The sequence below is a fragment of the Cryptotermes secundus genome, unplaced genomic scaffold, assembly GCF_002891405.2.
Source record: "Cryptotermes secundus unplaced genomic scaffold, Csec_1.0 scaffold428, whole genome shotgun sequence".
In the NCBI taxonomy this organism is placed as follows: domain Eukaryota; kingdom Metazoa; phylum Arthropoda; class Insecta; order Blattodea; family Kalotermitidae; genus Cryptotermes; species Cryptotermes secundus.
The window spans coordinates 2,177,746-2,249,834 of record NW_019720711.1 but is presented as its reverse complement, the minus strand read 5'-3'; positions in this window follow the sequence as shown (position 1 = coordinate 2,249,834).

Below are 72,089 nucleotides of genomic sequence, written 5' to 3'. Positions count from 1 at the left end.
AGCCAATCTTCATTTCACCAAATTCTCCATCATCATAAACACCAGGGGCAGGTACAATATGCCAATCAGTGGCCGCCGTGCCGAAGGGTGCCAGCTGGACTCCATCCCCTTCCCCCCACTAGCGAAATAAAAAAAAATGACGCCCCCCAACACACACCTTGGTGAAGTAACCAGAGCGTGAATCTGACCACCCATTTGTACTTCACTCTTCCATACGTCTTCGTATCATGGCTCTTAACTGCGAACATTGGCACATTTGAATTTTGTCTTAAGTTAACAGTTAAACTTTCAGACATGTCTGTATCAAAATATTAAGACTAGAGAGACTCAAGAAATCCCCCAGAAACCCCGGTCAGATTTAGCACGGTATCCACTGATTGGCCTATTGTAGCCAGAGAATTTAGTGGAATGAAGATTGACAGGGGAAACCGAAGTACTCGGAGAAAACCCGCCCCAGCGCCACTTTGTCCACCACAAATCCCACTTGACCAGACCCGGGATTGAACCCGGGCCGCCGCGGTGGGAAGCCAGCGACTAACCGCTTGAGCTATGGCGCGGCCTCCCTACAACTCAGTCGCCCGCTACGTGTGTTGACTGCATTAATAGCCAGGGGCGTTTCAAGAAGCCGCTCTCTCACTTACTCACGCTTTGAAAGTAAAACTATGCTATTATTTATATTCTATAATGAGATTTTGAAAGCTGTTTCAACTTAGAGCTCAACTCTGTAAGTCATTACGACAGTATTTCGACCAGGCTGGATAAAAGCAAAGAAGGGCCAGTGGATGTCCCTGCAGCCCGATATGTATTCATAACACGGCGCAGTGGAAATGACTCCTCTAAATCAATTGTTAGAGCCAGACGGTTAAGTAGGCAACGGAAATTATTTGCCCGGAGTCGATAAGGAACCACCTCCTCCATATCTCCTCTTAATGGGAGGGTGTGGGAGGTCTTTCAGCTAAACATTATACTCACAATTTGATAAACTTTTTTTTTTTTTTAATAAGGGTTGGCTACTTTCCAAAAGTAATTTTAAACGATCTCCATCCTGTCTGTCTGTATATCTCCTTTATCAACTTCTGAATGCCTGATCCAGTCTTCATGAAACTTGGTATCTATATCATGACATCTGAGCCTATCTCACCAGAGTACTTCACGTATCCCTCCCATCAGTCTGTGTATCTGTAAGTGTATCCTTCCTGACGTTGTAAGGGGAACGGATCGGTACTAGGCAACGGCTAGGTAATCACGCTCCTCCGACAACGAATACACTTTACAATAGAATAAATATCATTGTATATGTTAATATTGAAGGAAAATCTTAGGGTCTGCCTGTGCATTCCCTTATCGTTGCTAAGTAAAAACTCAGTGAAGACGTTCCCGAGGCAACGAAGAATTGTTGGAGGTATCGATTTCTATGAGGACCATGTCATAGACGGTTCTTTTATTCCAAGATTCCTTCTTTATTTTATACATAAATATGGAATCAGTATCATCATACGTGAGTCCTATTTAGTAATTCTTGATGTCATAGATTGATTTTTGTGAAACGCCATGTCTCAGAATAGCCCCCACTTTTGTACATTTCTGTTTCCATGCCAACAGTAATACTAACATGACAGTGACGGCCGTGTGAATTTCTGAAACTGCTATGACAGAAGCGCCATGCAGACTACGCTGATTATTTTAACTTTCGTTGTGTTAAGACTACATAATGGGTTTATACGAAATCTGGACTCCATTTCCGTTTTACTCCGCCGAACCGTTGCAGTTAGACGTGTGATATATACAGAGTGAATCGTATAGAACCGGCCCGATGAATTTGCTAATAATTCCGCAGGTGATGCATATAACCGCTCACAATTACGACATAATAATCCGTGGGCCGTGCTGAGTCGAATGGCGTGCGCATGATCCGGCAAGTTGCAGCCCTTATGCTGCAAGGTCAAGGACAATGCCGAAACGTGTCTGCAGTGCGCAGGCGACAGTCATGGAGTTCACTGTTGAACAGTGAGTGTTTCTAGTGCCTACTTGAAAACGGCGGACACTTTCAACGCCTGCTCTGATCACGGCACACAATCCAAGATAAGATATGTGTAAATTACTTTAATATCTGTAGGGTATATTTTATATTGCAGCTCACTTCGTCGGGCCGGTTCTATACGAATCACCCTGTATTACCGGTTGTTCTGGCCTTTTGTTAGGCAAGCTTCATGTGACATAGGATGTTACCTTCCGTGCTTAATTTTTGGTTTATTTCTCTAATTGAAGTTCACAGCACCTTATTATATAGGTCTGTATTCCATTTGTTTCTATTGTCCTGCAGTGATCAGTGAGAAGAAATTTCATTTCGGACATTGTTCCAATCAGTCTATAAAATAGTTCCATAATATGCTTCTTCGGCAACACTAGCTTGTTGACACTGTGTGACCTGAGCAACTTACAGTATCGCTAAACAAACTACAGATAAATAAATAAATAAATAAATAAACTCCGTGGCCTATAGTCCACAAGCAAACCATACCGACTGAGAGACCGCCGCTCGTCGGCGAAGTTAGTGCCAACTTTTGCGGATTAAGGGTGTCACGTGGTCAGCGCAACAAATCCCCACGGCCGCTAATCTCGGTTTTCTAGACCGGAGCAGCTATTTCCTTGAAATAGCTCCTCAGTTATCCTCATGAGATAGAGTGATCCCCGTTTCAGACCCACTACTTCTCAGAAAATGTGGTAGCACCATGAATCGAACCCGCAACCTCTGGATCTGCAGGCAGGAACTCTGACCACTAGACTACCGAGGCGCTCAATAAATATATAAATAATGCCGTATTCTGGGATGTGGCGCCGTTTAGATCTTGTGTGAACCGACGTTTAGGAGGAACGTATGTTAACACAATATCTACACGGCGCCACATCACAGGATACAGCATTCATCATAGTCACAGCCGTGGAAACTTCAAATATAACAAATAAATAAATAAAACAAAATGCTATCTAATTTTCTTTGTATTTTATCATAAGACCAAAGAAGGCCAATTGGTTGTTCTGACAGGTTCCCTTACGTGGCCTTTCAGGTTATCCAGGAACTTACAAAATTTCTGTAGAAATATCCTGCATTTATCTTCATTTCTACTGTGAGCCCTCTGAAATATAAGTAACTACTTACGGAAAGACCGTACGGTGTCATAACCCAGTACACCATAATAAATTTCAAATTTATTTCTGGAAGCATTTAACACAAACTTCTGTAATGTGAAAAGACCATCTGTTAAGGCTGGGACCACACGAGCGCACAAAATGCGTCAGTTATAACGAACGTCGTGACGTCCATTGTAGAAATAAACAAGAGAGGCGAATGTTACGCTTTTTTCTGGCTCCATTGCAGACAAAAAACTACGCACCGCATTCTGCAACTGTGTGGTGTCCTCAGCAACGTCCGTCATAAAGTACGTTCGTTGCAACGGACGCACTTCGTGCGCTTGTGTGGCCCCAGCCAAATTTGGAAATATCCTGTCAATTTTCTCTTATGGATTAATTCTGTCAAAAAATCGTGTCCTACCTCTTTCTGAACGGCTTCCTTGAAGTTGACGAACGTGTGGAAATGAGGTGCTTTCATGTCCATATCAGTTGACGGAAGTCAAATTGAGAATATACGTAAGCGGATATTTGCAAAATGGCCAACACTTAGCTTAATGCAAGATGCCCTGCACACCAGAGAATCAGTTCTTCAGAACATTCTTCTTTCATTAAATGCGACAGGACGCGAGATTCCCAAGTCATATCTACCCATTTTGTAGTCTGAGCAGAGTTACCTTTTCCAAGTTGCAGAACGTTCAGTGTTAGAGAGAATTGGAACAAAACGCAAACCATTGACAGGCCTGAGCAATTCTTGTTGCGCTAAAGGGGTCAATACACGTACGAGTCTGGCTCGCATGTCCGACTCGGCTCGGGTTCCAATGAACCAAACTCGTCCGTGTGTGGGTCGCTATGCTCATGCGTGTGTTGTGAAATTAATTCGAGCCCGACTCCCGAGTCAAGCTTGCCGAGCCGGACTCACGAGTCAGACTCGTACGTGTATGGGCCCCTTAAGACACATTTTCAGCTATGAAAGCAGGAATATGGGACAGTTGAGACACGGACAGGCAAATAGAATCTGCGATAGTTTGAACAATCTTAATAAAAAAACATTTCCAGTCTACACAGATGATTTTGTTTCTACAGAACTGTTATTCATCACCATAAAACCATCCTCAAAGTTCTTAATAGCAATAGGTATTCTGGGTATATATCGGCATTCTCACAGTATTAATTTATTATCTAATTTTTTAATGTTTTCTTTAAAATGTTTGCACCGATTTTGATTATTTACGAGTTACAGAACGACAACAACAAGACAAAATTTTTCTTTCACCATTTTTAATATAACCAAACAACGTATTTTCAAAATTTCCTGTTAAGTTGGCCAATTTGTGACCGGCCTTCTTTGGTTGGCCAATCTGCCTCTGCAGTCCTGAACAAAGTCTAATTTACTTATCCTAAGATTTTACTTTTAACTACAGAGCATATCCTGTGATCCAGCTACTTTCTCTCAACCTCGTAAAAAAGTCATCCTTATTATAATCATCAGCAGAGAAGTCAGACAGGATTATTTACGAGTTACAGAACGACAACAACAAGATAACACTTTTCTTTCACCATTTTTAATATAACCAAACAATGTATTTTCAAAATTTCCTATCAGTTGACCAATTTATGACCGGCCTTCTTTGGCTGGCCAATCTGCCTCTGCAGTCCTGAACAAAGCCTAATTTACTTATCCTAAGATCTTACTTGTAACTACAGAGCATATCCTGTGATCCAGCTACTTTCATTCAACCTCGTAAAAAGCCATCCTTATTATAATTATCAGCAGAGAAGTCAGACAGGATGAGACTAATAAACGTATTTACACCTAACGAAGTGTCAAGAACATCAAGGCTTAATTTGCTGAAGACAAATGCGTCCTCTTATATCCTTACCCATCGAGGTGTCTGTTACTAATGAATACATTTATAACGTTCTCTGTATTTTATTGAAGAACAGGAAATAGGCCTATATAACTGTACTGGGCTTAGTCATAAGTTGGGAATATATTCTTATCTACCCGTTCTGCATAAATAATATTTGGTCTTACAGAAACTGTGACACAGGTACAGCAATGTACGTGTCTCTCTTCCCTTCTGTCACAACCTTCTGGATACCATGGTCCGCAGGCCAGCAGTCTCAATATTCTTTTATTCATTAGCTTCGTTTTTCATTTCCCTTTTGAGGCCACTTGCACTTTATATCATTGCCGAGTCTGATTAACATCTATACCAGCGATTTCTTACACCTTTAGCAGGTGAGCACTGTGTTGACAAGGGAGAATGTGGTTTGTAAACTGAAACTCAGTAATATCTATATTTAAATTATAACCAGCCAAGAGACACCTGTCGTGAATGGCTCTAAGGGTGCCACATCTGTCTCACTAAAAGTCACTTCTTGTTATAAGAATTAACATCATGTTTCAAAATTCGCTTCTTAAAACTGGATAATAGGATTCGTGAAGAGCCCTGCCCTCTGGATTATATTGCCACGAAGGCCGCTGAAAATCAAAGGGAATTTCAAAGGAACATGTAAGTTGTACGTAGGCAAAGAAAAATCCGAAGAAAATACCAGCATGACGCAGGTAGCAAGTCAAAAGGCTCGAGGCTGAAATCCTTCATAACCACCGCGGCGAGAGGCTCAGATATTATGTACAAGACGTTGACATTAAACAGACCGCCTCTGTGGTCTAGTGGTCAGCGTTCCTGGCTACAGATTCAGAGGTCCGGGTTCGATTCACGTCGCTACCACATTTTTTTATGATAAGTAATGGGTCTGGAATGGGGTCGACTGAGCCTCGTGATGATAATTGAGAAGCTATTTCAAAGAAAGTTAGGCTCCCGTATAGAAAACCGAAACTAACGGCAGTGCTGACCACGCGACACCTTCTATCCACAAAAGTTGGCACTAAACTTCGCCGACAAGCGGCGGTCGCTCGGTCGGTAGAGTTCGCTTGCGGACTAAAGTCACGGGGTTTGATCTTTTTTTGTTTGTTTGAATTAAATAAATTAGTTTAATTTGGAATTATTCCTTCTCATTCTTTTGCTTCCTTCTTCGACCAAGATGATATGAGGTTCCTCGAGTACTCCTCCTGTGTTCATATTTTCTTCCTAGCTTAAAATGCAATTTCGCATTTACATGCAGCTCCCGCATAAGTAAATTTCTTTTCATAAAGGTCTTTCCTAAGAAACAGAAAGAAGTATGAAGCAGTATTAGTAGTATTAGCTCAAGAGGAAATGAAGTAACAGTGCTTGTGTATTTTAAGGTAGAAGGTAAATATACCTGTAACGGACCATGGAGGCCCATAGGGTTTTGAGACGTTGAGGATCCCACATTTTCTAGACAATCGGCTCAGAGATAGCGGTAAGGTTGTCAGCCTTACGCACCGGCCTCCCTTTAACCCCCAGGAGGATTCCTAGTACTCATTTCTATTAGGATCTGAGTCGATCCTAGGACCATAGTGCGGCTGGAGGGATTGTGTCAGTTGAAAAAATCCATCTTTTTGTGGCTCGAACCTGTGATCTTCAAGCTTGTAGGATAGTGCCTCAACCAACTACGCTACCGCGTACCGATACTGTGCCTAAATTTGTTTATGCTTATAGAAATGGAGAAAAGTCGTAAGAAACCTTGGTCAGGGTAACGAGCAAGTCTTGAGAGATACAAAGTCGATATATCTCGAACAGAAGAATAAATACCATTTGCAGATAAAATGTCGTCATAAATTACATATTAACAGAGAAATCGTATCAGAAATGACGCCTGCTTTGTAATGCTTATCATTCTTCTTTCATATTCTTGATGTATCTACTATGATCTCAAACAGGGCAAAAACCTATGACTGAAGACACCGCAAGCCAGTCCACTGACACCCAGTGGTGGAGCCAGTGAAGGACAACACACAGAAGAGGAGGATTTCCGTTCCTTTGTCATCTCCTCCTCTTCCTCAAAACGAAACCCTAGGTTCGGTACTGATACAGACCGCCCTATATTAAATACTGTATTCCCGAAAAGAGCATAAGATTTGTCCATATTCTACAGTGACCTCACTGGCTCTGAAATCCAGCCTCCTATACAATGGGTACCGGATAACTCTCCCAGAGGGTACAACCGCCTAGTTGTGAAGCTGAGCACTCACCTCAATCTAGTGCCGAGGTCAAGAGAGGTTGCTCTGTACCTCCACTCCACCACACGCCTTCATGGCTTGGTGCTTAATTAATTAGGCTCAGGAACAAATAATGTCTCACTGGCTCTACAGATCCTTTGGGCCCTGGCCTCTGGTTTTCACTTTTATTATCCTTTTACAGACGGTAGGACTCCTTGGACGAGTGATCAGCTAGTCGCAAGGCCTCTACCTACACATAGGACAACACAAATACAGAATAAACATATAACAAACATCAATCCCTTGTGTGGGATTCGAACCCACAATCCCGGCTCCCGAGCGAGCGAAGGCAGTACATGCTTTAGATAGCTCGGCTACCGTGACCGGCAGTGTATAAGAATAATATATAAGAATTCATTTCGTACCTCACAGGAAACAAATCCGAACCCACGATCCCGGCTTCCGAGCGAGCGAAGACAGTGCATGCCTTAGACCGCTCGGCTACTGTGACCGGCAGTGTATAAGAATAATATATCAGAATTCAGTTCGTACCTCACAGGAAACAGATCCGAACCCACAATCCCGGCTTCCGAGCGAGCGAAGGCAGTACATGCTTTAGATAGCTCGGCTACCGTGATCGTCCAGGAAGAAATTTACCTTTACGTTTCTCATCTAGAGATGCAGTTTACACTTGCACAAGCCAGTGTTTTCAAAACGCCCAATATCTTCATGCGCTGCAGAATACGTTTAGTATAGATAGAGTGCTGTCTCATTCCCACCCACCAAGACCTGACCAGAAGACAGGAATGAAGCAGCAGCAGAATGCTTCGAACTGCATCATAATTCTCAACGAAATATGTCGCTCCGATATCATCTGACGAAGAAAAGGAGAAGAAGAAATAAAAAAGAAAACAGGAAAGCTGAATCCTTAACATGGAGGTTTTATAATCAACGACATCCAGTCAGTTGCAGCCCGTCAGCCATTCCAGTGCGCAAGGAGCTTCAAAAGACATTCACCAAATATGTTTCCCCTGTCTTTGTTACCGTTAACTAATTCTTTGAACAGAATTCACATTAAGAAGATGATTGTAGCTCAGCTGGGCAAGAAATTCTCCGCCCTGTACTGTATAGAAGCCGGACGTCTTCACAATATCGTGTCACTTTTGTTTATCCCGAGCCAGATGAATCCAGTCTGCACCTACATATCCAACTGTTTCATTTGTCTTTCTAACTAAAGTGCTTACCAATATCTCATCTAGGAGTGATGTATACCGTAAGACCTACCCGTATCATGCAGTATCTCACACCTGCCAACCTCTTATACCAAGAGTTCTTTTCCTCCAGGTGTAAAACAGCCGAAGCGTAAAACTGAACACTCGTGTATAGCTGAAGCAGAAATTAAGAACTTACCGAACCTTACTTCCACAATCCTTATACATCTTCAAAACGCGGTACTTAGGAAAAGCCGAAATATTATCTGAAATAGACCACGGCCACTTCCTTATCTACTCATCATTCATAGGTTTATCAAATTCGGCGCTACCTCACCGTTACAGAAGAAATAGTAATTCTAATAGCTTAAGAGTCAAGATATCGCTCCAGCCACGTTAACGCCTTTTATGATTTTCTTGCAGAATTTTGTGGAATGAAGATCGGCAGGGGAAACCGAAATACTCGGAAAAACCCCCTCTCCAGCGCCACTTCGTCCACCACAAATCCCACTTGACCAGATCTGGAATCGAACCCTGGCCGCCGTGGTGGGAAGCCAGCGACTAACCGCTTGAGCTATGGCGCGGCCCACGGCAGCCCTTTGCTCCGCCACAAGCGCTGGGCTCCATGTAGTTGATCTGTCGCCGGTGTACTATATGTAGGTCTGTGTTGTAGAAAATGAATGGCCCCTTATTTGGTACAAGAATTATGATGGGCATTCCTTCGGAGGTACCCTAGAAACAGGACATATTCACGTAAAATAACTGTTTCTGTCACTTTCAATTGCATACTCTTCCATAGTAGCATTTTCTATAATATATTACCCTGTACTAATAACATTCAGCAACTCATAGTTTTATTCTCTAGTGTGACGATATTATTATTATTGGAGGGGGTGGGTTTCCCCATGCGCCGCGACTAATAGTCTATTGTACGTCCCACTTTAATATACTACCAGTCTCCATACCCTGCCGGTACTGGTGCTCGCTATCAGCCCCGTTCAGCTAGCGAGGCTGGCTGCGGTACCCGATGCTTACTACTTGGGCGGGAAACTTTTTACCTAATAATTTTGCTCAGAGGTCTCCTAGATACATGAGGATCTTTTACGTGCCGTAAATCTACGACACGGGACCCACGGCTTAAAATCCCTCCCGGAGGACTTGTTCCCTGAATTTTTGCGCCCTTAAAATTTCCACGACATCAGCCGGGTTTGAACCCTCGTACCTTGAGTCATGAGGTGAGAACGTTACCCCTAGACTACGGAGGCCGCTAAGTGATGATAAGTTTTAGACCTACAGATAATGAACAAATGGCCGAAGAGATTATGTTGGAATATAGAGATATCTGTGATTACATTAACTTCTCATTACAATATTTCTTACGTTGAGGTGGACATGGGAATGGGGGGACGTTAATGTAGCTCGTTAATACGATTGGGAACATGTAAATCTGTGTCATCTGTATCCTGACAGACAAGTTTCATATCTGCAGCCCCTGGAAAGTGCAGACAGTTGGCAGGACTCGTGTCCTGTCTTCAAGCGCTAGAGATTTATTGCCCCCAGCGCTGGTGCTGCAATGTAGTGGATTGCAACAGCACGCCAGGTTACAAGAGGCTGCAGTGTGTTCGTGGTAGTGCGACAGTGGCATCAGTAATTAGCATAAGTCTTCCTGAATATAAACACACCTTTGTTTAAAACTCGTAGTGGCCAGGAATGGAAATTACACAAATAAAATGAGCACATAATGAGGAGGTCATTGTTGTACACAAAGTCGCACAACTGCTGCGCAGTTCGGCTTGTTTACACACAAATTAGTCCCGGTCATATTGGAACCATCTTGTACTTCCGTACTTGTACTTGTACTTGGAATGAATCTAGTGTCTGAAGTTTACATGATATATTTTGGCCGGAAAATGTAATCTTGGTCCATGTCAGTGAAATATAAGCCTTATTTAACAAAAAGCCCCACCAATGGTGTCTCCATCTTAACGTGATGGTGGGGCTTGAGTGCTCCTGAGACCCTGAGAACTATATCGGCGGTAGTGTAGCTACTGGTAGGGTCACCCATGCCAGACAGGCCAAGGCGTAGGAGCCAGACGAAGAGGGATAACCTAGTCCTCCAATTCTAAAAGACATTGGCAGTGTCCCGGCAATAATCTAGCTTCAAGCTTCACTCGACTTTATGGAGTTATACTAAAATTTATTGGCATATTTCAATTTCGATTGAAATCGGAAAAAGTGACAGATATTTTACAAGAAAACTTATATACTTTCCTGGGAACATCTTGAGCGTAGCCCGCTCTTAACTCGCATATATCTTCTTAATTATTTTATTCATTCATTCATCTGTAATCTGTGAGGACGAGAGGTCCACAGTCTCTTCCAAAACAGTTCGTCCACTTGATGCGATCTAGAGCTTTCTCCTTCAAATGAAAATATCCTCTTCTGTCCCCAAGGTCATCCAGCATCTTCTTACGTCTTCTTCCTCGTCTTCTGGTCACTTTTGGCGCAAAAACATGTTACACCAAAATTGTATAAGATACTAGAAACACATTTTATATGCAGTATCGTTTCTCCATAAGTCTAACGGTTTTCGAGATACGTGTTACTAAACATCGGGGGACTATTATGCTTCGCAGTAGCAATAATAGAATGTACGCGCCAGAATTTATGAACTCTGGTTACATAATCTGATTTAATTTATATGAAAAAATTCTTCATCAAAGGAGAAACGATTAACTGTTTAGCTGCATAATCAAGTCAGTCAGCTTGTTCCTCGGCCGCTCCATAGTTCAAGTGGTTAGTCGCTGGCTTCCCACCGCGGCGGCCCGGGTTCCATCCCGGGTCTGGTGAAGTGGGATTTGTGGTGGACAAATTGGCGTTGGGGAAGGATTTCTCCGAGTACGCCGGTTTCCCCTGCCAATCTTCATTCCACCAAATTCTCCATCATAATCACTCGGGGCAGGCTACAATAAGCCAATCAGTGGCCGCCGTGCCGAGTGGACCAAGTTGGACTCCACTCCCACTAAGAGAATTAAGAAAAAAGACTTAGCTTCTTCTTCAGGAGTCTCACTACCAAATTTCATTCATCTACTCTACATATACTCGTAGACTCTGCGGCCGTGCTCCATGTTCACTTGTTTGCCTCGCAAGGGAAAGCAGACGGACTGTACTATGGCAGAAGTGACGTTTTCTCACACCTGTCTATATATTTAGGTGATGCTGTTTCTCACGCCTTCATTTTATAGGAAGAACACGTACCCACAGTAAACACAACGGCGCAGCTGACTGGGAACTTTGCCCATAATACTCCCATCCATACAGCCATTCAATTACAATGAACGAATATGAAAATTTACACGTAAGGTTAAATTTTTGCTGGAACGGTAATGTGACAAAGATATTAATATATCAGGCGAATAACTTACAAAAATATAGACCTACGGATCGTATTGCTGGGTTTCAGACAGAAGGGTTTTTAAATTTTTTGCAGTTGTGTTGTAGAAAGAGATATTCAGCATGTATCTTTACGAACGTGATAATTATGCTAATGATTTTTTTCAAAATTATTATACGAAATATTAGCTTTGTAATTCTCTGTCTAATAAGCACGCAGGATGAGATGGTTGGGGCTTGTAGCATGCATGGGAGTGAGAGGAATTTCGTGCTACCTGGAAACATATTGACAGATTTACAATTGATATGGATTGAAGAATAATAATACGATGGATGTTGGAAGCATAGACTTAGAGGGTATGCACGGGATTCGTCTAGTTCAGGATAGCGTCAAATGGCGGCCTCTTGTGAAGACAGAAATAAGCCTTTGCATTACATAAATACTTGAGAATTTAGCTGAAGGAATATCACAGTTCCCATAAGACTCGGCTGCATAGGGATCTTTGTCGACCTGAATATTTCTAATATTGTAAGAACATGAATTTAGTATTAGAGGTGATCAGAGCTAGAATTAGGAGCAGTCTCAAATAACTTATAATAAATTTTGAAGGTGTCGTGCATTCATCCCTAAAGCACAGTTCAGACTTGCATAATGTCACTGTTCTGTCAAGGGAAGGCTAAGAACGCAATACACGCATCTATAATTCTTCTACCTGTTGCGGATTTGAAATATATAGTTAGTTAGTTAGTTAGTTAGTTAGTTAGTTAGTTAGTTATTGGAGAGGGTAGGTTTCCCCATGCACTTAGACCAGTATTGGTCCATTGTGCTTCCCTCTATGATATTCTACCAGTCTCTATACACTACCGATATTTGTGAGTACCATCAGTCCCGACCGAGCCAGCGAGTTCGGCCTCTACTGGCTTGGCGGTATCTACGATCGTATAATGCTTCCCCCCTCTATCAGAGGCGTTAGAGACTACTGTTGGGTGGGAAACGTCCTTGAATTTGGCTCAGTGACCTCCTTTGGAGATATGAGGTTCTTTTACGTGCCGTAAAGCTACGACACGGGACCCACGGCTTAAAGTCCCTCCCGGAGGACTTGTTCCCTGAATTTTTCCGCCCTTAAAAATTCCACGACCTCAGCCGGGTTTGAACCCGCGTACCACGAGTCATGAGGTGGGAACGTTACCTCTAGACTACGGAGGCCGCTTTGAAATATATAACTGGCAGCCACACGCCAAAAGAAAGAGAGGCCGATCTAAGATTAGAAGACAAGATGGCGTAAGGGAAAACCTAAAGGATTTAGGAATTTATAACTGGATAACTCGGACACAGACAGAAGTAGTTGGAAGGAAACTGTTGAGCAGGCCAAAGTGTTCAAGAAATTGAGCTGTCGAGCCTTAGGAAGAAGAAGAAGTTTCGGATTTGAATTTAGATGTGGTCTCTCTTTCGGATGGTTCAAACAGATTCAAAATGTCTGAGAGAAATTTGCTGAAAAGTTGGTTTGGCCCTAGAAATAGTGAAAGAGTAGAAAATGGAAAACAATTGCATAACGAAGAATTTAATTTCTTATATGATTCGCCTTATATCCGTTTAAAGATCACGTCGGAAAATGTTACAATGTATTCATCATTATCATCATTATCATTATCATCACTGGTTAAATATAACTTTTTCAGCCGTAGTCTTCCTTAGAAGTTACTGCAATATTTGACCGGCTTTTCACTTCCTTGGATTTCGCAATAGTATTTTATTTTTCCAGTCTTCAGCCTTCAGAACTAGGGGACCAGGTCCCTGTATTTATATCCCCCAGTGACAGGATGGCCCAGTGAAAACCTCAGGCACCAGGTTCCCTTTCCTTCGCCCTGTAAGAAGCTCAGGGCTACAGTACAGATCTTCTAAGCCCCCTCTATACGGAGGACGTAACGTATTAGGGAACCGAAAATTACATACAAAATGTTTGTAGGAAATCCAGAAGAGGAGAGACCACTAAGAGACCAAAGAGCAGATGGTACGGAAAATGAGTCCTTAGGAAGTACATAGGATCCAGCAGGCTCAGTACAGGCCAAGTACCGACCAGGTCCTCGCAAAAGTAACGCTTCCGCCTTGTGTTGGGTACGTGGCGGGTTCGAATCTCAGGTATCCTGAATGTTACCGTCCTTTTCTTGAGTCCCGCCAGTTACTTACAGTGTCTAGTATTAACAGTTCTTATTCTTGAGACACCAGCTTCAATTTTCTGCACTGAAGACAGCAATAATAATCGATTTATCTCTTGATTCTTCGTTAGTTCCTACATGATATATTGGGTTAAGGCAACACAACCGTTTCTCATAGCGTTCTCAGTATATCATTAGGAAATATTCGACGCCGCATAACCTATGTAACTGAGAAAGCGTCGTTGGATAAACTCAGACACAAAGAAGCTGCAAGAAGGATTCCTCGGCCTCGTGATGCATGGCTCCCGTTCTGTATAACAAGCTGAGCTGTGTGTTTGCTTGCTGCATCTCGTTTGCACTCAGACGCATATAATTAATTGTCCGGCCAGACGAAATATCGTTACTCGGCAAACTTGTGGCACACCCAGGCACCTGACACCGCTGTACCTGTCGACCGACATGATGTGCCAATGGGTGGTCTTGGATATGGGTGTCTACCTCATGGCGCTTCGCTCCCACAGTGAGTTTTATTTTAATGTAGGTTCCATTTATTTTTCCTTGGCACTAGAGCCCCAATTTGGGCCTTGGCATACCTCCATGAATCTTTCCGTTTCACTTCGGTTTACTAGATCTTAGCCATTCGGTATGTCTCCTTGGGAGGGTGATCAGCTCGTCGCAAGGCCTCTACATGTACACAAACACAGAAACACAAACACTAAACATCCTTACCCTGAGTGGGATTTGAACCCATGATCCCGGCTTTCGGGCAGGCCGCAGGTTCTATTTAGATTTCCAAATTTAGAACAATATGTGGTGTGGTATAATTGTGAGTTCATGATCCATAAACCGAAAGCTTCCCAGGCTACAGATGACTGACCTACTTGTATGTGTCTTGTCTTCCTCTGAAATTGGACCGTGGGCAACATGTAGAATTCTGGATGGTCTTTCTCAATTTGAGGGTCATACCGCCTGTCTGACTCGGATCTAGAAAACCTGAGCTTGCCAGAAAGCCAAGATGTACATCGTCAAGAATTATTTCCCATTTATTGCCTATCCAGAAATGGGACTCTAAGTAAAACAGCATGAAAAACAAGAAAGTTATGGGAGGAAGTGCTGGACACGACACGAACCGCAGCCAACAACGCTTCTATCATTGCTTGTGTATTCGTTGCCGCTGTAACGTTTGTACCGACCCGTTGCATAGCAACGGTAAGTGGTTACACATATGTACACGTAGATAGTTGAGGGCAGTTTATGAAGTATGCAGCCGAGATGGGATCATATACCATGTTGTATATACCAAATTTCATAACAATTGGTTATGGTATTTAAAGTTTATTGAGTGAGAGGTGCATGGTAGTAGGATAAGCCCACTTCTACTCTTTTCAGAATAAGGAGAGTAGGCCAATAAGAGGCCGATCACAGTGGCCCCGCGGACTAAGACATGAACTGTTTTCGTCCGCTCGAACACTGGGGTCGTGTGTTTGAATCCCACTCAAAACATAGATGTCTGTGCTATTATTGTGTGTGTGTGTGTTGTTTTGTGTCTAGATAGCGGCTTTGCGACGGGCTGATCCCCCGTCCGAGGTGTCCTATCTACTGTGTGTACGATTAAGGAATTGAAAAAGCGGTCAAGGTCGAAAGGTCAGTGGAGCCATAGGGAGAGGGCAGGAGACAGAGAAAAGACAGAAACGATAAGAGAATAATAGTCAAAGTGAGATATTTTATGGCGCAACAAAGGATTTGTGTGTATAATTATGTGCGGTGATCCGTCTTCTGAAAAACTTAAGCGTCAAGGCTACTTTGCCAAGAATACGTATAATAAAACTTAACTCAGGTATCAAAGGCGATTGATGTGAAAATGAATTAGGGCTTGAATTGCGCCGAGGTTTTCACATTGCGATAAAAGAAGTAATGAAAGGAATACATTCACGTCAGAGCTGCCTCAATAATTTTAGATCGCGTTATTGGCCACTGGTACGACACGCTAATAAAGGGATAACAAAAATATATGAAATATGCAAGGAGCAGCATCGGAAAAGTGTTACAGTTAGATTTATGAGAAACTTCTGAGTGCAAATCTCGACAGTCACCGTTGCCTACTATAGGCCATCATTCCGGCATTACCTTTTAGGAGCAAGGAGTTGAGAGAAGTTATAAAACTTATTTTCCTGTTGACAGATTGTTAATATCACATACGAGGGGGTACCCAAAAGAAACCGAACTTATTTTTTTTTAAACTTATTTATTCAAATTTTAAGCAGAAACCTTCAATCCCCTTCAAAGTACTCTCCACAAACACTAATACACTTGTCTACTGTTTTATTCCATTTTTAAAAACATTGTCTAAATTCATCTTTTGAGATGCCTGACAGCGCCTCCATCGTTTTTTTTTCTTCACCTCAGCAACATCAGCAAAAAGCTGAAAAAAAGTTTTGATCATTTCGGGACTCTTCTTTCAAAGCACAGCATGCTTCCACGCGACCTTGTTTTTGTTCAGCAGTCAGCAGTCGTGGCACGAATTTCGCAGCCACCCTTTTCATTCCCAAATCTTCTGTCAAAATTCGCTGAACTGAGCTCCAAGTCACTCCCGACAGCTCCACAATTTCTTCAATGGTCCGTTGTCGATCTTCCTTGATGATTTCACGAATTTTTTCAACATTTTCATGTGTTCGGGCCATTGCAAAAACGACGATCACACAAAACAGTTGTCACTATAAACTCTGCCGAAACTAGTCCTTGCCTTCTGAAGCAACGGTAGTCGGCTTATCGACTCAGGAATGTTAGCTCTATGTGCTCATAGCGGCAAAACGCGGTACTACAAAAGCTCTGCCCACAAAAAAATTAGTTCGGTTTCTTTTGGGTACCCCATCGTATTTGTAGTTGTTGGCTTCCGAACGATACTATATACACAACGCTTAGGTAAGTTTGAGTCCAGTCTACCTCTACACTACTCCAGTGATCTGTTGGTTTGTTGCCATCAAACCGTAAGCCCAAAACAAGAAAGATTCGCGTGTACCCTACGTCATTATTTTACAGTATTCAAAAGAAAACAAGCAAGAAACGAGATGAATATACTTCGAAGATCTGTTAGCACACAACGTGAGATATTCCAGTTTCAGTGGCTGTAGTGTCGCTCGCACGTCGCAAGTTTGCTCGTCTTCCGCGTTGTTATTACCGATTGCAGTAAATTAATAAACTTGATAGCGTATATTCATGACAAATTTTATTAAAATTTTAAGTGGATTATACGTTAAAATGGGGAGCACATTCACTCGTGGCGACAGAGTGGTGATATGTTTAAATTTTTTCCTTAAGAACGTCTAATGCTCTAAAAACAAAAGGTAATATTCCATGTACGAACGAAACGTCGGTAGTGTGTAGACGTAGAGACGGGAGAGGAGTGAATAGTTTAATAGATGAATGTATAAAAGGATATGTGGTGGTGCGGGCTGATAAGTAGGTCAATTGAAGAACTGAATGGCGGACTGGCGGATGGATACACCCTCGAATGGCCAGATGGGCTCAGTTGGCTTGTATCGTGTGCATTTAGTAGTTCTGTGGTAATTCCTAAGTCATGATGGTTCCCATAATTTCAAGAACAGGGCGGAGTGAATGGAAAGAGAAAATATAAGTAACTCAACGCAAGTATCCACAGAGTGATCAGGTCTCGAACCAGAGACACCTCGCTGGAGTTTTTATGTGCTGAATCACGATTAGTAAAACGGTATGAAAATTATATATTAGTTCAGAAGTGGAATTCAAATTACAGAGAAAGTCAGAGACATATTTCAGCGTTTAATTTTGAGCTTCGGTTCTGTTCATTGCTGAAATTAAATTGTCTATGATTTTGTAAGTCCTTACGGTGTTTTAATATGTAAAGTGTCGCTGTTGTTAGACAGGCTGAGAAAGAGACAGCAAGAATTCAATGATGAAACATATGTTAGTTAGTTAGTTAATTATTGGAGAGGGTGGGTTTCCCCATGCACTGAGACCTGTATTGGTCCACTGTGCTTCCCTCTTATTTCTACCAGTCTCTGTATTCTACCGGTACTGGTGTTTACCATCAGTCACGCCCAGCCAGCGAGACCGGCTCTACTAGCTGAGAGGTATCTATAATGCTTGCCCGATCTACCGGAGGTATTAGTGACTGCTGTTGGGCGGGAAACGTCCGTAATTTGGCTCAGTGACCTCCTTTGGAGATATGAGGTTCTTTTACGTGCCGTAAAGCTACGACACGGGACCCACGGCTTAAAGCCCCTCCCGGAGGACTTGTTCCCTGAATTTTTCCGCCCTTAAAAATTTCACGACCTCCGCCGGGTTTGAACCCGCGTACCTTGAGTCATGAGGTGTGAACGTTACCTCTAGACTACGGAGGCCGCTTATGAAACATATGTTACTGCACATGCTAGTGACGATGTGAGAGGTGCTCCTTCTAACGGCGACGTATCAGCTACAAAGCTCGGGGGTTTAATTGAGGGAACGGGAGTGAAAGGTGAATTAGACGCTTTTTTAGAAATTTAATTAAAGTTTGAAGTTAAATTAAAGTTTCATGTAGATTAAGGATCATATCTTATGTATAAGAACTGCAGTGAAATGCACCTCACAAGAACTTGGTACACTTCCACCAAAACCAAAACTCATCCTAATCTGTTCAGCAGTTTGCGCGTTCTCTGAGGAGTACACACAAGCAAAAAACGTAAAACTATTCCTGTAACAAGACGTGAAGACACATATGGTCGTAGGACATCGAGGCTCCTACATTCTCTAGAAAATCGGCTCACAGATGGCAGTTAGGTTGTTAGTCTTACGCGTCGGCCACTCTTTACCCCCCCCCCAAGAAGATTTCTGGTATTCATTTCTGTTAGTGGCTGAGTCGACCCCAGGGTCATTTTGTGGCTGGAAGGATTAGTGTTAATAATACGCATCCCGTTGTGTGTGGCAGTCTACACAATATTCAACAGCAAAATAAAACAAATTTTGATACAATAGTGTCTATTTTGTTTTTCCCGAATATTGTTATGTAATCTTCCCCTACTATATACATATTTCCTATATGGAAAGATTAGGTCAAATGAAAAATTCGATGACTTCATCGGGAATCGAATCTGCGAACTTCCGGATTGTAGTTTTAGTGCGACAACCAAGCTACCGCGTGCCCCTGGAAACAGGCTAATAGGCCTATAAACGTGAGATAGACTAACAACATACAGACACACGTACTGTGAGACACGATATCCCTATTTTGCTTCAGTACAACGCTTCGAAAAACACAATATATAACCAATGTTGCTGAGACTGAAGATGAAATGGGAGAAGCATGAGAAATCTATAGTTTGCCAATGTCAGCATCGTTTGCGAGGCGCTACAGACGTTCATTGCGTGTGAACGTACATCTTCCCTGAAGGAGGAAGCACAAGCACAGCGGTAGCTGGTGGCTGCAAGGCACTAACCCTCCCACACAACGAGAGGTATAACACGGCCCTACTATTTATAGCCTACAGAAAAGACATATCCTTCTTTCTCGGAGTTGTACATTGCCCCTAATGAGATCTCTGGGTTGGGAGCAGCGTTCAGCATTGAATTAATAAATATCGTATGTCACGGTGACTGTAGGCAGAACTGAACAGGAAATCTTTAAAATGCAGAGGCGACAACATCCATAAACTAAATTGGATATAATCATTTATAAATTCGTCGTTATTTCATGATGTAATAACAATTTAATGGCTACATAAGACCATACCTCTAAATTAAAATGAATTTTAAATTATATTATTTCACTCATTCATGGAGGTGAGCCCTTCTTGAGAAGCCGTAAATTGTGCAGCTACTCAAGAACCTCTTAGCATTTTGTGGAACCCGAAGGTTCATTACCGTGTTTAAAAGAGTTCTCCACTGGTCCCTATACTGAGTCAGATCAATCCAATCCATACCATCCCATCATATCTCTCTAAGATCCATTTTAATATTTTACACCCATCTACGGCTTGCTTTTCCTAGTGCTCGTGTTCCTTCTGGCTTTTCCACCAATGTCCTATACGCATTCCTTTTCACCCTATTTGTGCTACGTACCCTGTCCATCTCATCCTCCTTGACTTGATCTTTACAATTTTACTTGAGAGAGCGTAAAAGTTATGAAACTCTTCATTATATAGTTTTCTCCGATCTCTCGTCACTTCGCCTCTCTTCGGTCAAAATTTTTCTCCTCAGCACCCTGTTCTCAAACACCCTCAGTCTTTGTTCCTCCCTTAATGTCAGAGACCAAGTTAATTTATATTATTTACATAATTTAAATTAAGGCATATTTGAATTAAAATACAGTTTACCTATGTCCCTTTGAATATGTTTCATCAATGATTGAGGTTAGCTCTTTCCAGGTAACTACTTCCCCTCACCTGAGGATGAAAACAGATCCAGTGTACGAAACGTTGTGTTTTCTAGTTTCTAGAATACCGAACGATGAACAAAGTAACAACCCAATAAATCTGAGTGTTACACACCATCATCAGAACCCTTTAGAATCTACGACTCTATTAGCTAGAATAAAGGTCTGTTTCCTGATTATAGTCAATACATGTGGCAGTTGGCGAGTTGGATCCATCAGCCATGGAACTGGTCACCCATACCAACTGCTGAATGAAATGTTACTAGACCAGCTAGAATAATATTCTTCAGCTGAGAGAAGCAATATTCTCGCTCCTGTTACGCATAATTTTGAATGCCTGGGAGAGGACAACGCCTTAATAAGATGAGCTGTCTCACCCCGTGAAAACTGGTGATCAGGTGTACAATTTACAGCACCTGTTACAGAAATAATGTCCCTAAATATAAATAATGCCTACTTTAGATCTGTCCTGCAGTTTGTACCTACGTGGCTACAGAATTTGATAGATAAAGCGAAAAGTCATTATATTATTATATTAGAAATTTGTCATCACCAGGATAAGCCATTTGTTATATTTACGGATTGAACGACTCGAAGTCGATTTGGGGCAGGGAAGTGTTTTTACATAGCATTTGGGATTCTTGAGGAGATAAATATTGTCACATTTTCTGGTGACGCGATAAGAAATTAATGGGTTCCGGATTAGACAAAGCTTTTTATTGGATAAGTTGTTTACAATTACTACAATCACTCAGAAATAACATATCCCTTTCGATTCCACCTGGGTAGTCTGTCTTCTTCTGGTTTTCAGCTGAGCTGGTTTCTTCTGCTATCAGCTCTGCTCCGTGTTCCTCTGACCTGTCTCCGCTCTGGTCTTGTCTGGTCTCTTATATTCTACAGTCGGACGGACTAGAAAACACCTTCAAGAGTTTCGTTTTACATTTTCTATGCTTCGGTAGCTAGTCTATTCATTGCAGAGGAAACTGCACTAGTTATGGCTTTCACTTCCATGGTAACATTTGTTATGTGTGCGTTGTCGCGTGAACCTGTTTCAATATCACCCCGAAAAAGATACGGAACCGTGGACATCAAGCCGTTGCCTAACAATGGAAGTCTGTTCTGACTCAGATATTCTGGCTTTTAGGGGACGTGGAACAATGTTAAAACTACGAATTTCTGTGATATGATGCTCTGTAATCCCTCTTGTAGGTACAAGAGTTGCAGAAGAACTGTTTCCATCTTCAAGGTAGAGGAATGGCAGGGCATTCCTAAACTTTGGTACTAATATAATAGAATACATGGAGTCACACTCCTGTAAACTGTCATCTTAGAGATATTTTTCTATTCTCTTTCATATCCACATGAGTTGTAGGGGGGTTAAAACGACTGAAGCACGGTGCTGACCATAGCCTCCTGACAATGCGTACAGCTACACGCCTTCATCCAGCGCTTAAGCACGGCGACGAATCTGCATGTACTGTCAGAGTACGTTGAACTGGAGTTTGTTAGAAAACACTACGGGGAAGTTTTGAAATTCGGCTGGACGTTCGAGGCAACGTGATTCGATTCCCAGCAGGGGCAAGAGATTTTTCTCTTCTGTATAACGTCAAGATGGGCTCTGGGGCCCACTCATCAGCTAATAGAACTGCTTCGAGTGGTAATTTCCCCAAGATATAACGAGAAAGTGTGAATCTGATCACTCATTTCCATCTACTTCCGAGGTCACGGATAAACGTTCATCCCTACATATATCTTCAGTGCATAGTGTTTTTTATTAATTAATCCTAGGATTAACTTTGTTTATATTATAACAAAATATTAACTCAGCCTACTTTGTTCTTCGGATTACCTACGCAAGCGTGTTTTAGCCTATTGCATCAAATAATTATTTTTCTCTATTCTTGCTCCCACTTTGGAATACAGGGCTGATTTCTTACTTTTATAATCATTTTTACAGAGTGTAGGACCCCTCGGACGGGGGATCAGCTCGTCGCAAGGCCTCTACCTAAGCACAGGACAACACAAACACAGAAGAGACATAGACAAACATCAAACATCTATTCCGTGTGTGGGATTCGAACCCAAGATCCCGGCTTCCGAACGAGCAAATACAGTTCATGCCTTAGACCTCTCGGCTACCGTGACCGGCCTTCCAATAATTGTTCTGTGTATTTTGCTAGTTTTCCTCCGGGTACAAAGGTTTAATTGAACGTTCTTGGTCTGTATGCCTGAGTAAAGAATTGGGTGTATTTAGCGATCACCATTATATAAAGAGATTAGAAATACTGCAGCTTCCAGATTGAAGCAAGGGTGTAGAAATTTCTCACCCATCGGAGCGTCATCCTGACAGTAGGCGGCGTCAACTTTCATGTTATGCCGCCACATATTTTATGTAACAGCCATCAAAGAAATAGGACAAGCAGCAGTTACATCTGCTAAACGACATTGTTCTGCTGTGGCGTTTCAAGGCACGATCCCAGAGAGCGTGATCTCCTACCATGACAAAATTGTAATTCTGTACTGAAGTATCATGCTGCTGAGTTCTTCAGTTAAGATATAAAAACGATAGTCACACACAAACGATGATATTATCAGAGTTTGCTATCACAACATCACGTCTTCAGCCAGTTTCAGTAACATACACCGACAAATCTGGTCTTCCTCGGTGTCGAAATATTTTTGTTATCATATATATATTAAGGAAGTTTATAATTACCTGAAATCTACATAAATACTCGCTGATATAACAATTGACAATGTTCATATGTCACAATATGTATGAAATTAAAAGATGTTCTAGGAAGAAATAGGCACCTACTTTCCTTTGATACTACACGGACCACATAGAAAAAGATGCCTCCAACAATTCTTATGTTGCGTGTGTATTCTTTTGTAGCCGTAAATTTTACCGAACCGTTGCCTAGCAACGATAAGACGATACATATACAGACACAAAAACTAGTGATGGGGAGGTTTATGAAGTACGCCTCTGAGAGGGGCTCAGATGCCACGTTTCATACAGACTGATTGACTGCCTGACACAGACAGGCAGACAGCATAATGATCGCATCGCGTAAGCCTACATTTATTTCTTCAAAACAAAGAAACGAGGTTAAAAATAGAATTAATCAAGATTAGGCAAGTTGAGACATCGCAGTATTTTGTAAAGTTAATACAGTTACTAAATTCTTCAGTGTTATATAAATTTTCTGGTGGTGATGATGATGATGATGATGATGATGGTGGTGGCAGTGATATTGTTAATAATAGCAATTATAATTATCATACAACAGAAACTCAATGCCCTGCGGGAATCCATAATAGTAAAGTGATGACAATGGAGAAGTTATATGTAAATATGAATTATTCAACACGTGTAAACCTGTTGATTGATAGACGTATATAAATTGTTATAATATGCTTACTCGGTATTAAATTTTTCAGTAATGGACGCATTTACGATGCAGCATGAGGCAGGCAATGCTGCCCGAATCAAGCTAGTTTCTTACTGGACTTACTGACTCGAAAATGCAGGGTCCTCCGAAACATCGGTTGGCTCTCGCCAAACTATAATGTTTTATGCCCCATGAAGTTTTCAAGTCCCGATGAGGTCATTGGATTTTTTTCAATTGATCTAATCCTTTCAGCCGCACTAGGCCCTGGTGTTTACTCAGCCTCTAACAGAAATGAGTACCAGGAATTAATTAAACGATTTCCTGGGGAGTAAAGTGAGGCCGGCGCGTAGGACTGACAAACTTACTGCCATCTTTGAGCCGATTGTCTAGATAATGTGGGAGCCTTAACGTCTCACAACCCTATGGGCCTTCACGGCCTGTTACAGAGATAGCTTTACCTTTACTTACCCCATGAAGGTATATCTTCTTTGTATGAATTTCGAGAGCATCTTGCTAAATATTTATCGAAGCTAATAACGCCTCGAACCAATGCTGTAGAACAGTATCAATCACAGGTTTCATAACCGACAAATTTCTCCCTCAAGTCTTACGGCTTTGGAACAAGTAAACAAAATTAAACCAATACGCTAGAATTTTTACAGTGCTGAACTCGTAATTTCTTGGAGAATTATTATATTGCGGGTTAAGAGTCATGCTTAATATGAGCATTAATAATGTACTACCAATTATTATGTAGTGTTCTTTTTACTTTTTTTTTATTGATAGTGGGGTGGGACTAAGTCCCTTGTACTGCGGCCACTTCTGGCCTATTGTACCAGCCCCAGATGATAGATGAGGGTGATTGTGGAGCAATTTGTGGAATGAAGATTGGCAGGGGATACCGAAGTACTCGGAGAAAATCTGGCCAACACCACTTTATCCACCACAAATCCCACTTGACCAGATCCGAGATCGAACCCGGGCCGCCGCTGTGGGAAGCCAGCGACTAACCGCTTGAGCTATGGGGCGGCCTTATGTAGTGGGTTAGTAACCGTGTGAAGTTGTGCAGCCTTGACGGCATTACACAGTTTAAAGGTCTGAATATAGGCCCATTCAATTATTTATATAAAATACAGTGTGTCCGGTAGAAAGGTATCCACAATAAAATCATTATATCTCAGAAGGAATTTATTGTACACATTAATGGGTTACACCATTAAAAAGGGAAACTATCAAAGTTCTTTTCTGCGTATATAACTTTCTCAGTAAATTTAAATGTGGGCTTCCTTGGTGGCACGACAAATATCCAGACTTGAAGCATGTTTGTTGTTACCATAGCCGCAGCGTCCCTTATGCGGGCTTTCAGGTGTTGAAGATCGTTCATCTTAACCTGGTATACAATGTTCTTCACATAACCCCACAAGAAGAAGTCCACTGGGATTAAATCTGGCGACCTAAGAGGCCAAGCAATTGGTCCACTTCTGCCGATCTATCTCCTAGCCATCTCTCTGTCCAGGTGATTCCTAACTGGGTGGCAAAAATGTGGCGGCGCATGCGCGTAAGCCGGGTATGAAAAAAATAACTTTCAGATACGTGTATGACAATTAGTTTCCGAAATATTCATTTTTTATTTTGGATACCTTTCATCCGGACATTCTATATTTGGTAGTAGGCATTTTATGTAATGAGGTGTGGATGGTTTGTTATATTTAATGACAAATTAAGAGATAAATCCAGTGAACTTGGATTAAATTACTTCTGGGTATTGTAATGCAGAGCGTCTTGTTAAAACTTTCTGATGAGTTGAACAAAATGAGTGTTAGTTATGGAGAGGTAGAGAGAGTCATTGTTACTAGCGAAATGCTTTAAAAATAAGAAAATGTGACAAATTCGCAGCAGTGAATAACGCAGACTTAATTAACATAAATATTTGGAAGTTTCCGAAGAATCCCATACCTAAATATATTTGCCATTGCATTATCCTCAGTAATAGACATTGTTTGTAAAGTCTATGGCTCTGACCAAAGAATGGACAGAGTTTGTTCACTCTTACACAAGTTTAGTGCCTTCAGAACCAGCGATAACACTGATGGTCGTTTAGGGGTGAATGTGCAATGCTGTAACGTGTGGATTTGGTGACGCTTGGCTCCGACATGAGGAAGATCCCTTACTGCTTACGGGTTGCCCAGATTTGACTATGAATGTGGACAATTTTGCGGTTAATTTGTAATTTCTATGCCACTGAGCGGATTGTCTAGATAATGTGGGACCCTCAACGTCTCACAGCCCTATGGGCCTTCAAGGCCTGTTACAGGGATAGCTTTACTTTACTTTTAATAGTTATTCAACTCTTCAGTCAATTCTTTGCCTCTTACGCATCAAAATAGTTCATACGTGTGTCCACTAGAGCCCGCCAATGGTCCTTATCTTAGGATATTATAACCTAGCGCCCCCCCCCGTCCTGCCATATTTCCGACTTACTTCAATATCTTCCTTATTTACGTTTGTGTTTTCTCAGTCACGTCTTTAACTTGAGTTCTAAGCTAAAATTATATTTCAAATGTCCACCTCCCAGTGCATGCTACATGTTTTGTATTTCCCTTGTTTTGCTTATCGTATTAGTATTTCGTGGCAAGCGGAAATTATAAAACTATTTTCTTTTTTGTTTCCTTCCGTTAATTCTCTTGTATATGTCCAAATATTCTCCAAAGGCACCATTTTGAAATACCCTTAAAATGGTTTCTCTGCTTACAATAATACGTGAAGTTTCAGAAGGATTAAAATATGGAATTGTGTAGTACGTTTTCAAATAAAATGCGGGAGAGGTGATATCCTGAATTTAATGATAGCAAGCATTTGTCGAATTTAATCCCTTTTTAACTTCTTCTGGGAACATATTTTTTACTTGTTAATATCACTGCCAAATCTTTGAATTTTGCTGCTTTTATAATTTCTATAGGCCTCTACTCTGATTGTGTCTCCCACTCTGGTGATGATCCAGGAACATGTACTGTTCCCTCTCTTCATTTCTAGGAAAGTCCTCTCTAATTATTTTTCTGTCTTAATTCTTTTCGGTATTTATGATCTCATTCAACTCCAATTTCCTCTGGCTGTCTTGAACTCCTGGCGAATTAAAAATCCAGTGTCGATGAAGGATGTCCTTGTTTCAGACAATTCCAATACGAAGTTCTATATTGTAAGGTGCCTAATTAGATTTGTGTGTGTCCTATACAAATGAAATATTAAGGATGTGTGTCCTCTCACAAACAGTGTTTACATCAGAGGTCTCCATTTATTGGCTACAAAGTAAACCTCTCAACAGACACCTATCCTCGTATTCCTCCAAAACCCCTTATGTGACTTACACCCCTCTTGCATTCTCTTTCAAATTGCTCATTGTACACAAGATTATCATTTACTTGTGAACGTAAAATGCACTTCCCCAACCATTTCTGTTCTCCGGAAACTTTTTGTTTAGTTTTCTCCACGTTTATATTACGTTCAATTCTTCGATTAATTTACCTCCACCCTTCCTTGGTTTGACATGCAGCCAATCCATATTTGTAGTTGCTGTTGTGGACATACAGTGTCTGGCTAGCCGCTCTGTCAAGATACAGAAAAGCTATCAGGATTTACTGTATAGCTCGCTGTCTGCTTCTGCAGGGCATTAAATCACCAGCAAGTGCCCGCACATATAAGAAAATTTACATTATGAGATATCAAAAATTTTTTGGTTCATGCTGGAAGAACTGGTTCTGGCTTATGAGTTTGTAATAAAGTACGTTGCTACAGCAGCATTGTCAGCAATCATATCTTTAATCTCGGTAAAATTAAGGGATCACGAACAGCCGCCACGGTGCTGACAAAAAACAGTTCAGCATTCTTCGCGTTAGAGACGCGGCTGCAGTAGATTCATTTACGTCTGTATGTGGCTGAGAGACAGCTCAAGTTCAAGCAAGTCTCGAATCGTGTATTCCAAAATAACACTTAATTCGATATAATGGCTACATTATGGCAACAGAACCCGAAAGTTAACAATACTAAAGAAAAAAATATTTCTCTCCATACATCCCAGAATTTGTTCCGTCCTTATCCTCATTTAACTTAGTCCTTATATATTGACATTAAAGCAACATTTCAGATGATAATTCTCCTCCAGAATCCTTAAAGCTATAACAAATAGCAATCCTTAACAAAATCGGTTTTATAATTAAGATTTCACGTTCTTACATCTGTAGTTATGAAAATTGTTATATTCTGTGATATAATGTCGTGTAGTCCGTATATAAACCGACGTTTCGGAGGAACATATCACCTCCATCTTCAGGGATGAAAGTCAGCTGAACATGATATCAGCGAAAGAACGGGCTAGGCTACGTTCCAAAAAAAAAATCGGTTCATATACGGACTACACAGCGCTACATCAGAGAAAATGGCAATTTTCAGTTTTAATATTATCCTCCTTTGTCAGTCTCGGTATTCCCGAGAGGATTTCCCACAAAAATTGTAGCTGTTCTATCTGCATATTCAACCCACCGTAGCATACTCGGTTCAACTTGCTTAACACCATTATATGACCTTAAGAAATTACCGCGATACTCGTTAAAATATTACCCTAAATTGTTTCATTGCTCGTCACGGTAGCAGAGCGGTCTAAGGCATGTACTGTCTTCGCTCGCTTGGAAACCGGGACCGCGGGTTCGAATCCCACTCAGGGCATGGATGTTTAGTTTGTGTGTGTGCGTTTTTCTGTGTTTGTGTACAGGTAGAGGCCTTGCGACGAGCTTATCACCCGCCCAAGGGAACAGAGAAGTTCATGGAGGTAGGCGTAGGCCCACGGGGGCTGTAGTGCCAAGGAAAAAAGAAGTTTCATTATTTCGTCCATCTTCGGCCAAAGCAAATTATAGCTGTAGACTTAGAAATTGGGAACAGCCGCCCTAGTCCTGAGCACTTCACTGATTTATTTCTTACGTTCTCCCTTCAGAATATGGAACAGCGTTTCACACAAATATAGGACGTATCTGCTGTGTTACGGTTATGTGCGTTCAATGTTCAGTGTTCTCATAACTAGACTGGATGGTTAGAGATTTCGAACTAAGTGAAAACAGGAACCGTTTCCGCGGTTTTTTATTTCTCTAAGTTCGGCATGAAATTCATTTGTGTTTAGTATTGTTATTTCCGCAGATAAATATTCTAAAATTATCATCCATAATAATTATAATTAACTACACGTCTGTGCTTGACATTCGTGCTATCTTTTGGTATGCTGAAATTTGTTAGAAATATTCCTGTTCCGAGAGAAACATCACACGTCTCTGTGGTCTAGTGGTCAGAGTCCTAGGCTACAGATCCAGAGCTCCCGGTTTCGATTCCCTGCACTACGAGACTTTCTGAGAAGTAGTGGGTCTGGAACGGCGTCCACTCAGCCTCGTGAGGATAATTTAAGAGCTATTTCAAAGAAATAACAGCTCCGGTCGTTGCCCTAACCACGCGATACCCTCTGTCCGCTAAAGTTGGTACTAACTTCGCCGACAAGCTGCGGTCGCTCGGTCGGAATAGTTCGCTTTCGGACTACAGGCCACGGAGTTTATGTTTTTTGTTCATAATTCTTCATTACATACTGAGTATCATAACAATTGATGAATTGTTGTCAGTGTTACTGATGGCTGTGTTGGAAATACTGAAGCTGTAGTAGATCATTTATTTCGATACTGAGATTCTGAAAATGAAGAAAAACACGTTCTGTAAAGTATAAGTCATTTATACGAAGACTTATTGCTGAAAATAAAGCCAGATCTAAGTCTGTAACTCTTCAAAGGGCAGAAGTTCATTACGTTGAATTTAAAATTTCGGTTGTTACATGCAACAAGAAACACCGTTACAAATAGGACAATCTGTCATTCGGTGCTGTTTAGCGGAAGCTTGGACAACCTGCACCCTTAACTAACTGACGTTCGTAAGATATTGTGTGGGTGAAGTACTGACTTGCCGAATGGTACAGATGGTCTTCACGGAGTTTTAAAGGATTAAATATCTGTTACACATCAATAATACGTTTTATAAGTGACTAAATCAAGGACGCTGAGATGAGTGGAACATATAGCACGTATGGTGGGACTGAAGAATGAATAAAAATTGGTCGAAAGCCTGAAAAATCCACTCAGATCGGAGGATATTATTGAAATGTATCTTAAAGAAACGGGGTGTGAATTTATGGACTGGAATCGTCCGGCTCAGTTTGAAGTTCAGTTGTGGATTGTTGAGAATATGATTACGAATTTTCAGTTTCCTTGAAGGGCGGGAAATTACTTGAAAAGCTAAGGAACTATTAGTTTTTCGAGAAAGATTGTGCTCCGCGGAATTAGTGCCATATTTGTTGTCAACGAGTTCGACCAAGATCACGACACAAAGCTAAAAGCACGAATCGCGCAAGCGCTATTGCAGAGTTTACCCCCCTCCCACTCAACCAGACTAACTCATCAAATTCATATACATCGGCTGCCACAGACTTCTGCCATTTATGGTCAAGTTATTCCAAGTTCAATGTGTGGCGGGTTGTGAGGACCCCCCTGACCGCCGGCTAGACGTCACAATAAAATAGAAATGCATGTGGCAAAACACGCCTCTCCTCTACGTATTATACGCGATCTATCTACGTATGGAACAAGTACAGGTAATTAAAAAAATTAATTGCAACGTAAGCGTAGCAGAGCAGTACAACGCCATAAGAGATCCATGTTGTCTGACGTAGTGGAGCATCAGAAAGGATGAAGTCAGGTCTGTATTACAAAGAACAAAATGAATGGCGTTGTAAATCTATCGTTATGTCTGGATCCGTTTATTTAGATATTCCAGGTCAGAACCGGCGTTACACTTTATGTGCATCATCTCCTCTGCCCCGTCGCTCAACCTGCCGTCTAGTCTTGTCTATACATCCTGAATTCTGGGTTCCGAGGGATCCTCTATGTACCTTGCGTCACACTGGCGGGAAAGCCTGTTTAAAAACAATGGGGAGTCACTTTCTTTTATTCTTTGTTCTTTTTCTGCCTTTTCTTTATCTCTTCTCAAACTGTATTTCGAAATATTCTTCCTCTACCTCCTTTTGTTAAAACAGCAAATTCAGTTCACACATTCATCCTTTAGATGGAATATTTTCGAATACAGGGCTAGCTGCCCTTTTTGTGACTTAGTGAAAACCACTACTTTGTGAGAACAGTGTGACGTCGCATATATAATATATATTTTGTGTGTGTGTGTGTGTGTGTGTGTGTGTGCGCGCATGCTATATTGCAGTCAGATCTCCAAACATTTGTTACCATTGGTTCCTACTACTAAGAACTGAAATATCTAGCACAGTGAAAGGTATTAATACTCACTAGAAAATATTTAAAGATGGGGGGGGGGAAATAACAGGGCCATTAGTTCAGGTCTCTGGCGGAGGGGGAGCTCAAATATATAAATACTCAATTTAAAAAATAAAATTAGGAAACCAAAATATAGGATTTCCCTTTATTTATTTTTTTTTGTTGATTATTGTTCTTGGCCTTTGTTTAATATTCATTTGCATTGTTCAGATAATTTTAGATTTAAGAACCTTTTGCATTTTCTGCTATCAGTTTTACTATGCTTCTCTAGATAATTAGTGAGAAATATATTTTTATAACATTGAGGTATGTAGTTACTACAGGATTCTGACGATGGTGTATAACACACTGATATATTGGTGTTATACACCATCGTCAGAATCCTATAGTAACTACTTGTATAACCGGTATGGACCCGGTATTTACCCTTCTTTTAGAAAATTAGAACGCCTGAAAATTCAGTTAGCGAAAACCCTCAACCCAATATATCAGTGGATTGAGGTATGTGTTTTATATAATTTTTAGTGTTATGTGGGTTGCGGACCCTGACTGGTCCAGCCTGTATCTCACCTGTCTTGCTGCTCACTGCCGCAGTTAGTAAACATCAGGATCGAAGTTTCTAGACCTCGTATTCACTGCTGTTTGTAGTAAAAATTACTGCTTACCTAATCTTGGTCGTAATTTGCTCTCGCTCCGTTTCATTTGTTACGAACGTAAGAAGGTGTGAGACAAACTTTGCAAAATAAAAGAAATAAACGCCTTATATGAATGTCATGAGTGTTCCTTTTCGCTCTAGATGCTATCAGGAAATTCCGATTATCAGCCATAGTAATCATAACAATGTTTGTATTACGTAAGGTCACAGAGAATTTATTATATATTATAAAGTGTTAACCATTTTTATCAGATTGCGTGTGAGATTTTGCATAATATTAGTAGGTAATTCTCATTTTTAGCAATATGACTGATCACATAACCTAATTTATACTGAAGCAGGCATCTATTTTCAAGTGTATTCCATAAAACTTTTCATGTATTTTGAAGTACGTGTATGAATTTTTCATTTTTAATCCAATATGTCTTGTGTTTTGCAGAAAGTTTATATAAAATCTTAATAAACCATAAAGAATTCCACTGAGAATTTTATATATCACACTTTAAACACTCCAGTCTTATATTATGAAGCCTATTAGTAACAGATACTTGGCAATATTTGTTAGGAAAAAAATAATTTATTTTAATTTTGTTTATATTTTTCCTCAGAAATATTTAGAAATTTCTATGTTCACGCACACCTCATATTTATGAAACCCACGGTAAACTACAATCAAATTGTCAATGACCTAACCGAGATTCAAACCGAGCACATTGAGAATAAGGATATAGAGAGTTATTTCTTCGGAAGTGCTGCTTGACGCGATGTAACTGCTTGGAGTCAGTTGGAAGGTTTTAAGTTTATGAAGATACAGTAAGAATGTTAGCAGTAATATTAGGCCTTCAGATATGGATTCGGGTTTGCCTGTGATAATTTGTAGGTATTGTTATGGAATAATAGTTTTATCTGCCATGCTTAGATTTTCTATAATTCAGAAACGAATTTCGGTATTGTACTGAAACGTATACATTCCATTCCACAGCTCCATAATTAACATTAATTTTGAGAGAAATGACAGGCATAACATTTTTCTTTCTGACATTACAAATACACAGAAAAGTTAAATTTAATTCTCAGTCTTTGTGAAAAGAAAGTAATTTTCTTTTAGTATTCATAACAATTTGTATGTAAAGTGTTGTTATGTAATGATTTTAAAGAAATAAATGAAATATTTCAGTAAGTTTCTCGCGGTCACTTCTTCTCCCCACTTTTGACTCAGGATTCCGTTGCGTCGATTTAATAATCCCACGAAGGCATTAAATTAATTCTATAAATGAAAATTATGACATGCTAGAAACAGCCAGATACTAGCAAATAATTCTTTAAGACTTAAGTAAGTAAGTATATTTACTTACTCATGGAGCTGAGCCCTTCTGGAAGAGCCGCCAATTCAGCAGCTACTCAAGAATTTCTCAGGATTTTTATGGAACCCGAAGGTTCATTACCGTGTTCACAAGAGCCCTCCACCGGTCCCTATCCTGAGCCAGATCTATCCAATTCATACCATCCCATCCTATCTCTTTAAGGTCCATTCTAATATTGTTCACCCATCGACGCCTTGATCTTCCTTGTGGTCTCTTTCCTTCTGGGTTTCCCACCAATATCCTATACCTTTAAGACTCCACAGGGTACAATATGAATTAGAACTTGCATACCGGTGGTACCCCGGGGACCCAGGGCTGTTTAACACGTCCGTAACTATCTAAAGGAAGAAAAATTCTATAAAGACGTACTTCATAATTTGCCTTCTCCGCCAATGTAATTAGGGCGAGCAAATTAAGAAAGGTCAGAAGGGAGGGAGCATATAACATATACAGGAAATATGAAAAATGAGCACCGAAAATCTGAATAAGATTAATGTTCAGGCGGTTGGATGTAAGGGCATGAGCTAGATTAATCTGGCTCAGGGTCAATTCAAGTGGCAAGCTGTAGTGAACACTGTTGAAAATTCACACTCTGTAAAATGTGAGCTATTTCTTGGCCTGTTGAACAACTATCATCTTCTGAAGAAGGGCTCCACTTCATAAAGACATCTAAGTCAATCAGTAAGTATACAAACAAATTCCGTGGCCTGTAGTCCGCAAACTAACTATACCGACCGAGCTTCCGCTGCTTGTCGGCGAAGTTAGTGCCGACTTTAGCGGATAGAATGTGTTGCGTGGTCCGCGCAACGGATCCTTACGGCCGTTAATCTCGATTTTGTAGACCGGAGCGGTTATTTCCTTGAAATAGCTCCTCAGTTATCCTCAGGAGGCTGAGTGAACCCCGTTCCATACCCACTACTTCTCAGAAAACCTGGTAGCGTCGGGAATCGAACTCGGATCTCTGGATCTATAGCCAGGAACTCTGACAACTAGACCACAGAGGCGGTCCTGAATCAACAAATAAGCGAACTAATTAGTTCGCTAGGAAATCAGTGAACGTTTTCAAACCCAACTCAGTTTTTCCTTGGTTACCGCAGTGTGCAATGGAATGGAGACTAAGAATTGTACGATTTGAGCTGCTTTAATTCAGTTCCCAGCCACTTGGGGGTGCTAGTATACAGTTTCCTCTAAGAGGACTAGACTAATAATAAATTACATTAATATCTTTCGGCGGCTTTTTCTTCAGAAGAATATTCCTGCCTTATCATTAATGACGACAGTATTACGACAGACTATGTGCCGTGAGGAGATAACATTTCAAAGAGAAATTCCTGGACGTTTCCCCTATGGAGAAGATGAACCTAGTAGTGACATAAATAAAAATAGTAAATAACACAAGACTTCCCTACAGAGATTCCGACAACAGTAAAAAAAGTGAATCTCACTTGTAAGCCGATGCGGACAAACGGAATATGAAACAGACGACATTACTTTGAGTAATCGCTCGGATATGAGTACTGTCATGTCTACACCGGCTAGTGATATTCCAAATTAGGTACCTCGTTCAATGCATCACTATGGCATAAGCGTTCCAAACTTCTAATCCAAATATGGTAGCCTTGCCTTTTTTCTCGGAAATTTAACTTTATGTGGTTTATTAGTTAACAAGAAATAAATACGTTTCATTAACATGACATTGATCACGTTAGAAACACATAGTTCAGAAACGTTCATATGCCACGCGCTTTCCGTTGTATAGCATGCGACTTGGTTTATCAGGAATGTATCCTTACATGAACACAGACACGGGGTTTTAGCGAACTCATTACACACTTGGAATAATAAGAGGCAAGTATGGCTACAAGGATGAAAAGATGAGAATCTTGTGTACCTCGTTGAGGCACTATGCTACAAGCCGGATTGTCGCGGGTTCGATTCCTGATGGGGGTCATTTAACTTCTCAATTTACTTATCTTTCCAGTCGCAATATGGCCCTGTGGTAGACGCAGCCTCTGACAGAAATGAGTACCAGGAATCTTCCTTGGGATTAAACGGTGGCCGGCACGTTAGGCTGATAACCTCAACGCCACCTGTGAGCCGATTCTCTATAAAATGTGGGTGCCCCGACGTCTAACAACCATATGGGCCTCCACGGCCGTTACAGCGACAGCTTATGTACCTCTTAATAAATATACCATACTTACGCATGTATAGGCCGCACATTTTTTGCCAAAAATTAAGAAAACTGGGGTGCGGCTTATATTCGAAATCACACTTCATTTAAAAAAATTGTATTCATAATTAGTAATACAGGGTGTTCTACTCCTGAAATAATATTCCAAGAAAATTATTTTTTTTTCTGTCTGAAAATTGTGATGCGGCCTATACACGCACGCGGCCTATACATGCGTAAATACGGTAATCTGTATGTTAAAAACTGTTGCAAACAGTTGTAAACAAGTTGTAAACTTGTTTAATTTAGTTGAGGACAGAACCCAGAGGTGGGCTTTTGTGAATTAAGTCACTTAATAGAGATTCTGGCTCTATAAAACGCAGAGAATTTGATCATTAGCTGAGTGACTATTGGCTGCCCAAGAAAAGCTCTTCTCCTACGAGGCAGTTACATTGAAATATTATTATAACACCATATAAAAGGGTTAAATTATAAATTATAATACAGCCTACACCAACCAAACATCATAGCGAATAAATATAAAATTAAATTTCTTTCAGAATGTGTAGCAATGTTAAAGAAATTATTCTAAAATATGAAATTATTGAATGAGATCAGAAAATATATATTGTCACGTGTCTGCGGTTCCGTAAAAAATAAAAACGGATTCTGGATTAGATGATTGGATTTATTAGCACTTCTATTACGAATCTATTTGTGCAATTACAATCAATTACAACAGCTTACAATCAATGGCTGCGTCAGACTAGCTGCATTCCGTACTGGACTACGAGGGTCGTCTCTTCTGCGTGACTGCCTCATTCTGATTTACGGGTCTGTCGCTTCTTCACCTTCCGTTGTCTGCTGGTTAACACAGCTGAACACTCAACTGAACTATTGAACTGCTCATCTGTTATTATCTGTGTTTTGTCCGTTACTACGATACGTGTCTCATGACTTGCTACTCAGTAACGGAGATCCTTTCACCCTTGACTGCTAACCTCGGGAATGTGTTTAGTGAACCGTTGTCTAGTAATGGCCATATTAGTCACACTGTTTAGGACACATTACCGCATATTATATGCGGGATATGGAAATAATAATTGCTGTGTATCACCAAATGTAAACTGATATATCAAAAGAATTTTCGGCACATATTATCAAATCAAATAAAAAATCATTATATTTTTACACCACACCAAACATTACTTTGAAGTACAGAAGTGAATTATCCCATCGGATTGTTTAAGGCTGCCTGAAGTGATTACTTGTTTCATCAGTGGGAAATAAATCTTTTGTTTCAATAACTTTATAGCAAAGTCTCCTTTGTAAGACCTGGGCAGAAGTAGGAACAAAATAAAAATGAAATTAAAGAAGCAGGGAATAAGATTTGGGACTGTATTTTTGTGGTTAGTCCAGTGAGAGGGTTCTTGTATTCAAGAAAAGGGACCCTTACAGCCCTTAAGGTACAAGGAGTTCCTTCGTGAGCTAGGCAACTGTGAGGTTCTCAAGGCTCTCTTCAATGCTAGCAACTACCTGCTTTCATTTCCAGATTTCTTACAGGTCATTCTTCTGATAAGGTTTTACCACGTGCACACCTTAACCTACACGAGACCTACACTTCCGTCCTATAGACTTCACGTCCGTGTATTCTGATCTGTCAAGAATTATCACGGCTTCTACAGGGTGATTCATATAGAACCGACACGACGAAATGAGGTGTAATATAAAATATACCATACAGATATTAAAGTAATTTACACATATCTTATCTTGGATTGTGTGCAGTGATCAGAGCAGGTGTGAAAGTGTCCGCCGTTTTCAAGTAGGCATTAGAAACACTCGCTGTTCAACAGTGAACTCCATGACTGTCGCCTGCGCACTGCAGACACGTTTCGGCATTGTCCTTGACCTTGCAGCATAAGGGCTGCCACTTGCCGGATCATGCGCACACCATTCGACTCAGCACGGCCCACGGATTATTATGTCGTAATTGTGAGCGGTTATATGCATCACCTGCGGAATTATTAGCAAATTCATCGGGCAGGTTCTATACGATTCACCCTGTAGTTGTGCCTACTGTAAGAAAAGTTAAAAGAAAACTGGATCTAACATTTCCAGAATGCGATTGGTGTACACTTACCGAGACGAAACGAATATGTAAAGGCTTTCGTAGAATAGCGCAAGTAAGGAAGCTCTTCAGATGTAACTTGGAAACAGAAGAGTGTAAGTGAAAGGAAGAAGCGTTGGAAGAGGATGAACAGATGCAGGTTTTGCACGCGGCACCTAACGCGCGAATCTACAAGCGGCCGCAGTTGGAACGTGAAGGCGCCGACAGAGTTCAACATGGATACGAGACCAAGGAATGTGAGAGCGGTGATGAACGGCTTTGATACTTGATTCAGGGGAGGAGAGACGTGGAAGGTACCCCCCCGAGCCCCCAACCTTATTTTGAAGCTTACTTCACAACAGGTGTATGCGGAGTATGGCGGTTCTCAACAAATGATTGCCACTCAGCCAGAATACACATGTAAGAACGTTAGCTGCATAGTGGTAACTATATGTACCACTTCTTTTCATGTACATCGTCTCGGTTCTTCTTTCGCAGAGCGATTGTATGGAATTTATGCAGTACTAAGAATATAATCGCCATTCACGGTAGCCGAGCGGTCTAAGGCATGCGCTGTCTTCGCTCGCTCGGAAGCTGGCATCGTGGGTTCGGATCCCACTCAGGGCATGGATGTTTATGTGCGTTTTTCTGTGTTTGTGTACAGGTAGAGGCCTTGCGACGAGCTGATCACCTGCCCAAGGAGTCCTACCATATGTCTGAGATCTAGTAGAACAGAAATTGAAACGGAGAGTTTCATGGAGGTAGGCCTAGGCCCAAATGAGGGCTGTAGCGCCAATGAAAAAAAATAATATAATCACATAGGCATAATCACACCAGCATCATAGCAGCTACGTATAAATTTTATGAGGAAAACGGATCTAGTTATTTTATGTATTGTTTGGAAGGCCTTGGCGCTTCAACACCTTAATCCGTGTTTATTAGGGGCACGCCGTAGAGTAGTTGGTTGAGGCACTACCCTACAAGCCGGAAGGTCGCGAGTTCGAGTCGCGATGAAGAATTTTTTTTTTTTTCAATTGACTTAATCCTTCCAGCCGACCTATGGCGCTGGGGCTCTACTCAGCCTCTTAACAGAAATGAGTACCAGGAATCTTTCTGGGGGGATAAAAGGCGTAGAGCTGACAATTTTACCGCCATCTGTGAGGCGATTGTCTAGAAAATGTGGGAATCTCGTCTTCTCACAAACTTTTGGATCTCCACGGCCGGGTACAAGGATAGTTTTACCCTTTCTTTTACCTGACATTCTAGAAACTTCCTTCAGAATAATCATTGATAACTTCCACATAGTATTATAATAAACTTATTTGTAAGATACGGACAGAGAGAAAAAATATATATTGGTGGCACTGTCTTCTTCATTTGTTTAAAATATAGAGTATAAATATATAAACGAAAATTATTTTAAACCATGAAAACCTAAAATCTTACATATTTTAAGCCAGTTGAATCTAATGCACACCCAAAACCTGGCAAACAATTTCCTAATGAACAATTTTAATATTTAAGATTTGAGGCTTTCACGGCAGTCTGCTTTCACCGGTTCTCACCGTCTCTTCCCTTGCAGATTTCTTATATTTTTCCTTCCAACCTGAAGATGGAGGCGATACGTTCCTCCGAAACGTCGGTTAACACCACATATACACGGTGCCAAATCCAAGAAAACTGGTTTCTTCAATTTAAATACTTTCCCACATACGTTTGCATTTTTGAACCCTCTCTTTCCTACAGGTTACCTGACTAAGTCGCAAGCATTTCTCAAGTCTCCATCATATCAAGCACGTATCGATACTAATTGTCATGAGGAGGTTCGCGGAAACTAATTGACATGTATGGTTTAATACAAGTAGCTGGTATGAGAATCCCTTGTTTTCATGTGCCCAGAATTGTACAGTGTTGTTTACATTGAAACTGTATATTACTGTATTTTATTTTTATTGTAGTGGGGTGGGACTAAGTCCCTTGTACTGCGGCCACTTCTGGCCTATTGTACCAGCCCCAGATGATAGGTGAGGGTGATTGTGGAGCAATTGGTGGAATGAAGATTGGCAGGGAAAACCGAAGTACTCGGAAAGAACCTACCCCAGCCCCACTTTGTCCACCACAAATCCCACTTGACCAGACCCGGGATCAAAACCGGGCCGCCGCGGTGGGAAGCCAGCGACTAAACGCTTGAGCTATGGCGCGGTCCTTCCATCGTTGTTACTTTCGCTTATGCAGTTCAATTCAATCAATTTATTAAAGTACTTGACAACAATGCGACATTTGGGAGAGTGGAGGTATAGCTCCATCATTTCTATCATTCTTAACCTTGGTGTTAGATGGCGGTGAGTGGTCAGCTTCACGCCCCGGCCGCTTTACAGACAGAGAAACACTCATAACATAGGAGGCTGGGTGGGTCCCAGAGCCGGACGTTATGGGGAAGAGAACAGTCTGTTGCTTGCACCGGGAATCGAACTCCAACGCTTCCATCTTCTAGCCACTAGCCTGGTCGCTGTACCTACTGAGCTATCCCGGCTCCAGTTGCTCACTGTAACGATGACCATGTGTGCTACACTGGAGCAGAAGTTGAGAACTGTGAACTGCGCTTAAGACGAACGGACAGCGTGAGGACCGGTCGCCTTTGCGGCCAGTAGATGCAGCACAGCGCTGCAAGGACAAGAAGTTTGACTGATGGCGGAAAGAGCGAATTTAAATGAAACAGCAAGGCAATAAACCTGTCACAGTTCCGCAAACCAACCAGATATAAACGAAACGTTGTAGTTTAGCGCGCGTTTGAACCTTTTAATAATATCAAAACCACAAAACCGGCTTCCCATTTTCAATCGAGGCATGATTAGATATATAACCAAGACGCTGATTCACTTCGCCGCTCAACAAGTACCACGACAAACCAGGCTTCATGGACGCTCCAGGCCGGATCACAAATCACGAGAGAGCTTCTGTGTCTGTGTTTCTGCTTTTGGGCCTTTCAGACATAAATCTACATTATATTCAAAGAGAAGGAGGTAGGTTTTGGTGCCTACCAACACATCCAATTAGATGAATTTTGGGGACATCACAGCCCAAAATACTATCTTGTCTTCCCGAAACAAGTTTCTCTAAATTATTCTGGTCACAGGATCGTTGTTGCTTGATGCCAGCTCATTATACAAGTCCCGCACATTACAGATAACGCTACCCAAACAAAGGGTATCATATGTTTATGAGAAAGTGAGCGTCATAAATAACGTTGATTAGGGTTCACTGTTTTCATAGCTTATTAACATCAGTCAGCCATCACTGGCCGTCCGGATAAGTGTCCTAATGTAAATTAGTTTCAGGTAATGAAAAGAAAATTGATTCCATAACCGGCATAAAGTAGAGTAATCCCGTCTCTATATATAAACGTCGATATTCAGAAATATTCATCGCTAGTTAATTAAAGGACAAAGTAGCCTGCGTTATCAGATGATGGAAACAAAAATGTTAAAGTTAGAGGCTCTCTTGACTGGAGGACATATTCATTTCCCTGTAGAATCTTCACCTACGTTACAAAAGGAAAAGCAAGCACGACTGATTGATAGTTTTATTAAATGACGCTTTTTCAACTGTGTATACTATTTCATTGGTAGCAGGACGATTTGAGAAAGGTGAATCGGAAAATAAATGGAAGAATATGGTCGTGGCCTATTTTAACTTACTACCTCATCATTTTTCTTGGAGAAATAAGAAAAGTACAGCAATTCTTTATCAGGAGAGCGGGTCTCCGTGGCGAGATATGAAACCGAAAGCTCCGGAATTTGAAGCAAGGATATTAACATGTCATCCTTGACGAAGCTCACAAATAAAGAGGCGAAAGACATAAAACAGTGTAAAGTGGGATTACAGAAATAAATGAAGAAGAAAGGAAAGAAACGAAAAAAGAACAATTAAAGAATAAAATATGGAAAGGAACAAGAAATAATAAGTGAAAAATAAGGGACGAAAACAAACAAAACGATAAATGTAGGAAGATATAAGCAAAGGACCATAATAGGAAGAAAAAGAAACCGATCTAACTCCGAGGATAGGAATAACTGGAGTTTTACCTCCACTACATTCATACTTCGCCGTTGCATGGTTGATTGGCATAAACACAGCTGTACCACCATAAGATGAAGTTGAAATTCACTTCTTCGATAACAGGCGTAAGTCAAGAGGATCTACCATCTTAAAGGAGGTTTTTAGCGGAACAAGAGAGATCTATAGTTGCCTTGACACAATCCATTACGAGGGAGTATTCTGCGGTCTATGGCACCAACCAAATTTCTAGGCAACAAAGCAACTCTGTCCCTTTGCTTAATTAAGAAGCAAGCCACGAAGACGAATGCAGAGTTAAGGCCGTACAGGTATTCACACTCAGGACCGTGTATAAACAAGTATACGTAAAGACAAGACCAGCTTGCGACTTCAACCCGTCCTGAGTCATTGAGATCCTCTACATTTTCTCACAAACATCCGTTTTAATATTATCCTCTCAAGTATACGTGACTGTCGACGCTATAGTAACTTCTGATGTTGTTTAATGATAAATGAAATGAGAGGACAATTATGAATGTCGCGCTGGAATGAAGCATTTCTACGCCTGTACCCTACTCCCGTCATTAACACACAAGCGTATGTAAGCCGGGGGTTTATGTCCTTGTGCTTTAGAATGTGAGAGCTTCAAACATTTTTACAACTGTGAAACATTTTCTGCGCTGTAATTTTCTAGGTTGTACTACCGCTGAATCTGAACATTCAACACCCGGCTCTATTTAAAATCATATCACTCTGTAGTCCAGTAACAATAACTTTGAAATGTATTCTACCGTTTCAGCTTGCTGTAGCACAACATGAAGATCACGAAAACACCTACAACGAACAACCTTGATGGCCGACAGCCATACAGCAAACTCCAGTCCCAACAAGAACATTCAGGACAGCAACAGAACACAAACCAACAAACCAACAAAACCGTAAGTAACATCATATATACAGAAACTGAATATACATTTATACCTCAAAACAAAGCTCTAACATAACATATCAATGTCACAAATAAGGCAAACACGTGCATAGCTAGTGTTCAAAGACAGCAGCCTCCGTAGTCTAGGGGTAACGGTCTCACCTCATGACTCAAGGTACGCGGGTTCAAACCCGGCGGAGGTCGTGGAATTTTTAATGGCGGAAAAATTCAGGGAACATGTCCTGGAGACAGTAGAAATTAAAAAGGGGACGCACAATGGACCAATAACTGGTCTAAGTGCATGGGGAAGCCCACCCCCTCATTACTGAATACTGAAGTGTTCAAAGACAAACAAATAGAACGGTTGGTTAACCCACATAACCAGAAGTAACCCGAGGCAACCGCATAAGAAAAGCAAAACGTTATTACTGTGAGCGGCAGGTTCCTTATTCACAGCAACCTGTACATGTGCTCATGCGCAGTTAGGCCGAATCATGTAGTGGCAATAAATGAAAAACAACGAGAGAATATTAAACGACGTTGCACATAGACAGCAAAAGACGGAACCCAAAAGCTGAAGGTTAAACCCTGCTAATGCCCCTGCTGCACACAATCATGCGCTATATCTATTCGCTATTCACCCTCACAGACTATTTCTCTAAATTGTATGATAATATTTCCGTCCCATCTCCATCTTGGTATTAAAAATGGCGGCTTCGAAGTGATTTTATCATTAAAAATTTTTTAATTTTCCCGTCAGTGGCATTTAGATTAGTCTCCAAAGCCACTTTAACAGAATGTGCAACGGAAAGTCGAGCTTCACGAATATGAAAACCGGGTTCCATTTTGTTGTTTGAACGTGAAGCCGCGAGCTAATGGGTAATCCCCGAATGGTGTTCGTGAAATGTGTGGCAGTGTTCCAGCGAGCTGAAGCATCTCTCGGTCGCTAAGAATGTCGGCAGACAACCAGACTTGACCGTATGGATTCGTCATGACCTTGTTCCCAGAACTTGGCGCTTCTGTTTCATAATTAACAGAGCTGTTGAAGGAAGAAGCCATTACCATAACACAAGGTGCACTTGAGAGAGAATACAGAGCCGCAAATAGCAATGCTGAAGCACCGGCGTCTCAGTCGAGCCAGTAGCAGAATTCGTCTCTTCACTTCCAAGTCCAGACGCGACCTTGGATTACGCTTTCCTCGAATATAAAGCGGCCAGAGCGTGAAGCTGTTCACTCAACTTCATCTAGTACTGGGATTAGGATTGCAAAGGCGATTACTGCATGTCTTGCTGCTTAGGCACAGAAGCGTGAGAAGTTTACAGAATGAGCGCAGATTGTGGAGGTCATATCAGTTCGTCTGCCTGTTTTGGTAGATTTTCAGCGTAGGTTTCACCTCCAGAACTGCTTAACAGAACGCAATAATAAATATTTGGTTCCTTCAATAGCAAGAAATGTCTTAATTAACTCTGCTCCACGGAGTTAAACAATTAGCTACATAAACAAAATAACAAACTCCGTGGCCTGTAGTCCGCAAGCGAACTATACCGACCGAGCGACTGCCGCTTGTCATCGAAGTTAGTGCTAACTTTTGCGAATAGAGGGTGTTGCGTGGTCAGCGCAACGGATCCCCACGGCCGTTAATCTTGGTTTTCTAGACCGGAGCCGCTATTTCCTTGAAATTGCTCATCAGTTAATACTTCACGAGGTTGAGTGGACCCATTTACAGACCAAATACTTCTCAGAATAACTGGTAGCGCCGGGAATCGAACTCGGGACGTCTGGATCTGTAGCCAGGAACTCTGACCACTAGACCACAGAGGCAAAGTTAACTTCATATGACAATTTTTTTATGGTTTCATACTAAGAAAGCGAGGGAGCTGTGTATGAATCGATGAAAATTTTACTGCACCAAATTTTCCATCTATCCATAGGCAGTTCCCTCTTGCACTTCGCATGAAATCATAAATTGAAAATTTTCAAATTCCCCTAAAATGCCTCATTGAACAGAAAATAAATTAACAGGGCGTAGATTCTCTTAGAATTCGTAAATTTTCACATATGTTCTACAATTGAAATACATCATTAAACAGCCTAAAAGGGCTAGTATTTTAATCTTTATGCGTCATAGTGTCACCATTGTATCATGAGGAGGATATTTGACTCAAGTACCCATAATACCTTCATGACTAGTACAGTTATGTCTGCGATGAATGGAAAAAAAGTTCAACGAAGAAAGCAAAAATTATAAAATAAGTAATTTTCAGAATGTTAGCTCATATCAGAACTTCCTTTCTAACTTCTGTTTACAAGTCTCAATTTTGAAATATCCCTGATTCTGTATTTCTACGTTATAAGTATCACCAACCACGATATTAATTTTACATGCCTGCAGTCCTAACATTGCAATCTTATCGCCTGCTGTCCAAAAACATAAAAATTAGAATATATAAAACTATAATTATTCCTGTGGTTCTGTATGGGTGTGAAACTTAAACTAGGTCTCTGACATTAAGGAAGGAACATAACAATAAAGGTGTTTGAGAACAGGGTGTGGAGGAGAATATTTGGACCGAAGAGGAATTAAGTGACAGGAAGTTGGAGAAAACTACATAATAAGGAGTTTCGTAATTTTCGTCATGTAGAGTGATCAAGTCAAGAAGAATGAGGTGGGCAGGGCATGTAGCACGAATTGGGGAGAAGATGAATATATACGGGATATTGGTCGGAAAGCCAGAAGGAAAGAGACCACTAGGGAGACCAAGACATAGGTGGGTGAACAATATTAAAATGGATCTTAGAGAGATAGGATGGGACGGTATGGATTGAATTGACCTGGCTCAGGATAGGGACCAGTGGAAGGCTCTTGTGAACACGGTAATTAACATTCGGGTTTCATAAAATGCTGGGAAATTCTTGAGTAGCTGCAGATTTGGCTTCTCCTCAAGAAGGGCTCAGGTCCATAAGTAAGTAAGTATTATTTTTTATTGATAATGGGGTGGGACTAAGTCCTTTGTACTGCGGCCACTTCTGGCCTATTGTACCAGCCTCAGATGATAGGTGAGGGTGATTGTGGAGCAATTTGTGGAATGAAGATTGGCAGGGGAGACCAAAGTACTCGGAGGACACCTGCCCCAGCGCCTACAAATTCCACTTGACCAGACCGAGGATCGAACCCGGGCCGGCGCGATGGGAAGCCAGCGACTAACCGCTTGAGCTATGGCGCGGCCCCACAAGTAAGTAAGCACGTACTGTTCTATCATGTAGTCACACTCTAATAATCGGTGGGCATCGAACCGAGGGGGGAGCTAATGGCATCCAAAATCAAGTTTATAGCCTCCAGATTACCACTGCCATGGATCTTTTCGTGACATTCCTCTATTTTAAGTCTAGTGCTTCTAGATACAGTTATTGTTTTGTATTTAATAAAATAAAATGAGAGCATTAACAGTAGTCCCGGTTCCCAACCCCCAGTTTTCCATAAAGTCTTGGTCTTACTAGCCGCTCTCCTTTTAAGGAATATACTCGTAACTACAGCTGTCGGCAAAGAGAGCTGTACTCTTAACGGAGTACGTAAGTAGTCGCTTCTATTACTTAATTCAAAATCTGTGTACGAAAATAAATTGAAACACACGAAACGCCGAGAGATCTGTATGGTGACAGACTTATATTTGAATGGGAGAAAGTTTACTAATTGCTGCAGAGATTCAAAAGAGGTCGGTCAATGATAAATACACGTGTTGGGGCACCCAAACTGCAGCACGTGTCAATCAGCCAGTCAGCGGCAACGTAAGAATCACAGATGATACAGTGACATTCGAAGTGAGCTGGATCATAGAAGGGAATCTCTGCAAAAATGACTTAAGGCTCTACTTAAAACATATTGGAAGAAATATGACTTTACTATTGTGTGATTAATTTGTCGAGTTATACTATAAGTTTTCCAATTTCTTACTCACCTTCCTATAGGCCTCTAGACGTACACATTTCTGCACTTGAGTGTACATAAAAATGTAACAGTTTTGCAGACATTTATTACTCACTTATTCTATTATTGATGGATTTACGTGACTTGAAATCATCCAAGCCTAAGTATGTACTGAAATAATGAAGGGGTTTCCTTTATTGGTTACCGGTTTTCATATTTAACTACAAACTTACAGCTTATCGTAATATTTCACATTGTAATTGCAGCGGGTGTAACTCATAATAAAGCTACACTCACAGGAAGCACCTGTTTCTAATGACGGAGTTGTGTAATTTATAGACAAGTATGAGTGGTCTTTTGAAACACTGTCGTAGCATACAATTGGAGGTGACGTAACTGATAATTATTTACACTGAACCTACAGTAAAGAGGGCGCCTATGCGGCGTCGTATATCTTTCGTGACGCTTCCATTTGCGTCGTCCTTTTACTTTAAACATGCTGTATGTTAGGGACCTGTCAGTGCGCCAATAATATGAAATTATGGCCTGATGGGGAGCCTCGCTGAAAACTGTAAGCGCTACAGTAATAAACAACAAGTTTTTCATAATATCTGATCTTCTAGGAGTCGTATTAAATTTAACTTTCCATTTTATTTATATCTTTGCTATCATCAAATAATACTAATCATTATGACGCTTCAAATTTGTAGAGGGCCTATGACCGATCTTATGTAAAGATACAAACATAAAGAAGAACTGAAAAAAATCGATCAAAATAGAGAAAAAGGAACACCAACTACGAAGGGACAAGCCTGCATACGGAACCCAGGAAGTATAGCTCATAATGTTGAGAATTATAAAAGTGACAACAATGTTTAATTAATAATAGAATCAGAGATTGTGTGTAAGATATCGTACATATTAGTTTCTTAAAGTGAGGAGTTGATAGCCCTCTCCAAAACCGTAAACTGGATGATAACAGCTTGTCGCCTTTCGCCACTGTTATTCGATAAATTCATAGCTGGTCTCCATATCTGGAGACCACATTCTCCATCTGCAGCATGAGAATACACCATTCGATAGTGGTAAGGGAATTTTCGTAATACGGATTAATTTGTCGTGGAACATAACTAGTGGAGGGCTCTTGTAAATACGGTAATGAACCTTTGGTTTTCATGAAAGACAGGAATGTCTCGACCAGCTGAAAACCTATGACGGAGAGTCAGTAAATATCATGTGATATTCGAACTTGGAAAAATCATTAATTTATCGACATATCACCCACCAACACTGATATACTTGTTCGATAGCTTTACCAGTGCGTCGAAACCTTTGACTCTTGTCTCAGCTATTTCCGCACTTGGGTTCAAATCTTTTCGTCCTCATGAACATGGTCAAATTTTTAAATATATACGTTATTATCATTGTGAATCTGAACATCATCATAAGTATTATGCACCTGAAGCCAAAGGCAGACACATTCATTTTCCTTGCTCTGTAGTTTTTTTTTCTGTGGCGCTACAGCCCCAATTTTTTGGGCCGAGGCCTACCTCCATGAAACTCTCCGTTTCACTTCGGTTTACTAGATCTTACACATTCAGTAGGATTCCTTGGGCGAGTGATCAGCTCGTCGCAAGGCCTCTACCTGTAGACAAACACAGAAAAACGCACACAAACATCCATACCCTGAGTGGGATTCGAACCCGCGATCCCGGCTTCCGAACGAGCAAAGACAGTGCATGCCTTAGACCGCTCGGCTACCGTGATCGGCTGCTCTGTACTTACTGAAGTGTAATCCCCTAAACCTTTCAAATTTCTACAGCCCAGCGACAGTTATAATACAATACAGAAATAATAAACATGAATCCCAATGACATATTTTGTTCAAGAGATGCTAAGCCTTTATCTTCCAGTACCCAAGAGACAATTACCTGCAGGTGGTTAATTAGTTAACTTTAATAAACATGCACCAATCTTATGACCTCACAGTCTAAGACATGTACTGCCTTCTGCTGCTCTAACGCTCGGATAATGGGCTCAAATCCTACTCCACGAATGCATAAACGTCTGCATTGTTCGTGTGCTCGTATTGTACAGAGAAAGGGCCGATCCCTGTCCAAGGGGATGGCTACATTACGGTTCCGGAATCCCAGAAATGGGAGGACTTGAACCGCACTGTCCTGTCGTTCCGAAGAAGAAGAAGATATATCGATAGATAGATAGACAGCTTAGGTAGGTAGGTAAATAAATTAGATTAATCTGCTGTGTCTTCACAAGACGTTGCCTGGTAACGGCTTTCAACGGCCGATATTCCCCTTACTCTGGTTTCCTAAACCACCCCCGTGCCTCAGCTACCAGCTTATAGCAACAACAGCTCACAAGGACTGAATGCCAGTAGTCCTCTATCTAACTCATTCACTCACCAACCACCTCTCTCCACTCCACTGCATGCAGTGCAGTAACTGAAATGAACCCAGTCGGTCACATAATATAGTCTCGGAGAGGACAACACAGAAAACAACACTTCCTTCAGTATTTCCATTATTGCTCGTTGACCGCTGCCTAGCAACGGCTCTTGTTTCGTTGTTTGCTTCGCGGTCATTGCCTAGTAGCAGGTCATTATGCCACAGTGCACTACTTGATTAATTAGTTATTTTGTTTAGCAGTTATATACATAGTGAGAGCAGGGACAGCCTATTCGGTACAGCTACTGGTTATGGGCTGGATGGCCCAGGAGTCCGAGTTCTAGTTCCGGAAGGGACATTAGATATCTCCTCTCCAATTTGTGCAGACCGGTTCTGGAACCCAAACCGTCTCCTATCCAATGGGTGCGGGGAATGTTTCCCCGGGGTAAAGCTGTCGGAACTTGAAGCTGACTTTTCTCCTCCAACCAGTTCTGACATCAAGAAAACATGGGTTTATACTTCCATTCCTCCCATATGCCTTCATGGTGTAGTGCTGCTTAATTAGTTGAAAAAAAAGGAAAATTTCATGTTTACTTTTTTAAATACCATATTTACGCATGTATAGGCCGCACATTTTTTTGCCAAAAATTCAAGAGGAAAACTGGGGCGCGGCTTATATTCGAAATATTCGAAATCACACTTCATTTAAAAAAATATATATTCATAATTAGTAATACAGAGTGTTCTACTCCTGAAATAATATTCCAAGAAAATTATTTTTTCTATAATTTCTGTCTGAAAATTGTGCTGCGGCCTATACATGCGTAAATACGGTACTTAGTTCATTGGTCTTGTAATTCATTCGTTGCTTAGTTATTATTGTAGTAACTAAGTTTGTTGTTACTTTCTTTGATTAATTACTTAGTTAATCAGGCAGTGCCCTTATTCATTTAAACTAACTTCATTCTGGATCGGTGTTAGTTGGTTAATTAATTGTATACTTAGTTTGTTGGTGTTCACGTTGGTTAGTTGCTTAGTTAATAAGGAAGTGTCGTTGAACCTGGGAAGTGCTGGAATACTTACTGCCTTGTTTATAAATGGTATGAGGGAACATATGAACATGTTAACATGTTAACATGTTAACATCTTCTGTACGCTTACAACTTGCAAAGTGCCAATTGCACAGTGTCAATCAGAGAATCGAACTGTTCAATTACTCAACAGACCTACCTCGTGTTCTCACACAATACCACAGAGAAACCTGAAAACTCAATGGGTCTAATGGCTTTGATGTGTGTTGTTTATTTGTTTATTTTGTTGTTTTGTAGTGCTAATTGTGTCGGGGGAATAGATGATAAGATAATGGATTTTAAATTTGTATGGATAACGGAGTTATCTGTTGCACGCTGATTCTTTAATAATCTTACAATACCCCATTATCATCCATTACTGATAGAATGCGATGGATTTTCTGCTCTTGTGTTTGTTTCGGCTGTCGCCATTCATGTGAAATTTTTGCATTAGGCCTACAGTCCATTAGGGGAGAATTAAGGCTCATAAAGTACGTAGAGTCCTATTCGTTCCAGCCCTGGTAGCACTTGCAGCGTTGAGCCAATGCTATTTCAGTTTCGGAGGCATAAATACTAGGCGATAATAGGGCTGAGATTCCGGGTTAGGGTTCCAAAGTGTTTTCTCAGCAAATGTTCACGATTTCAAAGTAAAGCTTAGAACAAAGAGTGTCGTCTTCAGCTAACTAACTAACTAAAATACTGCCATCTGAAAGGACACCCTTTTAAGTTGGGACTGACAGATAACACATCTTGTGATGGGTGCCTAAAAGAAAACAAATCAGCCGCACACATCCTGTGTGATTGTGATCCCAGAGCTTACTTAAGATTTCGTCACTTGTGTCTTTTTTTAATGGAACCAAGTGACGCCCCCATCAGCAGGGTCCTACACTTTATTAAAAGTGTAGGATTAATAAAGGGTTAATACAAGGGGGTACAACCAACCCCAGTCACAATAAAGATAGACCAAAAACAACTGGAGAATATGAAATGTTTTAAATATTTGGGTAGCTTGTTAACAGATGATGGAAGGTGTACTAGTGAAGTTAAATCCAGGATTGCCATGGTAAAAGCTGCATTTAGCAAGAAGAAGAATCTTTTACCAGCAAATTGGACTTAAATTTGAGGAAGAAACTTGTGAAATGCTACATTTGGAGCATAGCTCTTTATGGGGCTGAAACATGGACACTTAGGGCAGTAGATCAGAAACATCTGGAAAGTTTTGAAATGTGGTGTTGGAGAAGGATGGCGAAGATCAGTTGGACCGATTATGTGAGAAATGAAGAAGTGTTAATTAGAGTCAGTGAGCAGAGGAATATCCTACACGAAATAAGAAAANTGATGATGATGATGATGACAAGGGGGAACACAATAGATCATTGAAGGTCGCAGTGCGGGGGCCGGTCTTTATGACCCACTCCTTACACACATACATAAAACTAACCAACTAACCTACTATGTAATTCTATTGAGCACAGCCCTATTTGAAACTCTAGGAATCTCTTAACTGGTCAAGAAAATCCTTGCTTCATATGGAAAATTAAGGTTTATTGTCGTGAATACAGGAGTAAGCTTCTCCAACTATAATTAGAATATTCAAGTCAAGGGTGATGAGATAGGTAGGGCATATAGCACGAATAAGGAGAAGAGGAATGCATATAGGATATTTTTAAGAACGACAGAAGGAAAGAGACTATTTGGAAAAATAAGACGTAGGTGGGTGGACAATTTTAAAATGAATCTTAGAGAGATAGGATGGGATAGACTGGATTGATCTGGCTCGGGATAGGGTTAGGTTGAGGGCTCTTGTGAACAGGATAAAGGACATTCGGGTTCCATAAAATCCTGGAAAGTTTTTGAGTAGCTGAACAATGGGCAGTTTTTCAAGAAGGGCTCAGCTCCATGGGTAAGTGCCGTGTAAAGAGGAACCCACAACTGGACCCCACATTGACTCAAGTCCGCGTAAAATATGTACTTCATTTTTCTCTCTAAAAATTGTTCTAAACGTTTCTTAATGTTAAGAGTACATAGCGAGTTAAGGCCGAGGTGCCGCAGAAAAGAAGGTAGAGCTTCATACAAAGTGCCCATTATTTTTCTTGGATTTCAAACATTTTGCAATGCTCAGAGAGTAATAAATTTCGTGAAAATCTGTTTAGCGGTTCCTTTTGTCTTATGAGGACAGACGGATGGACATTCATTGCGAATGAGTCTATATTAATCTTCAAGTAAAAGAGTTGGACTCCTATCACGGTGTCCGCGCTGTCTGAGGCATCAACTGTCTTCGCTTGCTCGAACGCTGGGATCGTGGGTTCGAATCCAACTTTAGACATTTTTGTCTGTGTGTGTGTTTATTCTTCATTTGTGTTGTCTTGTGTAGGTAGCGGCCATGCGACTGGCTGATCCCCCTTCAAAGGGACACTACTGATTGTGAATAGGATTACGAAACTGAAAAGCTGCCAAGATTCAAGAGAGAAGACAGAGATATTGGTGAATGAATGAGTGAAAAGAGTCGAACGTGGTGGAATTCAGTGCAGTAGTTTGACGTGGATAGAGACATACCTGAAATGGCACATTAGTGCTGAAACATGTAGTGTAAAAGTGAAGAGAAAGGTGAAATTTTATGCACTGTAAGACGGTTGGCAAAAATACACATCATAGACAGAGTCGAACACGTTAAACCGAAAAATATGTTTGTAGGATCTGAGGTTCCTACAGGCGTGGTAATGAAGAGCTCTGTCTTCTGGGATATAATACAGTATAGCCCGTTGGAAATCATCCAACATTTCGAAAAAACATGTAGCCTCCATCTTCAGGGTCGAAGAAACCGAAGATACAGAAGCTATGTTTCTCCGAAATATCGGATGACTTTCACCGACGATGTAACCCAGAAGGCAGTATCCTCTTTCTTCAGGTCTCCCGGTCATCTTGTCAGAAACGGAAAGACAATGTGCATTGTCCGCTCTGGGTATGAAAACAGTTACAATTAACTCGAGACATGGACCCTTATTGCTTGAACAAGATTAACAGAACCCCGAGAATCACATCCTAACTATATCCACCTGCGTTATGAGGTAAAACTTTATGATATTCAGGAAGGAAAAAAAAAACAGGTTTCCGGCATTGTGGCCAGGTTGTGATGCCAGAACACGTGTTCGGCCTGTCTCCAAGGCAGCTATTCAGTTTGAGTGACGAGCCAGTTACAGTCGCTGTGTCAGAACTACTGCTTAAGCCGTTACGGTTTAGGCTATGCCAAGTTTCCCGATTCAGAATTCATTTTGAAACAATGAATCATAAAGTGTTCGGCAGGATTTCTGGGACAAAGGATCTCCCAATCGCAAGGACTGTTTAGCAAACTAACTAAAGGACTAACTCCTTCGGAAATCCTAGGCGTCAAGTCAGTATAAAATTTCCCCTCCTCTTACGAATTGAGGTTTATCACTGTCTTCATAATATTCCTTCGGTTTATCCTGTCCTCAGCCAGATTAATCCAATCACACTTTCTTCTACCCTAGTTCCCCGCCCGAGCATGTTGCTTGTGAAATCGAAATCAGGTCCTTAAATTCTATGGCCGCTGAATTTACCTCAAGTACAGAATGTGCACTTTCATTACAAAGGAGCCGGGATAGCGCAGTCGGTATAGAGACTTGCTACGTGCTGGACGACAGAGGGGTCGGAGTTCGAGTCTCGGTAGTGTAAAAAATTTTTAATTCTCCAATTGTCCACACCGGGTCTGGGGCCCAACCAACCTCCTATTCAATGGGTACCCGGGGCTCTTTCCTCCGGGGGTGAAGCGGCTGGAGAGTGAAGCTGACCACTCGCTTCTAACCAGTGCCGAGGACAAGAAAATATATCCACTCTTCCATACTCCTTCATGGCGTAGTGCTTAACTAATTAAGCTCAGCGACAACCTTATATTTTTACCTTTTATTCTCATTATAAATTTGATTCCCAGTGAGTTCACTGCCTAAACGGGACACATCAGCTGTTGGTGTACGCCAATGATGTGAATCTACTGGGTGATAATGTAGATACCATAAAGAAAAACACACAAATTTTAGTTGACGCAAGTAAGGAGGTTGGTCTAGAAGTAAACACAGAGGCTAAGTATATGTTGCTGTCTCGTCACCAAAATGCAGGCAAAATCATGACATAAAGATAGGAAACAGATGTTTTAAAATGTGGCACAGTTAAGATATTTGGGAATGATGATAATTGATAATAAATCTAAACCTGATTTAGGATAAAATCAAGAGGCGATTGAATTCGGGTAATGCTTACTACCATTCAGTCCAGAACCTTTTGTCTTCTCGTCTGCTGTCCAAAAACCTAAAAATTAGAATATACAAAACTATAATTTTGCCTGTGGTTCTGTATGGGTATGAAACTTGGTCTCTGACATTAAGGGAGGAACAGAGACTGAGGGTGTTTGAGAACAGGGTGTTGAGGAGAATATTTGGACCGAAGAGAGACGAAGTGACAGGAGGTTAGAGAAAACTGTATAATGAGGAGCTTCATAACTTGTGCTCTTCTCCAAGTATAATTAGAATGATCAAGTCAAGGAGGATGAGGTGGACAGGTCATGTAGCACGAATGGGGGAGACGAAGAATGCGTATAGGATATTGGTGGGAAAGCCAGAAGGAAAGAGACCACAGGAAAGGCCAAGGCGTAGGTGGGTGGACAATATTAGAATGGATCTTAGAGAGATAGGATAGGATAGTATGGATTGGATAAATCTGGCTCAGGATAGGGACCAGTGGAGGGCTCTTGTGAACACGGTGATGAACCTTCGGGTTCCATAAAGTGCTGTGGAATTCTTGAGTAGCTGCAGAATTGGCGGCTCCTCAAGAAGGGCTCATCTCCATAATTAAGGAAGTAAATGAGTTCACTGCATCACTGACGGAAACGGCTGATCACTCCCAATCATCTCTGCGGATAATACTGTAATGTGCTTTTCCGCAAGAATATATGAGAAACCTTTCAAAGTACATTTTCATACACGCAAACTGCAGCTGAATCTGTCAGTTTGGGAACATCGGTGTCTTTGTTACTGGACGTTAATTTCCTCTTATAACCAACTAATTCAGGTAAGGGAATCAAAACACAGAGAATAAGCTGGGCTAGAAATGTAGAAGTATGACAGAGATAAGAAAGGCATACAAGATTTTAGTCATAAAAGCTAAAGTGAACACTTGAATGGCATAGGCACAGATGGTAGTTTAATTTCAAGATAGATCCTAAGTTACAGTGGAAGAATATGGACTGAATATATCTGGCTCGGTATAGAGTTTTCAGGAAGTACCCGGTTCGAAGCTTGGACAGATTTACTTTTATTTTTCACGGAAATTTATAGTTTTACTCAGACACTTCGGACAAATTCCAAGCTAGTGTCTTTAAATTGGTCACGACTGCTTCCTTCCCAATCTATACACATTCATTAGTCATCACCACCTTCCCGTCTTTAACGACATATTGTTTAACTTTTGCCGTCACCATCAAATAGTCATCAGGACTGTGAAGTTTCCGGTTTGTGCCCAGGATCTGCGTTAACCTGACGGCAATGTTGTCAGCCGGAAGTGAGAATGATACCATTGATGACACTCCATTAGGCGACCACTACAAGACCTAATTCTTTTATATATATAAATCCCACTAAGAAGCCAACAAATGTTTTCCAAACTTCGTTATCAAAACGTTTCTTATTCCTCGTGCCAATTGCAGGTACACCTGACGGTCGTTATCAAAACGTTTCTTATTCCTCGTGCCAATTGCAGGTACACCTGACGGTCGTTATCAAAACGTTTCTTATTCCTCGTGCCAATTGCAGGTACACCTGACGGTCGTTATCAAAACGTTTCTTATTCCTCGTGCCAATTGCAGGTACACCTGACGGTAGTGACCTTGCTGTCATGCGCTAAGATTATTGTAACGGATATTTCGTAAGCCGTATCGAGTTCCGCTATGTGGAGGTGCTGTTTATTCCACTAATGCTATGTATGCAGTCTTTTAACAGTTGTTGAAGGATGTGTAATTAGATACACTTCGAGTATTAATTTATGATTTTAATGCACTTCCCTTATTTAATGATACCATCATGTTCGGGTTTCTCCCTTTTCTCCTCATAAGAACTTTGAACCATTTGACAATTTTTTAATGAATAACTGTAAAAACCTCGCCTTTTTACTTATTTCCGGCCATCACTAATAACAATATAATTGCAGTGATAGCATGTAAGTTGAGAGCTAACCTTTCACCCATTAAGAGTTCCGAAGTTTAGTTCATGTACATACGTGTCTATGCAAGCCTATCACTCATTTCAACTTTTGAACTAATTTATTGATTTTCACAAAATTTCATATAGAGCAAATTCATGTAAATTATCTTTCTTCTTCTTCAAGGATATAGGCCATTAACCTCTATGTAACTTTCTAGAGAATATATCCTCCCGTCTAGCTGTGGGTCGTCAAATACTTCGGTGTCCTCTGGGTTTGTAAATCAGTAATATCTTTGGGAGTCTATCGGTTGTCACTCTTCAAACATATTCGTAGGAGTTTTCTTATTATCTTTCTATTCTCTTAGTTAAACTGAATAATTTTAATTCTGAATATAGGTCACCATTGTGTTTTGAAGTAGGAGGCTGTACTCAGCTGCTGTACATAGGAAATTCATTTCAGCTGACTCTGATCAATTTATTGTCCAGTTTTCACTGGCATGTGTTAGCATAGACACTGCTAATTTTATCACTTCATTCATCAATAACTCTACAGCCATTTATTGGGTCCTGACCTCTTCTTCTGTTTCTTAATCATTTTTACACAGACGGTAGGACTCCTTGGATGAGTGATCAGTCCGTCGCAAGGCCGCTACATTTACACAGGCAACATAAACACAGAATAAATGCACACAGACATCCATGCCTTGAGTAGAATTCGAACCCACGATCCCGGCTTCCGAGTGAGCGAAAACAATATATGCCTTAGACCTCTCGGCTACAGTGACCGGCTACTCTTCCAGAATTTCCTAGTGGGACTGAGGAAACCCACGAAGATCTGATATAAAATGTTCGGTCCCGGAAACGACATTTGGAACCAGGACATCCTGAATACGAAGCAGCAGTTCAACTAATTCGACAGATCCAGTAGAGGGGCCGAACTCACTGGCTGAACGGGGCTGATAGCGAGCACCAGTACCGGAAGGGTATGGCGAGTGGTAGAATATCAAAAGGGGACGTACAATAGATCACGCGGTGCACTGGGAAACCAACTCCCTCCAATAATGAATTAATTCGACAGATTCTTTCGGTATTAAGCGCATTAGAAAAATGAAAACTAAATTAAAAAATTGTTTTTTGAAAAAGTACAAGTGTATGGTTTGCTAGTGCCCTTATTTGCTAATGGCATACTGTCTTCAAGTCGACATAGGAAAATCTAGTGAGAAATGTAACAGGTACGGGCCTCGCCAGCTGCTCACTATATCTGAATTAAAACATTATGCTTCTACCTTTTGTGTTTCAGTTTCATTATTGTTCAGATTCGGCGAATTATCTGGTACTACTAAAATTCTTTTACGTGACTCTGCTTATAAAGCTTCCCTTGCTGCTCCACTTCCCCCCCCCCGCCCGCNACATTCTCAAAATGAGAACAAGTTGACTCTGGTGGCAGAACTTTTGACTTGTAGACCTCCTCGGGAGGTAACCCGCTCCAATCTCGATTGGGATACCGACCCTTCTGATAGGTTTTCGTGGGTTCCCTGTGTCCCTCAGGGCAGCTCTGTTGCTAATACTGCCCAGTGGTCATCCTCACAATGTTAGATACTGACAACGTCGTTAAGCAAGGCACGAATACAGAAATCATCACCCGCGCCTGAAAATATCGATTTGGAAACCTTATGGAAATATTGGTAGGTTATACTGCAGCTCTGAAAGACTATAGTTCGTCTTTACATCCCTGTATACGCAGGCCTATTTTCGGCAAACGTATGTAATAGCACGGGAAGTTAAACACTGTTACCTATTATTAAGGCCAGGGTATTTCCTGTAGCGTTTGTCGTTGATAAGTGAAATTAAGATCCATATTTATCAGACCATTTTCGTTTTCCTCTGTCAATTAACATTCCACCAATAATCCGCACTAACTGCGTGATAGACTCAACCAGCTATTACGTTACCTTATCCTCGGTCCTCAGCTGGGGTTTCATCTGTGACTAGGCTAGTCTCAGGCTAACAAAATTAACTTCATAATCAGAAATAAAAGTAGGAGAAACATCTTGAAGGCCATTGCTCTCTTCGGTTAAAAAGGCTATTCTTTGGTATCTCAACATAGGCCTATTGAACCAGGCCTAGAACATACCTTAAACTTCTTCACTTCTTAAAGTGTGAAATTCTTGATTGTGGACCAAATACAATGAGCCACAAAAAACGGTTGTGAGTTTAACAGAACTGATAGAACTGAGAAATCCTGCTGCTTACACGCGCAGAGACCAAAAACAAAACTCGCATTATCAAACATATGAACTGAATGCTTGCAGAAACAGTCCAGAAATGAACAGGAAGTGCATTCACCTGAACAAATGTACTCTTATAAACCGATGGATGATATAGGTTGACCGATTTTGGAACCCGGAACAAGCCTCGTTGTACGAAATCGCAGTTGATGCTCATAATGACAGTAATATTATGCTCTTTATGATGACACTTGTTATGATTACTTTTAAATTTACGGTGACGGCAATGGTTTTACATAATTTTACAGATGTTCTGATTTTGTCGACGCTGAATGTTAACGTAATGATAATAATGATGCTGATGATGACACTAATTAACTGCATGAATCTATAGGACAGAATCTTCTTTATAAGTTAAGAGTCACGCAAATCGAAAAGTCAATTCACACCTTTTACAAGTGCAGAAAGTTCATTACTGTGTTTACATGACCCACAACTGGTCCATACTCTGCAGCAAATAAAACCAGTCTACACACTCATGCGCTATATGATTTTTTTTCTGTGGCGCTACAGCCCCAATTTGGGCCTAGGCCTACCTCCATGAAACTCTCTGTTTCACTTCGGTTTACTAGATCTTACACATACGGTAGGACTCCTTGGGCAAGTGATCAGCTCGTCGCAAGGCCTCTACCTGTAGACAAACACAGAAAAACGAACACAAACATCCATGCCCTGACTGGGAGTCGAACCCACGATCCCGGCTTCCGTGCGAGCGAAGACAGTGCACGCCTTAGACCGCTTGACTACCGTGACCGGCTTGCGCTATTTGATACTCATTTTAATATTATCCATCTATCTACGGCCTTGTTTCCTAAGAGGACTATTCCATTCAGGCTTTCCGAATAAATTGTTCATGCAATTGCACTTTTCTCAAACTTGTGTCCGAGGCCCTGTAAAATATTTTGAAACATTTTATTTTCTTGTGACGAGGGGTTGTTAGACGAAACTCTTAATTTGGAAAAAAATAATCGCTCCTCAGTTATCTGCGACTTACCGTATTTACGCATGTATAGGCCGCGTGCGTTTATAGGCCGCAGCACAATTTTCTGATAGAAATTATAGAAAAAATTTCCTTGGAATATTATTTCAGGAGTATTACACCCTGTATTACTAATTATGAATATATTTTTTTTAAATGAAGTGTGATTTCGAATATTTCGAATATAAGCCGCACCCCAGTTTTCCTCTTGAATTTTTGGCAAAAAATGTGCGGCCTATACATGCGTAAATACGGTATTATAAATTATTTGCATCTCTCCCCCTCCCCTATTTAAGGCTCCATCTTCTGCATCCGCAACTCGAAAAGGCAATATGCCGTGATGACAAGCGGCCCACTTAACAGGGCGATGTTCCTTACTACGACAGCCCTCGTACTTTTCGATTATGATTCTGATAAAAGTAACAATTTGATGACGGCCACGGTGCTGTAAATTTTATACGTATGAGAGTGATGATTACGATATGCCAATTTTAACAGCCGTCGAATTTTCAACAATTTTACTACGCGGTGTCCTAACAGAACAAATCCGAAGGCATAGCTACACCTGCAGCTAGGCCTGCTCCGTGCTATTGTGAGCCGTGTTGTGCCGTGTTCCGTAACGGTAGCCAATTGTCTGCAGTTTGCGGAAATGCATCAGCGTGTTTGGATATTCACTGAAGTGAACATCAGAGGAGCAGCGTGCGAGACGGCGACCGCAGAAGCAAGTCCTTCTTCACTTTAATGAAATCCTCACGCCCTTAGTTTCGAACAAGTTTATTGATACTGTTAAAAGCCTACAAAGTAATAGGCATCCTCAGCTGTTTCCTATATTCCAGTGACTTTAGGATAACCGAAATTTTCTAGACTTGTGTCCTGCAGGTGCCCCTTTCGAATTACGTTGTGTTCTTCGTGGTTTTCTCTGTGTCGGAATTATAGATCAACCATGACCTAGGCGAATGGTCTCAAACTATTTTAGTCTAAGGCTCCCTTATTGAGAATAAAATATTTGAAACCCCAAATTTATGAAACGAGTATAAAATATAATTTGTTATTTAAATGAATAATTACTAGTGTGCAGTAAAAATAAAGTAAAGGTATCCCTGTAACAGGCCGTGGAGACCCATAAGGTTGTGAGACGTTGAGGGTCTCACATTTTCTAGACAATCGGCTCATAGATGGCGGTAAGGTTGTCAGCCTTACGCGCCGGCAGCCTTTTACCCTCAATAATATTCCAAGAATATTCCTGGTACTCATTTCTGTTAGAGGCTGAGTCGAACCCAGGACCATAGTGTGGTTGGAAGGATTAGGTGAACTGAGAAAATCTACCACATCTGGATTCGATCCCGCTACCTTCCGGCTTGTAGCATAAAGCCTCAACCAACTACGCTACCGCGTGCCCCCTAGTATGCTGTAAAGTAAGTAAACAGTAAAGCTATCCCTGTAATAGGCCGTGAAGGCCCATAAAGTTGTGAGACGTTGAGGGTCCCACATTTTCTAGGCAATCGGCTCAAAGATGGCGCCTTACGCTCCGGCCGCGCTATACTCCCCAGGAAAATTATCTAATTAATTTTTGGTACTTATTTCTGTTAGAGGCTGAGTCCCTAGTGTGCTGTATCTTTCTTAAATCTGTGAAGTAAATTTTCCCACTCTCTTATATGTTTGTAATTTCATGTGTTCTTTCCTTATCAATTTGGAAATATAATTAGAACACTTGCATTTTGGAGGGGCAACTCTCCCTTTGAGACGCTTTGATTTAGACCACTATGAAGCAACAATGTTGTTGCTTGACAGTCGCCATGTTTCACCTAAATCTGTTATATAAGAGTCTACGCTGAAATGTGTTGTGTAAACCTTATTCTGTTTTATGTTGGCCCAATTCCTGTATATCTCTCTGTTTGTCTGTTTATTCTGTATTCATTTCCATGGAGTTAGACCTGTTTCCACCAGATTTTGACGTGGTGATAGAGGGCAGTGCTGGCTATGATTTATACACTTTGAAACGAGTAGAGGGTTGGGTCCAAACCAGTTTATTTCCCCAGACTTTCCACTATGAGAAAGAGCTCGACTTTTGAAAACCACAGTATACTCGTAATTGCCAGGATCCGTGCTGCAAATATAAAGTGCCGGGTGCTTTAGCTGAGGCTTGTAGTGATGTGCAATAGCAGTTTGCTAGTATAGCCTATTGCCAAAGATTGGGAAATATTGCATTTTTACTGAAAACCAATTAAGTTATTATCAGACCTGAATTGACAATACAGCGATTGGGTGCTATCCCTTCCTTGACATTTTAATTATTATATATTCCTTTATTGTTAAGGAGAGCAACAACATATCGGTCAAAGAACGGGTGTTTTGTCAGTATAACCCCAAAGTTATACGAAATTCAAATTCAGTTTTATCATTTCTCTCTAAAGTAATTTATTGTAAAATGTGAGAAATGAAGATGTGTTCATTAGAGTCAGTGAGCAGAGGAATATCCTACATGAAATAAGAAAACGGTAGGCTAATTGGATTGGTCATGTTTTACGCAGGAACTGCCTTCTAAAAGAAGTTATTGAAGGAAAAATAGATGGGCGGATAGAAGTGACAAGAAGACGAGGAAGAAGACGTAAGAAGATGCTGGATGACCTTGGGGACAGAAGAGGATACTGTCATTTGAAGGAGAAAGCTCTAGATCGCATTAAATGGAGAAATTATTTCGGAAGAGACTGTGGACCTGTCGTCTTGACAGATTGATGATGATGATGATGATGATAATAATAATATAATATTAGACGTGTATAAAAAGTAACCCAAAAGCTAGGTATCGAAGAAAAACTACAGTTCTTCATTTAATATTCATTCTTACCTTAGAGTATTTATCTTCCAATACGTCCACCAATTGTCTCAAGGTATTTGTACGGATGAAACATACTTCACTTATTTCTTAATATTTTTTCTTCTAATTCGCAGACTCTCAGTTTCCTACTGGGGGGGGGGATATACTAGAGTCAACCTACCACTTTCGTGGCTCAAGAAATTTCTTAAGGCTACCACATTTTTCGATATGACAGTTTCGCAATCTCTTCCGAGGTGCTACGATAGTCCGATCGCTGTTATTTCACTCCAAAGGCTGTGGGTTCGCAAAAATATTGGCACGGCGATAACTGTACTATGCCTTGAATGAGTTTTATGAACTCATCTGCCGAAGAACACCGTCTTCTGGGATGTGGCACCGTGCAGATATTGTGTAAACAGACGTTTCGGGGGGTAAATATTGCCTCCATCTTCCTTGTATAAAAATCAGCGAGCGGGAAACAAGGGTGAACAGGTGGCTGCAGCCAGAAAACAACATTCTTTATAGTCACCAGCGTGAAAACCTTAAATCTTGCAAACTCATCTGCTGCTTAGCCGTCACACTCACACAAGAGAATACTTGTAATCATTTTTCTTATTCACATTATAAAGGCAATATCCTAAGGCGCTCCGTATATCTCACTGAATTACACAGTTTTATATAAAATATTCTTCAGTGTGTGTATACTAAATGACATAGGTGCAAATGGAAAGTTCAATACTGAATTTCGTGCATCTCGAACGCGCATGTGCGTTTGTCGGCGGGTCATAGTTCCAGCCGCACGTGTTCCCAGTAGTGAAAAGGAAGTTGTGTTGTGCAGTTGTCGTTGGAAATGGGTCTCTCGACGGAGGAAAAACTATTCATAGTTCAGTATTATTTCCGCTCATACGGAAGTGGTCGCCAGACTCACTTCCTTGGTTTTGAGCGGCCAGATGTTACCGTCCAGAAACCGATACACAGTACACGTGTGTCGATATGGTGTGCCGTCTCAGCACACGGTATATTAGGCCCCTATTTCATTGAGGATGAGGAAGGCAATGCTCTTACCGTCACTCAAGAACGCTACAAGGACATGGTGATTGGACCATTTCTTCAGGATTTGAGAAGGTTCTGTCGTGCAAGTGGCCTGCACATGAATAGACAGTGGTATCAACAGGACGTCTTTTCATTTCAGTATTGTTTTTGGCGCAAACTGTAAATATGGTACGCCTGAATATGGAGTGATCAGTTCTATGATATTTTTGCACCTGTAGTCAATGAGCGTAACTGTAGATCAGGTACAGAAAATAGCAGATTAATGCATTTTGAATATATGTGCATATATGCAAATATATGTCAGAATTATAATACATAATTCCACTTGTATTTCTCTAATTTACTTCTTGTTTAGATGACTCCGATAACGGCTGCAAAACACTTAACTAATGATTTGTTAAACATGAAAACAATGTTGAGTGGAATAAGAAATCAACACCAACTAATTAATAAAACATTACAGAGGAACAAATTTCCTTTCTGAAGGCTCTTTAGGTCTGCATAATTATTATGCATTGGCTCGAGTGGCCGGCATACAAACCCCGTGCTCCAACGCCCAGCTCATATATCAAGATGAATACACTTAGCATTGCACTCCTCTACTCATCATACATGGGAGAATGCTTTGAGAACAATAGCTTATTAGTGTGACGAAAGCTGATCGAATTACGAGGCGACCCACTGGGGAGCTAACTGTTCAACTGACTACAATAATGCAGGAGCTAAATCATATTGTCTGTGCTTCCATCTACCGGTAGATATTCATAACTTGCCTTAGGCTTGCATACTTGCCTCACTCAGCAGGGAACTCCTGCCTGGGGGTGAACGCAACAATGGAGAATAATATTCATGTATTAATGCGAAGAAAATTAAACACAATATGACGCATTATCATGTGAGTGAGCCACGAATAGATAAAGTCAGCTCCACGTGACCATTATCTGATAGCACAGAGATGTTATTGTTTCTGAAGAAGGGGATACAAGAAGAAAAATGGATAATTACGATCATTTCATCTGTGGAGAATTAATAATTAATGGCCGTGAAATTTACCTCTTTCTTTATTCATTTATTCAGTTGGTAACGTTTCTGCCTTCAGAAGAAACGTAAGGTTTTGTATCTTATTTATTGCGCATATACGAAGGAAGAAAATTTCGTTCCGCAAACAAGGAGGCTAGATCTGTCAACAAAGCTAACACTGTCATGTCATTTTAATTCTGTGTTCTGTTTTGTTTAGTAAATACAGAATTAATAAATATTCAACTTATTTTTGTAACCGCTGACACAATTTCAGTGATCATTAATACTTTTATAGAATACCTGTATATGTTTTGTTTTGTGCAAAATGGAAACAAACATCATAAAGATACAAAATCATAACAANGGGGGGGGGGGTATCGCTGTGAGGGCCTCTGAGGACTGTAAATAATACCCCAATATTTCGCTTTTAACAGAAGAGGCACAAGGACACAAACCATATCCGTTCAGGATTTAAGATTTAAAAGTTAATAAGATTTTAATCCAAATAATTGTACATAACATTTTATATAAAAACTTCTAAGTATATATTACGAACTTTGTAAGAGTTGTTCCTGAACATGTTGATCTTATGCCTTCTGAAGATGGTCACAGCTGACCGAAACATGTAAAGGCATAAAATATATACAAATTGGACCACACTAGACGGTGTGACTTCAAACTGGAAGAACATGTAAGATACAAGGAACATTTTCAAGCCATTAGAAGTAACTTTATCCACCATATCAACTTTTGAATACCTGAACCAGTTTTTGATATTTGGTTTCTATATCAGGGCATTTGTGCCCATCTCAACGGTGTGCTTCATAAATCCCTCTCATCAGTCTGTTTGTCTCTATGTGTATTCTTCTTATCGTTGTTAGGTAAAAGCTCGGGGTAAATGTATCCCTCAATTCGGTGCTAGGCAACGGCTAGGTGACTTTTTTATGCGGTTCCTATATTATCGAAGAAGAGTCTGTGAGTATGTCTGTGTGTCCCACTATTGTGGCTAGGTACCAAGTCGGTAAAGACATTTCCACGGCAACGAAGAATGATTGGAAGCGTCGTTTTATATGAGGTACGCATCGTATCAAAGGAAGGAAGGCGATTCGTTCCCTCCAGAACTTTCTGTTAGATTGTTCTGTTGCAGGTGGTACTCTGTATTGCGGGTAGCAGTCCGGCGGACACAAGGTTCTTTATCGGTTCCTGTTGGCTGTGTCCGGCTCCAATTTCGGCAGAGGTCACTACCGGACGGAACGCATCACAGTGCATGGTGCAGTAACGAACATGCACAGAGTGAGCATCAGTTCCTTTGAGGAGAATTTACTGATCGGTGTCGAGATTTGAACTGTTTACAGAATAGTATATAATTTAAGCTAAAGGTACAATTTTCCCTGTGCTTCACCACGTTAATAAGGTGTATGGGGGAGTGGAGGTAAAACTATTTTTTTTTTTTAGATAAATATGAAAGTAAACTTCATCCCAAAGCCGCTTTACTCCCAAGAAAATAGTCCCCAGTACCTATTGCGTAGGGGGACAGAGTCGGTCTGGACGTTGTGAAGAAAGGAAAATCTCTTTCGTTTACCGAGAATGGGACCCCAGCTGTCCAGACGGCAGCTCGTCGATGAAAAATGAGGGCAAACATTTAGTCAGACAATGAAAGCTTGAGTGAAAATGTTGAAAGGAGTGTACCTTGAAGTAAAGGGTCATTTTGTGAAGAGGTGAACTGAAGCTTCACAACCAAGTTTCAGAAGGAAAAGACAACTCAAAGATCATAAAAACCACTGTAAATATTGAGGCTCGTTATACAGGGTGATTCTTTTACAAATTAATATAGTTTTATTGCTCTAGGATCTGAGGGCAGTCCATGTTATTTTTTTTTCTTTCTACCGCACGTAACTTTCCTCTAATAATTGTAGTTTCTGTATAGAAAAGTTCTACTACTACAGAGGAAATGAATGTTTTGAAGTTCAGTCCTGGTCAAAAAATTTTAGTATTTGTATGTGACGACAAAACATGCTAGAAAACTATGACTCTGTAACCTAAAAATGCGAAGTAACATTCTTCTATTTGCAAGAGAGCCCAGATCCCAAAACTACTTCTAATTTTTGAGGTCTGTTGCAAATATTCTATGTCCCAAAATTTGAACAGTGTCGTTCTTCTTGTGGTTGTATTTCAGGTAAAGAATTTTACAGTGATTTTTCAACCTTATGCACATACCAAGAGGCGAGAGACCATATAAATCTTGTGCACATTTCCTTGTCCTGTTACCGGTTAACTGATACAAAACACTGGAAGAATCCACATGCGTGTATGCACTTGACTCTGCCATATACGTCGAGTGACTCTGGTTATTAACGGAGATGTGAACTGTCGTTTCTTTTCTTCGTCTTTACACTGCGCAACTCCTGTCGCGCAGCTGAAGACTGGACGTACTGACATCCGAACTGACATGTGACATGGTGTAGATTGTCCACTCATTTAAGTCCTGTGACTGTTGTAAGTAAAAGTAAAGCTATCCCTGTAACAGGCCGTGAAGGCCCGTAGGGTTGTTAGACGTTGAGGGTCCCACATTATCTAGACAATCGGCTCAAAGCTGGCAGTTAAATTATCAGCCTTAAGCGCCGGCCGTGCTTTACTCCCCAGGAAAAGCATTTAATTAATTCCTGGTTCTCATTTCAGTTAGAGGCTGAGTCGACCCTAGGACAATCGCGCGGCTGGAAGGATTGGGTCAATTGAGAAAAATCTAATAACCTCATCGGGACTTGAACCCGAGACCTTCCGGCTTGTAGCATAGTGCCTAAACCAACTACGCTACCATGTGCCCCGTGACTGTTGTAGTTGTATGATTATATTTGTTCACCTTTAATCTCGTAATGCAATCAAATCTTAAATATGGTAATTATAACTGAAACTATGAAGCATCTAGTGGTGTTCTGAGGGCTCTCGGATATTAGGGGTAAATTAATAAAAGACTAAGAGGAATATGAAACTAAATGTAATTGTGAATTGAATCATACGTTATTCAGTATCACTAATCAAACTGCAGAGTATGTCAATCATTGAAAAAATAAAAATAAAATCATGAACAATCAGTAGGTAAGGATAGGGGAATTGGGGTGCGTGATCAGTGCCAAGGTACTTTTCCAGCCTTCTTCAGAAGAGACTGTGTAAGACCATAGAGGAGCTATATAAGGATAGGCATAAGGTAATGTAAATTTATCCCTGTGTTCAATTAATTAATACCTAGTTCATGAAATGATATGGAGGATTGGATATATAGGTCCATTTATTCTTGACCTTGGCACTAGATAGAGGTGAATGGTGAGCTTCACGCCCTGGCCGCTTTACCCCCAGGAAAGTAGATCTGTTACCAAATAGATAGGAGGCTGTTTGGGCCCCAGTGTCGGTCTGAACACTGTGGAAGAGAGAAGAATCTTATGCCCCTTTCGGGAACCAAATCCCAGATGCGTGGTATCCAGCCAGTATCTATACCGATTGAGCTATCTCAGCTCTTAAGGATATGCAGTAGCACGGAAAACATTCAGTTATTAAATTAAATTATATTTTTGTCACGTTAATTAGTGACTATAGACGGGATTTTGATTGGTGAATAGATTAATTGACCACTTATAGGTTCTAACTACAAATAACTATAACATGTTGTTCATTTTCACGTTACATATCATTCCTATCTACCTTTACTAGTCATTACGCGGTAACAGCTCTCAACAATGGCTATTCGTCTGCAATGTTTTCACGAGACGTTTCTTGGTAACGAATCTTAGCAATAGAGATATTTCAGCTATTGTTGCTCACTGGTTAACACTCCACAGCTGAATCCCTAACTGCCTAGTAGCGCCAATTGTTTTAATGACGACGCAGGAAACACAGTCTCTCTATTGTTGGGCGTGTTTACTGCACCATTGCATAGCAACGGTTGCGGCGCGGACCACATAGAAAAGACAGCCTTTCTGTTGTTGCGTAGGCATGTTCAAAGCGAACACGTGTTTACCTAGCCGCTTAGAAACGGAGTGTATAACCCCGTATTCTTGTTGCATGCGTGTATGATGATGGAATTACCTAGCAACGGCCGCTGTTTACAGAGTCACCGTTTAGCAACTGGTCTATACGCCGCATTATTATTGGTAAAAGGTAAAGGTAAACTTGTAGTTGTGCTTAATTAAACGAGCACAACGCCATAAAGGCGTATGGGGAGTGGATGTATAGATCGATATTTTCTTGACCTTGACATTAGTTGGAGGTGAGTGGTCAGATTCACACCTCTATTGCTTTACCTCCCAGGGAAAGAGCTACCGATACCCATTCGATAGGAGGTTACGTGGACCCCAGAGCCAGTCTGGACGACTTGGAGAAGAAAAAATTCTTGAGCCTACCATGACTCGAACTCCGACCGTTCTGTCGTCCAGCCCGTAGCCAGTCGCTGTACTGACTGCGCTCTCCCGGCTCCTCCCGTCCAGCCCGTAGCCAGTCGCTATACCGACTGCGCTATCCCGGCTCCTCACGTCCAGCCAGTAGCCAGTCGCTATACCGACTGCGCTATCCCGGCTCCTCACGTCCAGCCAGTAGCCAGTCGCTATACCGACTGCGCTATCCCGGCTCCTCACGTCCAGCCAGAAGCCAGTCGCTATACTGACTGCGCTATCCCGGCTCCAAATTATTGGTTATGTAATACAATACAGAATTCGCGTCAGTGAGTGAATATGTTGAATTCGGCTGGCTCGGGGTGTGGCCCAATAGTGGACTCCTATGAACACGATAATTAACCTACAAATTCCATAAACAGCGGCGAAGTATTGTCTCCCCAAGGAGGCCTCTGCTCCAATGATTGGTTCGTTTGTTAGTTAGTAGGTTGGTTTATGATCCAATTAGTTGGTAGGATGCCAGTTTTGAACAGAAAACCTCTCATGCTGCTCCACTTTCGAGCAAAGTCAAGTTGAGAACATAATGCGAAAATTAAAAAGAAATATGGGAAAATGCGGAAAGTAGACAAGGAAATTGATTGTACATCATCACTCTCGTTGTGCGCGGATAGGGTTTAGAACCCAGTTTTTGTGTAGCCGTATAACTTAACTGTTCAAGAAACAGGTTATAATCATAAAGAAAAAATTTTAATATAATGCCTCATAATTCAAGATGTTCAAACAAAGATCAAACGAGGCGAAGCATTTTGAAACGAATGTCATACCGGAAGCTTAGACGTATTTATATATATCACATTAAAAACCGTTTCTAGAAAAACTTGTTACAATGTTCTTGGTCATACATCTTCCGTGTGACACTTTAAATGTATTTCTACGGAGTTTTTATTTTTCAATTTATTACTCATGATGGTACAATTGGTTTTCAGGCTTCAACCTCTGTGAATCGGTGCGGAAACTCGTATTCTTGTTGTGGCTCCTATGAAACTCGCCATGCCTACAATTTTAATGGACCTGGACGAGCATAATTAACAAGAATTTATAGGAAGATATAATCGCTTATTTTCTAAGGGGAGAGTGAGACAGAAGAAAGAAAGTGGTGAGGTAGTGAGAGACACTGCATTTGGGGGATAAGAAACTATATCTCGAGTTTTGAAGGTTCTCAGGCAGTGCCCGCTTGTCTTTCTGGTATAGATAGAGCATATGATAGGATATTTATAATTTTTTTATATATATGACGCTGGGAGTGGTGCATTATAGTAGATTTTGAGCTAACGTTGAGAGGGCTATATTAGGGCGAAATTTTGGCGGCCTTTCGCAGCATGTTTTGTATCTGATTTGACACGAACCGTATAGAAAACATCGTGTCCAGTAGTTCTTTTACTAGATTCTAAGGGGTTTTAACGATGGTGTATGACACTAGGAATTATTGGGCTTTTTTATTTTTTGCCCATTGTCCGGTATTCTAAAAACACTAAAAAAACAAGGCAGCAGTCAGCGCGCCAATGGACTAGCTGCGTAGCGTTCAAGTAACATGTGTTTTGTATAGGTCCGTGCCGAGGCGTTATCTCGAAGACCATGGGCGCTACAAAGCAGTTGAGATTTCGGACCAGGAGATTTCAGTAGCACAGAAAATTCCAGAGACTTACTAACGCCTAAGCAAGCAGACGTTGAATACTTTATTTTTGTGTTACAGTAATCTTTAATGTTATAATTATTTGTATTTACGACTTTTGAGTGTCCAATAAATTTATTCACCAATATTAACCCCGTCTACAAGTCACTAATAAACGTGACAATGCTCTTTTCCATTTTTCATATCTTCTTCTACTATGCTTTCTCAAATCGAATCGAAACAGGAAGAAAAATTATGATTAACTAACGAAGTTGTTTCAATTTTCCAAGATATTAATTATCGAATGAAATTGGGGGATGAGATTTAATTATCACTAGGTAAAGGTTTTAAAGGAGGTTGCCGTAACCTGCTTCAACTTATTTCAGTGCACTTGACTGGAAAAGTGAGAAAATCCATGGAAATTACATTCAGGCTAGCAGATAACCAGGATGGGGAATATAAATTCAGAGCGCTACAACTACAGCAGAGCGCTGAGTTTTATAATTTTATTTTATTTACAAGGATCTGAAATAACTTAATCACGATAGGTCTGAGAGATAAGTGTTTGTTAACATATTCCATAATTCACTAAAACCTGTGGAGATTCTCCTGACCTTGAACGAGAAAACAACAAACACACGGTAGAGGATATATTTCTAGCCGCGCTTGTACGTGAGACGTTATTCAAATTACAGACATTCTTGATCCAGTTTCATGCCCATCGTTACATGCACCTCATTAGAAGGACTTTGAATTAAAAGTCCATTTAATTGCGAACGATAAATATTTATCTTACTCCCCGCCAGGAGGCCAGTTTCAGTAAATGAATCAGGCTAACAACTTGCAGACACTCAAGATACGAATACTTTCATAGGTTGAGTAGCACTATGAAACGGCAGGTCACAGTAGCCGAGCGGTCTAAGGGGGCCCATACACGTACGAGTCTGGCTCGCGAGTCCGACTCGGCTCGGGTTCCAGTGAGCCAAACCCGTCCGTGTGTGGGTCATCACGCTCATACGTGTGTGGTGAAATTAATCCGAGCCCGGCTCCTCGCCGAGCCAGACTCGTACGTGTATGGGTCCCCTAAGGCATGAACTATCTTCTCTCGCTTGGGCGCTGGGATCGTGGGTAGAAATCTCACTTAAGGCATGGATGTTTGTGGTGTGTATGCGTTTATTCCGTGTTTGTGTTGTCCTGTGCTTAGGTAGCGACCTTTCGAGGGACTGATCATTCCTCCAATGGTTTCTACCTTCTGTTTAAAAATAATTATGGAACTGAATAAGAGGTCAGGGCCCTAAATTGGCTGGAAGAACCATTGAAAAAAAAACATTGGAAAGGTCCTCGATTCCTGCGTTAAGAAACAGCAAGCAAAATGCATGAAATTAGCTGTTGATAGACATGCCTAGGCTTGGGTCCCTTTCCGTAAGACAGATCTTTCGTCTGACCATTAAACAGTCCAAGTTCCATTCATGTAAGAGCTGCAGTTCGTGGCCCACAAGAACCAGGCGAGTAGTAGTCATCACAAAGGACACAGGTCCACAACCTAATTTTGATTCCAATTGTCAGAAAGATATTTGCTAAAGCTCGAAAGAAAATTAAGTAGAGAAATGTGATAGCATTGTAGCACTTCAGGGCCCATGTGTGTCTCCATGTCTCTATTCTTTAGAAGTGCATCAGGTTACCCGAGGAGACAGAGTGTTTTATGGGTATCTGGTGAGCCAGCTGTTGCCTGCTAAATAACACGCATACGGATCAGCATCTCAATGCAACTTCGTCGATGTGTTGGAATTCGCTGTTCAAAAGCAGTCATCTCTTCTATTATACTAACACTACATGTTTCGGCTCAACTGGCCGT